General features: G+C 35.4%; 7 protein-coding genes across 7 annotated transcripts; all 7 read right to left on the bottom strand.

Annotated features, from left to right (window-relative positions):
* Positions 1-21665: 21665 nt before the first annotated feature.
* Positions 21666-23272, bottom strand: LOC137580767 (UDP-glycosyltransferase UGT5-like). The gene is made up of 2 exons (XM_068294886.1): positions 22932-23272; positions 21666-22869 (listed from the first exon to the last, which is right to left on the bottom strand). Exons 1-2 carry the CDS (start codon positions 23270-23272, stop codon positions 21963-21965), a joined length of 1248 nt encoding a protein of 415 aa, XP_068150987.1. The 3' UTR covers positions 21666-21962.
* Positions 23273-24412: 1140 nt separating this feature from the next.
* Positions 24413-26297, bottom strand: LOC137580929 (UDP-glycosyltransferase UGT5-like). Its single transcript, XM_068295078.1, has 2 exons — positions 25458-26297; positions 24413-25393 (listed from the first exon to the last, which is right to left on the bottom strand). Exons 1-2 carry the CDS (start codon positions 26165-26167, stop codon positions 24523-24525), a joined length of 1581 nt encoding a protein of 526 aa, XP_068151179.1. The 5' UTR covers positions 26168-26297; the 3' UTR covers positions 24413-24522.
* Positions 26298-26977: 680 nt separating this feature from the next.
* Positions 26978-28453, bottom strand: LOC137580766 (UDP-glycosyltransferase UGT5-like). The gene is made up of 2 exons (XM_068294885.1): positions 27958-28453; positions 26978-27896 (listed from the first exon to the last, which is right to left on the bottom strand). The coding sequence occupies exons 1-2, from the start codon at positions 28374-28376 to the stop codon at positions 26978-26980; spliced, it is 1338 nt and encodes a 445-aa protein (XP_068150986.1). The 5' UTR covers positions 28377-28453.
* Positions 28454-29237: 784 nt separating this feature from the next.
* On the bottom strand, positions 29238-30864 carry LOC137580762 (UDP-glycosyltransferase UGT5-like). The gene is made up of 2 exons (XM_068294880.1): positions 30191-30864; positions 29238-30135 (listed from the first exon to the last, which is right to left on the bottom strand). Exons 1-2 carry the CDS (start codon positions 30862-30864, stop codon positions 29238-29240), a joined length of 1572 nt encoding a protein of 523 aa, XP_068150981.1.
* A 521-nt stretch (positions 30865-31385) lies between these two features.
* On the bottom strand, positions 31386-33102 carry LOC137580918 (UDP-glucosyltransferase 2-like). Its single transcript, XM_068295067.1, has 2 exons — positions 32391-33102; positions 31386-32329 (listed from the first exon to the last, which is right to left on the bottom strand). Exons 1-2 carry the CDS (start codon positions 33083-33085, stop codon positions 31426-31428), a joined length of 1599 nt encoding a protein of 532 aa, XP_068151168.1. The 5' UTR covers positions 33086-33102; the 3' UTR covers positions 31386-31425.
* Positions 33103-39605: 6503 nt separating this feature from the next.
* LOC137580917 (UDP-glycosyltransferase UGT5-like) lies at positions 39606-41371 on the bottom strand. Its single transcript, XM_068295066.1, has 2 exons — positions 40664-41371; positions 39606-40593 (listed from the first exon to the last, which is right to left on the bottom strand). Exons 1-2 carry the CDS (start codon positions 41356-41358, stop codon positions 39693-39695), a joined length of 1596 nt encoding a protein of 531 aa, XP_068151167.1. The 5' UTR covers positions 41359-41371; the 3' UTR covers positions 39606-39692.
* A 497-nt stretch (positions 41372-41868) lies between these two features.
* Positions 41869-43495, bottom strand: LOC137580761 (UDP-glycosyltransferase UGT5-like). The gene is made up of 2 exons (XM_068294879.1): positions 42822-43495; positions 41869-42766 (listed from the first exon to the last, which is right to left on the bottom strand). The coding sequence occupies exons 1-2, from the start codon at positions 43493-43495 to the stop codon at positions 41869-41871; spliced, it is 1572 nt and encodes a 523-aa protein (XP_068150980.1).
* Positions 43496-64402: the final 20907 nt, after the last annotated feature.

Here is a 64402-nt window from a genome sequence, read left to right as displayed (position 1 = left end):
AAACAGGCAACTATATTCTTGACATGAACACGGTTTTTTTTTTTAGTTTACGGTATTGCTTAATGCACTTTTCATGTTGCGATGTGACTTTGGTTTTTTCTTCTTTCCCCGCATCGGAGGCCAATCTGTCGCACAATTAAAATGAGAAAATTGAATTGATTTATTTCCTGGCCTCTTCTTTTTTTTTTTGGGAACGAACCAAAAGAAATGTTTTCGGTTGTAAATTTTCTTAATGCCTTATAAATATATATAATATAATTTACATTAATAAATATTTGGTCTGCCACTTAAATGTTGTATTAGAGGCATAATAGAAGGCCTTTTTAATTGATTTATGAAGTCAACACTTTAACCGAATTCAACTAGAATCGAATGAATGAATGAATGAATGCATGAAGAGATGATAATAAATTATTAGAAAAGAGATTAGAAAACTTTGTTTATATAATAGATGTGTTTTTAGTGACATAATTTGTGTATGTGTATTCAATATGTTGATAAAGAAAAAAAACAACTGTTAATGGAAAATTCTTGATAAGATCAAGGGAAATGAATAACCTGAAAATGAAAGATAAAAGAATAGAAAAGGTTTTGTTTTTATTTGACGGCAGTTTTCAGATTATTATACCATACACCCATAGGGTGAAATGGTATATTAAAGTCGCCAAAATGTATGTAACAGGCAGAAGGAAGCTTCTCCGACCCTATAAAGTATATATATTCTTGATCAGGATGAATAGCCGAGTCGATCTAGCCATGTCCGTCTGTCCGTCCGTCCGTCCGTCCGTCCGTCCGTCCGTCCGTCCGTCCGTCCGTCCGTCCGTCCGTCCGTCCGTCCGTCCGTATGAACACGCAGATCTCGGAGACTATAAGAGCTAGAGCCACCAAATTTGGTATGTATACTCGTGTAGTATGCACATGTTCAGAGTTAATTGGAATTTCGGCCACGCCCCCTTACGCCCCCAGGAATCACATAAAACTGTTTTTCTTAAAAAGTATAACAGCTAGAGACATCAAATTTGGTTTATATACTCGTTTAGTTGGCGCGCAGAAACTAATTGTTTAAACTTTTTGCCACGCCCCCTTCCGCCCCCGGAATTTACATAAAACTGATTTTCTTAAAAACTATGACAGCTACCGACATCAAATTTGGTGTGCAGACTAGTTTAATAGACGCGCAGAAACTGGCTATTTAAAAATTTTGCCACGCCCACTTCCGCCCCCGCAAATCAAACAAAACTGATTTTATCAAAAACAAACAAAGCTAAAGTCACCAAATTTAGTATGTGTACTGGCTTAGTATTCGCGCAGAGTATATATATTTTCATATTTTGCCACGCCCACTTCCGCCTTCATAATTAAGAAAAAACCGATTTTCTCCTGTAGTTTTTTGACTATCGCATTCAAATTCGGCAGACTAATTAATCTTATCTATTTCTACAAAACTACCAAATTTTATTGAAATCGGACTAGAAACATGCAAAATATGCGTATGAACGTATTTTACTACGCGGTCCACAAGGCCAGAATTGGCCGTTGGCTAGTAGCGGCGCTAGAGTGCTCGTGTGTTCGTAGAGTGAGCGAGATAGCACATACTATGAAACATGTAAAAACAATTTAATAGACATACATATGTACATTTGGTTTTCGAAATTTAAAAAAATTTGTTTCACCTGGTGTATGGTATACCCGAGTCGACGAGTCGACTTACTTGCTTCATTTTTGATTAAAACTTGCCTTCTATTAGCCAACATTTAGTAATTATATGTAAATTATTAAATTAAACTTAATTTAGTCGTTATTCGGGGACAACATTTATCTTTTACATGGCATTTTCTTTTAAAATTTTGCAAAAATGAATTGATTTAAGAAACTTAAAATTCTCAAAACTTATTTAATCCGTTACTACCGTTAGATTAACTTTTTAATATTATGTTACAAGAGCGTAAAATATATAGAAGAAAAGAGATTTTTCACCTACTAATCTGACATAATCTGAGTACAATGCATATCAACCTATAGCAGTGACCATTTTTTCATTACTAATCCTTTAATCCCTTGGCTAATACCCCTTATGGCTAATACTCATAATCTGCTTAGAGACACCTTGAAAATGTCGATCGTTTGGGCATCATGCCAAAGAAGGCAAAGCCAATTAAGACATCAGACGAATTCAGACATTTTAGATTTTTAGAATTGCAAGTCGACTGGTTGCAACCAATTTCCGCTTTGCCATGTTGCGAAATGTGTCAACTTTGGCAGGATTACAAACACACACACACACACACACATGCATACACTCAACTACCGTATATGTGAAAAACATGCAGTAGTGTTGCTTTATTAGTTGTCCTGACGTTGTCCTCGCCCTACATGCCGGAAATTTTTCAACGCATATGCCAATTTTGCTGTCAGGATTTTTTTTTGCCCTTCCTCTCTTTTTCTTCGGTCTTTACCTCCTAGGTCCAAGTTGGACTCCGCCCTATCATCAATGCATATGACAGAGAAAGCTTCAATTCTGAAAAAGGGTTAATTGCAATTTGATTGTGGGAATAGTCTGCAGTTGGTGTTTAAATTATGAATTTCAAAGTGAATAGGAACTAAAGTTACTAAAGTGTATACCAATCGATACTTCTGTATAAATAGTTATATATGTATGTAAGTTTGAATAAAAACTAATTTGTGGGTACTGTGGGCACTGTATAACTTCTAATTTTCTCTGATTGAAGCTTAGTATTTATAGGAAATGTTGGTGGTGTTGTAGGTGTTAATAATAAAAATATTAATTGCTTAATTTCTTTATGATGAACGGTAACTATAGGGAGATTAACATATCATACTTCTTCAATATGGGCTTAGTTCTTTTAGTGGCTCCAAAACTATAAAGAAAGTATTAAATGGTTATCTAATATATATTGGAGTGTTCAAACATTATGTTGTCACGATTTTTAAAATCAGCTTGATAAAGAAAGGTTGCTACAATTAGTAGTAACATCAATTTTTGAATTAGACTTGCAAACATTTCTTTATTATTCTTTCTTCTTCAAAGCATATTCAAAATTGTGATGTTACTTAACCTTAATTTAGTTCGCTGGAAGGATCCGTAATTGTGATCTCATTACCACTCCCCCCAATATTGGTAAGGTAATCTCAGAAGCTGGTTGCTACCAGTTGCCCTTGGCACTCCTTCCTCCACCAATTGCTCTCCATTCACATTCATCCACCTCATCCTGCAACCATGGCAATCATTCATCAAACAAGGAGGTACATAAAATTCAATATTTTTTTTTTTTTCCCAACCGCTCCGCCTCCGATCCGACACACACACACACACACCCAATACACACACCACACACTTTCAAGACGTTAGCTTTCAGTTTTGAGCTACAAAAAAAAAAAAAAAAAAAAAAATTAATTAAATTATGAAATTTTATACCCCCTAAAGCAAATATTTAATTTAATAACATTATTATGCAGCTCTTGGTTGCGAAGGGGGGCGTGCTGTTTGGCTGGTGAGTGAAACGAGACAAAAAGAGAGAGAGCGAGCGAGAGGAAGGTAAAAAGAAATATGCATCCTCAAAGTATATTCCTCAATCCCTCAGGTTGCAGTCGACCAGGATAATAAACCGAGCGCGTGTCCTTCGCGAAAAGAAATAAAAAGGGGAACGGAACTTGAATTTCGTTTAGGATATGCCGCCGCACTTAGTATACCCTAAACTGAAATACCTTTGGATGAGTAATATTTGCTAAGGACAAAAAAAAGAATCTAATATGACAAAGCGAAAGAGAGTTTAAACCAAAGGATACGAAATTAAGTGTATTCAAATGGTTAGTAACTTGCAATTTCATTTAGATCTCCTATAATATTTAAACCAAGAGATTTCAAACTATATATATTGATCTCAAAGTATTACCCACACGTCTACTGAACTAATGCGCCCCATTTGCAAGGGTATAATTATGAGAAAAAGTCAGAATAATTGTTTTCTTTACTCTCAGTTGCCACAGCCGCAGCCGCCTGTCGCTGCTAATTGCCAAAAATCATTTTTCAAACGTGCAGGTTTATTTACTTTAAAAAAAAATTGAATTTTAAGCCAGGAAAAAGAATAATAGATTTTCCACTCGCACACGTGGCATTGGCATCGGCATAGTTGAGTCTTGGGGGTAACTTCACGTAATCATAAAGTCAACAAAACTTAACAAGCGGCACAAAAAAAAAAATTTTTAATATGGTTGTGATTCCCTTGATATACAGACAACCAGAAATGCGTTTTTACGGTTCTTTAGTGGCAAGTGAAAAATGTTTGAAGTGAAAGATATTCTAGTACCATGGGAACCTCTGCAAATTATTTCGCTTATTGCCAAGCATCAAGTATTGCATTAGTATTTTGCATAAGATCTTTCGGAAAAAAGATCAGGGCAATTCTATTTCCGAAGTTAAGATCTGTTTTAAAAGTGTTTTAGAATGTAGCTATGAAGGGACAGGAAATTTGAAATGGAGGCTGAGTTGGTGTCGATTTCCATTTGGAAACGACTTACTCGGAAACGAAAATATTTCACTCGCATTTTACAACCAGAAACAAAGTATAACATTTATCATATTCCAACTTTTTATATTTCATTTCAGCTATCTAATATTATAATAATAACAACAACACTATAATTTAAATTAATTATGTGAATAAATAGCAATCGTTGGAAATTTTCATTTTAAAATTCTTTCCATAATTTTGTTATGTTGTTGATGTTATCATCATCAATACTCATAATTAGTTACTTTCTGCACATACTGTACTTTTAGATGAAATATGGTTTGTTTCATAGCTAAAATGGCACTCAACTAAACCAATCTCGCCTAGTTTTTGTTTGAGCTGAATAATTTTCGACTATAAATCATAATAGGCGAAGGACGGGAGGGAGAAAGGGGCTCATATAGCCATCCACTGATATGCCACAGAACGAAAACTGCATGCGTTGCATTGAAAAACCAATACTTCACTAATTGCTAGGCTTAATAGGCATTAAAAGCAATGCCCAGCAGCAGCGGCAGCAGCATGGCCCATGTCCTGGGACAGGACAATGCCCAGCTGGGCCAACAGTGCACTATAGGGCGGTGGTTTTTCAATGGGTGAATGGGCCCTGAGAGTGTGGAGTGGCTTTTGGGTGGGTGGGTTTGGTAGAAGTTTTAGGCTATAGTGTAACGCACGCACAGGATAATAAGCGCACGCCAGGATGCTTTTGTATAGTTGCCTGGGCAAATAAAATTAGAAATTTTACGTTTTCCAAAAAAGGAAAAAAAAAAAAAAGGAGGAAAATCTCCTACTCTGAATGGAAAATGGGCCTTCGTCCGCGCGAGCGGTTTAAATATGAATGGCGACGGGTGGGAGTAGTCGAGATGAAAATAGAGAAGGAGATGGTTGTGAAATGTGAGTCCTGGCAAATTGCATAGAGAATGTATGTAAAAGTTGCAGTTTCAGCTGCTATCTCTCCCCCAGGGGAGGGGAGACCAAACAATTCCATGAAATTAGCTAAAAAGTTCTTTGCTCCTTTTCTCCTCGAACTGAGAGCCAGAGATAGGCAGGGACAGGCAAACTGGGGTATAAAAGACGAAGGGAAGCCGTTTTTTAGGCTCAAGCCGCGGGCGTTGAATGCTCACAAATTGTATGAGAGTCGAGTTTCTGAAAAGGCAGCAGCAGGAGCTGCACAAGTACCGGACAAGTAGAAGCGAAGCAAACTGTCAGGACTTCAGAAGAAGCTGCATGTAAAGCTCTCAATTCTATGAACGTTTTAATTGACTGCAAGAAAAAAAGAAAGCAAGACAGAGGACGGAGAACAAAAATGAAAACTTAAAAACAAAACTTGAAAAAGAAGTTGCTAATAAGCTGAAAAGTGGAAATATCTAAAATGAAAATGGTCAGAACAATTGTAAGTAATTAAAAGGTGTGACAAAAGTGCTGAAACATTGTTCTTAATAAATTTGTAAATTAAAGTCCCTGGGAATCAATGATTTCTAAAGAGATTATTTCAAATAAGTCTAACCTAAGCAAAAGAATTTAAATAAATATTTTTACTGGCTTTAATTTATTCCAAAACATAAATGGTTTTTTAGAATTTAAGAAGTATATACAGTTAATCTTAAGTTTTGAACAATTAAAAAACTATATAAGGATCAGTAATTGTTAAACTCTTCACGTTTTTGGTTTTAACCTGGTCTCTAAATGAACTAACTGGGCAACGTTCCAATTCTCTAAACAGCAAACTTTATTTTTATTTCAATTAATTTCATTTAAGAAAATAGAAAGAAAATACAGCGGAATGAAAAAATATATGATAAAAAAAAACAGTTGCCTGCTTTGCACACAATTGAAAATCAAAAGAATGGAACGTGGAATATCTGTCTATACGGAAAGCTTTCCAGCTCATTCTGTCTGCCTCGGGTCACGCGATTTGAAAATGTCGCGGAAAAAAGCGGGGAAACTCAAATTGAAATGCAAATCTCAAAACGCGACTTGGCCGCGCAATGTCCTTTTGCTTTGCCGCCCTCCGATCTCCTCTCCTCAATATCCTGGCATCATAATGCCAGTCACGTCTCATGATTTGTAATCGAAACGAATCTTATGTCCATGACAGAAGTCCACATCGCCAGAAAAGGGGAAATGAAATGAAAAGCAAAGCAACAGTGTTGAATGTTTTTAAAAAATAAGAATTCTTACAAAAACTTCAAGCAGACAACCAACTACTCAAGTGGAAATTCACAGTCAACGTAAAGCAAAAGTATTTAAAGCTGTTTAAAGTGAATGCAATTTGAAATTTTCGATCAATATTCCAATATTTTAAAATTAAAATATGAAGATAACAAAACTAAGCTTTTGCGTGGCTAACCGAAACGTTATTGGATGATTATGCATAAAAAATTGGTATAGAATCTTTTCCTAACCAAAGCCAAAGCTAGCCTTGTCTGTCTGTCCGTCGGTGCAATTCAACTTCACGCCTTCCTTGGGAAAGCTATTGGAATGAACTTGAATACTTAATAAATACTATTTATGACTCGGGTAAGATAAAATATAAAAATTATTTGGATCGGACCACTATATCATGTAGTGATATGCGACAAATAGTTAAAGAAATTTACTAATTCTTTTCCTTCTTGTTTTTATTTCGGCCATTTCAGAGTAATAAAACTTTTGTTTAATTATCACTTGTTGATCAATGAAGAAGATAGATTACCCAATTATTTCTACCAATTTAACTTACAATCAGTTGCATAAGCATTTGATTTCTTTTAGTAAAACATGGCATAGATTTAATGGATTTGCCATAGTATACCTATAGAAGTTTAACATATACATAAATAACTAATGACTGACAAATTGTAGAACAGAAAACTTTCACACGATTTCTGTCAAATTGTGGGCCAACGGCAAAGACTCTTGTTAAAGCAAAAGCCACAAAAACACGGCCAAGACAACCGAGACCTCGTTTTCCACCAACCCAACCAACTCGAGCAAAAAGGAAACACCCTAAAAATAAAGCTACCATCTGCTAACACACAAGCTCAATTACACAGCAGGCACAAGGACAATCCATATCCATCGACTGCATATAGTGGCTTGAATTTGGAGAGTGGGTAAGTGGGTGGTTTAGTTTGGTTGTCGTGGCCAACTTTTGTCGATCCTCTGCAGACTGCATGCAGGCGACGATGACGATGACGATGGGGTCGACATCATTCTCGTTTTCGTCCTGGTCTTGTTTGTTGCAAATCATGCACAACTTGAACACGCTCGTTTTTGGGTGATTTGCAGGAGTTGAGTTAAAGTCCCACAAAAATGTGAGAATGGGTCTCTACCGTGGCTCCATCTTCATGCAAAAATCAAATGTCAAACCTAACAAGTCATGTGATGGATGCATTTCTCGTGTTGCCCCCAGCCAGAGGAACTGGCAAATGAAAGAATGAATGAGAGGAATGAGTCCCAGCGAGTGGGGAAGATTGCTGTGGTTCGAATGGCTGGGCTTAGTTTGATGCAAATCTTTTGCCACCTGCCTGCCTGCCTGGGTATAGTGTTGAGTTAGGCAAATGGAATTGCTCAGAGATGCAAAATATGCAATCATTTCAGAAATCAAAGACCAGACACTCACAAAAATCTGTTATTGAATGTACAAAGAGACTTATGATAATTATTTGCATTAAGATTCTGAATTTTTCAAGTTCAGTTAGAATTTTTCAAGCAATGACTCTCTTTCTCTCTGATTGTGAGTTGAATTTAAGGCAACCTACTTTCTCCTGGGATACCTCGTTGCCCCTTTTGGGCACCTCTGTCAACCGAGACTTGTAATTGATTTTGGCGATAATTGATTTGATTTTGAATCGGGGTGAAAAACGCTGATTTTTCACAATGGCGTCGGCATAAACGTGCCGCATCAGCTCCAGCAGCGACCCGTTTCCGGATTTTATGGCAGGACATGACCCCCAGCTGAACGATGAAAGGCGAGAAATGCAGAGAGAGAGAGAGAGAGAGAGAGAAAGAGAGAGAGAGAGAGAGAGAGAGAGAGAGAGAGAGAGAGAGAGTTATTGCTGGCAAGTGAAAATGAAAAGTCAGCCCCTCAAATTGGGTCAACGTCATGAAACTTGACACACAAAACGGGGCGCGAATCGAGCAAAAAAAAAAAGAAAACGAAAATGAATCGCAAGGATCTCAAACTTTTATAGTAAGAGTACTTGATTGTTCCTTCGATTTGCTTCCTTTTTATAAAATTTTTTTTTTTTTTTGCGTTTTTTGGTAATGTTGCACAAGTTTTTCTCGGTTGCATCAATGACAACAATCTCGAGTTCCTCTGCTGCTGCTCTGTAATTGTTTTAAATTAATTTCACAAATGCGAAACTTTTAATTGTTATTGAAACGAAAGTTCAATGCGAATGGTTCCTACTGCAGAAAGAGAGAGAGAGAGAGAGAGAGAGAGAGAGAGAGAGAGAGAGAGAGAGAGAGATAATAAGGGCAAAAGAGGTAGTTAAAGTGAAAGGGCGAACTCTGGCACCACCAGCAACTAATTGAAAACTTGAACTTTTCAGATGAATAATGGGTTAAAAAGTCATAATTAGAAATCGTTGCATAAACTTGGTTGCAAATTGAAATTAGAAATGGAAGAAGAACCCAAAGTTTAAGAATGAAAATAGCAAAAGTTACAAAATCACAAAAAAAAAAATACTTATTTTAAAATAATCTTTAACTTTGATTTAAAATTGCAACGACAATAAGAGGGATAAATATTTAAACTACTTTTAAGAATATAATTTCAGTATAAGATTAGAGACATATTTGTTTCAGTACAGAGCTAAGAAAATCCAAATATTTTTCATTTCCTGAATAACTAACTTACTTCTAAGGGCTGTTTAACTAACATTCCATTTATGACCAGCTGTCAAGTCGATTTTAATTTTGGTCATTTCAAACTAAATTTCTAACAATCGTTTAAAAAACGCGTAAACGTAGTTTCGAAGCAAATGGATTAATCTTTTAATTAGAATTTTTGTAATTTAAATTTTCCCAAAAACAACCATCAAATAGCTTCAAGGTCATCCTAGATCATTTCGAAGTCATTTAAATGCGATCTAAATGATCTCTTAATACTTTTATTATAGTTTCATCAATACAAAAGGATTTTAATATAAATTTATTTCATGTTCTTATTGTAAAAATAAAGAGAAGTTGTCAATAATGAATTTATTACATAACATTAAACATTGGATTCAGCTGTTTTGATCATTTCCATGGCCTGGACTGTAATTGGTTCACCCCTTTCCTCAGAAACTACCTCATGAGGCATTACATAGATTAACTTGGACCAAAAATTGGGATCATCTCTTCTCAGATAAGTATTTATTGCCAAATATCGTCTAAGTTCTGCATCCAGATCGTCAAAATTCTTAACATCGGGATAAACGATTACAATTAAACGCTTACATCTGTCCCTCGAGGTGGCCTGCAGTGCCATTCGAAACTCCATTCGACCCCAAACAGAACTCAGAAAGTTTTTTGTCATTAGAATAATGGTACGCTTCGATTCCTCTACGGATGTGCAAATGAGATCGGGTATCGGTGAGCCGGGAAGGAAGTTTCGTTCATAGAAACAAAGTTTGAATTTATGTGGACCTTTTTCCAGTATCCTTACATATTCCTCAACAAAGTGCGAATCCTTATGACAGTAGGCCAGAAACGCATCAAACTTCTTCTTCTTGTCCAACTCTTTTCGTGCAGAATATACCGTAAATACATTTTTCTCATATAACCACATTTGAATAAGCTTCCGATTGTAGATCACGAAATTCATTGCGATGGCAAATATGAATAACAAAACAAATGCTGCCACATAATAGGGAACAGCCGAGGGACAAACATCTCTTTCCTCAATGCTAACCGTCTTTACCATGGTTTTTGATTCGGATATCCAGCATTTCACTTGATTTAGATCATCAATATTATCAGCGAATATTTTGATAAACCGAAGAAAGTGCTTCTGCTTACAATTGCATATCCATTGATTACCTGATATTAGTAGACTTAGTGGGCTTTTGGCATACGTTTTAATTAGTGAGTCCACCAATTGTGGACTTAATGTTGCCAAATTGTTATTTCTAATGTCCAAGTAGGTGATTCTATTAAGATCTGGAATGTTTATTGTTCTCAGTTGATTTCCCATTAATCGTAGTGATAATTTAAAGTTATATGGTAATTTGGGATAGTTGGATATGATTTCTAGCCCTTTATTCGTGCAATTGATATAAAAAGTTATTGGGTTATCGGTTATGCAACAAATGCATTTGCTTGGGCAATCTCCATCAATGTTGTAACTCCTTAATGCACTTGCATACACTTTCGGGTCATGTTGTCTAAGAAAAATTAGAAATTCGCTTGAATTGCAATGACAATGCCAAGGATTACCAGACATTTGAATGGTGAGGTCACCAAAAGTTGAACGATATTTAAGAAACTGAATGACTTTATCATCAAGAGTCGTCAGTTGGTTGTTTCGGATGTCCAAGTAGCGTATTTTGGTAGGCAATTGTTCGAGAAATAAATGAGTGAGTTGATTGTTAGACAAGTGCAATTCCAATAATTTTGGATTCCATAGAGAGTTGTTAGGAAGACTTTTTAAGTTGTTATTGTTCAATTGTAGTGATGAATTACCAATTGCAATAACTTTCAGATTTGGTAATTCAGATAATGACTGATTACTGCAGTCAATGTAGTAAATTCCATTGTCGAAGTAACAGATGCAATTTTTCGGACAAGGGGTGTGATGAGACTCTGATTTTAAAACGTTCGTGGCAAAAACATTCTCACTTGATGTATACAATTGGCTTGATAAGTCTTTCAGAGTATCTGCTGTAAGTGTATTATTCCGGAGATCCAAATATGCCAGTTCTAAAGGCAGTTGGTCCATGCTCAATCTGGTTAAATAGTTGCTGGTTAGGTAAAGTTCCCTAACTCTCTTGTATCCTGAGACCGAGTGGTCGGGCAGTTGTCTTAGTTTATTTTTCTCAAAATGGAGAACTAGATAGCCAAAAATTGGAATTGGCAAATCTGGAATCTCATACAAACCAGCTCCCGTGCAGCTGATAATGAATCTTAGCTCAGTTACATATTCTTTCACCTGCCATCCGTCGCGTAATATTCCCCAACATCTTCTGCACCCTTTAGGGCAACGTATTCCATTAATGCCCAAGGTGAAAATACAATTCACTGACCCATCGTTGTCTGTTTTTGGACATATAAAGGCATTCAAATTGTTGTGGGGTATATAGGAATCTGCAGTTAGATTTCTCAACACAACTAATATAAGTTTCTTGTAGTCTTCCAGGTATCGTAGATCGATCTTTGTGTGAATACATAAATGAAGTACTTCCAAATTACTTTGCAATGTGGAAGATCTGTAATGCAGTATATTTTGAAATATTTTGCTAAATAGAATTTAATTAGAACTTACCTTAGAATTGACTGATCGAAAGCGGTCACATTCTCGAAAACCAATTTTCTTAAATTTGTAAGGTCTTCAAATGTTGTTGAGTTCGGAATTTCCAATTTAAGTGAGTTGAATTCCAGCAATGATAAATTATTTTTTTTCTTGAAATATATTTTCAAAAATTGATAACAGACCGTCATTGCCGTTTATAAATATTGACTTCAAATCGTTTCCAAGTTGCATTATATAAAGATTGCAAATATGACTACATAATATCTCTTCACCATACAAATATAAATGAACTTCTTTTGGACCATTCGTATGGGCATTCAACATTTTTTCTTCAACTTGTATATTGTTGGAAAAGTTGTTGTAAAACTTATTAATTCCGATCAAGCCAAGATGTTTCAGATATTGAAAGCCTGTATTAAAGCTACTCGGATTATCGTTCAGCACAGTAACTACATTCAGTGTGTCATTTGTTGAGCCTAAATCGACAAGCTTATTCAATTTAAAGTTAGCACCAACAGAAATGCTCAATGACGAATTCTGTATATTCAATATATAACTATCAGTTCGTATAACATTTTTAAACGGCTTACACCATTTATCACCAATTTTGCGATTGTTGTCTTTACAATTTCCCGCACAATAGTTTTCACAGTAATTTTCTTTAAAATGGGCTAAACTTTCCGTTTGTGAGTTTATGTTTAGTACAGTTAAGCATAAAATTAAAAACGACTTGAGAAACATTTTGACTCACTCGTTGTCGATCTTAAATCATACTGATTCAATACAAAAATTTTACAATTAAAAAGCCAAACCCCGAAAACGAATTATTATTCCTTGGGGGTTACAGTTTACCACGCAATCCATAGAGTGAAATGGTATATGAAAGTCGTCAAATTTTCGTACTCCTACATCGATAATAGTATGGTACTATTAAGCTTAGATCTACCAGTTGATAAGACAATTAAAAAAAAAAACTAAGTAGGCTGATAAAAAGTCATAAGAATTTAAACTAAATTTTTCACTTAATAAGTGATATTTTAAAGTTGGCCTGCAATACAAGAGTATATAAATTTCGGCGTACCCAAACTAAGCTTTTTTTGTTTGAATAAAAACTGATTATAAGTATATACATATACATACACACATACGTTATAAAGAAAGCTTACCCAAAAGTGTGAAAACTTTTTTATGAAATTTAAATTTATGTTGATAATAAATTGGTTAAATAAATCTATTTGCCAAGACCCTGTACTTAACAATTACAATCGCTGATTGTTTCAGGCTGCCGATGACCAAGTTAGAATTTTCTTAAGTTAATATTAATATTACATATTTTACCAATTTACTTGCCTACTAAAAGGACAATGTAAAAAATAAATGTAACTAATTATTTATATATTCTACACTGACTTTAAAAAATCTCTGCCCTGTTGAACAAAAATCTTTTAGTGCACTTTGTTTAAAGTTTCCTTATTCTTTGTGTGGTTTTCTGAAAATTTTACATTTTCGAATCTATCAGCAAGATCAATGTTAGCTACTATTGCCTATAAAATCCTGAAGGCAATTCAAATAAAAAAAAACCTAAAAAAAAAACCTATCAATAAACCTCTCTCTCTCGCCTCTTGTGTAAGCAAATGTTGTCGTAAAAACGTCTTTAAAACACACAAACAGAAACTAAAATTGAAGTAAAAGATCAATGGAAACGCCAGTATGGCGTTAATTAAAAACCAAAACCGAATTTGTTAAAGGCAAAGCCCCATAAAAAATGAACTGGCATCTCTTAACAAAAAATATAAAGCCAAAGGAGAACCAAAGCCAAAAGAAAACGAAGAGTTGCAGCTACTTGGAAGAAGTTTTATGGGGCCACTTCATGTGTCTGCATTCGGAGGTTATTCAAGTAAATTTATTAGCTCATTAGACTTTATAGTTGGTGGGCATGTTAACATGGCCAAGCTGATGGTAAATGTGCCGGCGCTGGTGGTGATGGTAATTGGGAAAATATTTTCCATAAGCTAAGGGCAAAAAGAATTGTATATAGTACTCTGCAAATAAAATTTGCACCTTCACTTAACCTAAATTTGTTTGATTTTATTTGTTTTTTTTTTTTTTTTTCTGGGGTTCTTTTCAAAAGAAGGAAAAAAGTCAAGAAAGAGAGAGGAAGAGAATAAATGAGAGAGCAGCTAAACTTTCTTTTTGTCCATCTCAAACCGGACAAACAATTTGGCTAAAGCAAATCGAGTAAATTTTTGCATTTCTTTCATTGCAATTCGGTTGCGGCTTATTCATTAAAAGTTATTCCAGTTGCCCGTTTTCAATTAAAGTTAAAGCGCCTCAAGCTAGGCAATGCATTGATTATATTGCAAATTAGGTTATGTTCTCTCTCTCTCTTTTTTTTTTCTATCTGTCACCCTATTTGTCTATCTCCCTTTTCGGGTGGCATTGAGACGGAAATCGTTTGGCCAAGCAATTAGAGAAACTGTCAAAAAAACAAATTCAATAGAAAAATACTTCTTGATTACTTATCTATCTTTAACCCTTCAGAGACCAACAAATTTCCATGTCAAAATTGTCAAATGTTTTAACTCACTAAATCGACAGTGAACAACAAAGGGGACTGGGAGGAAGCTGCTGTTGCAGTTGCACCCATGTCACTTGACAGCTTAGCGCATAATTAAATAACATTTCCAACCTTTAGCTGTTCCTTTTTTTTGACATTTGTCGCCTCTTTAAAATTTAAATGTCACAAATGATTTTCGTTTTCTTACCGTCAGCTTCAAGCCAAAAATGCAACATAAAATGTATGAGTGTTGGTGTGTGTATTTTAAATCGATTTAAATATTTGTTGTTTTTATTGTTCTTGCCCACTGTTGAGTGGCAAAAAGTATCGACTTACAAACAAGACAAGTTGAGGGCACGCCGGTTTCAAATGTCATTCCAAATGCCAATGGGGGGGAGGTATAGAAGGAAATAAACCACCGCAAGGGCTTTAACATTTTTGTTTGATTTCATTCAATAAACAAATTTTGTTTCAATATTTCTTTAAGCAACTCAAAAATATGAATGAATACTTTAATTGCATTTCAAAGTCTCTGAAACAATTATTTATAATCTTCTCCAAAATTGCATATTATTTTTCGTCGTCAATTCGTTATTTAAACAAATTCTTGACTGTTTAACTTGGAAGAGTGAAACTAATCTAAAATAAAAATGCTATAAAATGACATGACCTTTTGATATCCCTATGAGAAATAATCTACAAAGTGGCACCTAAAGTGAGACATTTAATTCCCCTAGAAATTCATTCTCGGTGATTCTAAGTGAAGCAATGGACCATTAAATAATTATACTAATGCGCCCACATCAAAATTTATGACTTCTGGCACGGCGAAAATAAAAAAAGAAATAGAAAAGAAAAAGAAAAGCAAGTTGCCTTTGCTCATCAAAATGCCGCCAAAATGTCATAATCTGCGACATATGCCACAAGACAAAAACATCAGCCAATAAAAAAAGAAACGCTCAAAGAAAACTGTGTGGCCACAAATAACAAATGAAAACGGAAGCTGACAATTGACGCTCAGCCAAGGCAGACGTCCAGAAGTCAGGGAAAAACTTGTAATCAACCAAAAAAAAAAAAATAGAAAAAAGAAGCCAAAAAGCAAAACAACAACACATGTATGTATATACATACATATAAGAAAGGACACAAAGGCCTTTTGAAAAATGACATTCCAACCATGCACGGACTGCCTGATGGTGACGATGATGAGAATGATGATGAGGATCCGAATGATGGCGCTCTCTGCCAAAAAGGGCCAGAAAAATCCTCTTTCTTTTTCCCATCATTCTTTCTTAAAGTCAATTACATAATTACTTGAAGGCAGTTTTAGCTACCTGCTGTTGTCCTTTCTTTCACTTTTTTCCTTCTTTTTATTTTTCTTATGGTTTTTGTTTTAGTTGTGATGTGTGTGACCTTTGACCCAACTGGGACAACCAAGTGGCATGTGTGTGGGCTCTTCTACCTAAGCCTAATGATGCCTAAATGTGACCTTTCCTTAACTCCTCTCAATGGGAAAATTTATGCAATCAAAATTTGTCGGCTAAAAAGAATTTTAAAAATAGGCGAACCCTAGGCAGCTTGCTCAATTTATATAGCCCATTTTATAGTTTTTACGGCGCCCCTTGTAGCCCAACCAAATGGATCACAAAAATAAGGTACGGAACGGCTTCTCAATGAGACCACAGGTGCTGCGGTTTACTATTGACGGGGGACTTGTCTTTACAATGCGCCGAAATTAAATGAAATTCTCTCACTAAAAGTATATAGTTTCTTTTTTAACTAGTGTCATGTAAGAAATGTTTAAAAAATACAAAAAAGTCTTCTTAAGAATGATTTATATCATCATCGTTTTTTTGGTAAAAATTTACTTAAGGTGTCCAAAACAGACTTAAGGTACATAAGTTTGGGTAGCTTGTGTAGAGTATTCCCAGTTTGTCATCTCACCAAAATTGAGTTTTACATCTTTGCATATTTTTTACAGACCATGGTCATTCGTTTTGGCTGTTTGTTGGCCACAAAACTTTCAACTTTTAGCGCCACAAGTTGTCACCATTTGGATGTTTTTTTTTTTTTTTTTTTTGGTAAAAGTCATAAAATCATTTAAATAAACAAACCGAATGGTTGGTCCAGAGAATAAAGTGTGAGATGGGTGGGGGATCAGTTGAGTTTCCCCGCGTTAAGCGGCATTTCTCTTTTTTTTCCCCTTTATTATCTTTTTGTTGTGCCTCCTGTTGGCGGTATTTATTTACGGCTTTCATATTATTGACTGGGGTTCGAGACCTCAAAAGCCACGCCCCCTGCAGACTGCATCTGGACAATACGTGCAGTATTGTAACATATAAAATTTGCATTAAAATTACTTTGATTACAAATTGGTTCGGCGTCGAATGGGTAACGTAAAAATAAACCAACAAAAAATTCCATCACCAACGCATTGAACAAATCCCCTTGTATGGCTGATGCTTTTCCTGATGATTGTTTTTTTTTAACAATTTTTTTTTTTTCAACTTTTTGTTTAACGTATTTATGCTGGAATATTGTATTTTTAAGGATTATTGATTTTATTTGCCAACTATTTTTTGGTGAAAATCACGGAGAGAAAGGGATCACAGATGTGAGTAAAAGAGACACAGTGTCAAATGGATTTCATTTGAAAAAACATTTGTTCCCGAAGTGTTGGCCAAATAGTAAAAAATAAATATTTGTCATATTTAATTATGTTAAAATGTTGTAAAATTTCTTGTCACAACACAGCTTAGTGAAGTAAAGTTTATTTTAAATCCTTAAAATGAAAACAATAAAAAACTGCTTTCAATTAAAACAAACTTTAAAATTTATAACAATGCTGAGATTTTATTCAAAATATGATGAATCTAGAATGTCGAAATTTACGTACCAACTTTCTTTTTCAGCAAGAAGAAGGATACATGAATGCGCTTTAAAATTGTTGTTAAAAGCATCCTTATAGAAAAAAATCGTTAAAGAGTTCAATCCATTTAGGAGACTTCCACGATCCAATGCTTTGTACATTCTAGGGGAAGGTGCTATCAAAAAATCAATTGTCGGCTCTATAATTTTAATAATTTTGCTATAAAAGTATAAGAATTTTACGACCACCTTAATAAGTTTCAAATGCAGCATTTTTGTCCAAAAATTTCCCTGCCAATAATTCGCATAAAACATGAATTTATTTGCAACTCACCTAGTTAGGCTTTAAGCATATTTTGCTAATAAAATAGTTATCTTCTTTTATCCAAAACACAAAAACCTCAAACCCAAAATCCCACACCTCTAAACCTCCACAAAAACCTCAAACCAACAAACACAAACCACCCATTCCCACCCAACATTTCGGACCACTTTGATCCACAAAAACCAAACGATGCAATTTTCAATGCATAATTCATTTGCCAACAAATTGATTGGAATGTTTATGCGATTTCATAGAATTTCAATTTACGCAGCAACAAATTTGAATTACCTACAAAACACACTACTACCCTATTGCATTCCCCAAAAACAAATCGAAATGCATTGCAATGCAATTGCAAAGTGTTTTTTTTTTTTTGCTTTTTATTTTCCTCTTTTTTTTTTTGGAGTTGAAAAACTCAAACAATGGAAAATTGAAAATCACCAACCAAGCGTCGCCATAATTTACCACATTTGCCATTTAAAACTAATTTGAAATTGGAGAAAAATTGATTCTCCAGTATTACTCTAAACCACGCCCATGCCAACGCACTTACTGTTAGTACATGGGATGGATAGAGAGTGTGCAAAAGGAAGAGCCGTAACCACATCAGGATGCCTTTCCCACGCGAAATCCATTTAAGTGGACTGTTGTCCATCGTTCGTTCCCATCGTTAAATGTTTCAATTTTGTTCCCCTGTAAGTAATTGCAATTGCACTTTGGGTGGGACACGTGCGGGGTGCAAATTGCATGAACTTACTGATTGAGACGTAAGAGTTGGCAGTAGAGTTCGCAGACTGATATCAGTTACGCATTATCCATGAGCCACTTGAGGTTAGGTAGGGGGTAGGTTACGCTCTGTCGTCATTGTTCCCCTGCGGCTTTATGAATTATGCGTCCTCTGTCGAATTTCCATTCCCCCCTTCCTTTCCCAACAAAAAACCTTTCCTTTTTTTTTTTGTAAGGCACTTCAAAAGGTATGCATGGAGTTGTTTGCACAGGATCATATAGGGATCGTTCCTCTTTTTTGTTATTCCAAATTTAATTAAACAAACTGCCAACAATGACGCATTTTATCTTTGGTTTAATGTAAATATCGATATAGGGAAGAAAACAAGTTTTTCCCCCTTAAGAGCAGGGTAGTTGTAGTTTGAATAGAGATTTTTCATATGCCTGAGGTGCCACTGAAGTGGCACATTATGCCATTAAATAAATTAAAACTAGATAAATATTTGAACAAAGAACTCGAATTTGCTTGAGCATGCATAAAAAATTTGTAGTTTGCGAGGACTTCTGCTTCAATTTGTAAAGTAATCAACGTTTATTGTGAGTATCAAAACCTATGAATTTTTACCGGAGTAAAGAAAGGCTAGAAAAAATTCCAATGAAACGTTGTAAAAATTACATAATATAAATTTTAAAAGGCTAAATCATCGATTGGCAATATAATATTGTTAGACAATTTCCAATTAAGTCAATTTTTATTCAAAATACATCTTAATTGTTTGACAAGAATCACATAACTATCTGCATTAGATTCTTTCACTTTGCACGTTGCTGCTAGACGACCATTTAAGAGACAGTACTATCAAAGGAAGTAGAACGACCGCCATAGTGAGGTCCTTAATGTGAATTGGGTTCAAGTCTTGCCTCTAATTTGAGTAACCGAGATAAGGCATATGTTAAACAAAATGCTTTGACCCATTAACGATTTTAGATTCGTGTTCGGTTTCGTGAAAAATATTTTCTCCTTTCAATCATAGAATACTGCTATTGGAGCTCATCAAAGGACCAAACAGTATAAGAAGATGAATGAACGTAAAGTTAAGCGCAGTCAAAGTCTATAATAATAAAGGTAACTATAACAGTTTGCTTGAGTATAATCCAGTCCAAGCCAACGATTCTAGGACTTTAGAATGATTTAAAGGGCAGCAACTTAAATACAGCTTTGTTAATATAAAACAAAAACAGCTTAAACTAAATATTCGAAAATTAAAGTATTAAAAACTGGCAATTAATTGGTAATCTGGAATTATTTAGAGTAATAAATGCAAGAAAAAAACCAGAGGGCCAGGGCTAACTTCGACCGCGTCAAAGTTTGTATACCCTTGCAACTTTTTTGGTAACTCTATCCTTACCTATTAGCCATCAATGTGGAAGAACGTTTTATCTAAAAAGGCTTAAGCTTGAGAAAGAAAGGCCTACAATCATAGGAAATAACGAAGATATTGATCAAAGTCACTTTTTTCCACCGATCGTTCCTATGGGAGCTATATGATATAGTCACCCGATCTTTATCAAATTCGGCACAGTCTTTAACATATATATTAAATTAAGAAATGTTTAATTTAAAAGCAATCGCGTTAAAAGTAACGAAGTTATTTTCAAAAGTCACTGTTTTCGACCAATCGTTCCTATGGGAGCTATACGATATAGTCACCCGATCTTGATCAAATTTGGCATAGTCGCTTATAGGCGTAGTAAACTCTCTAATATTAAGTTTCACGACAATAGCTCAGAAAATAACGAAGTTATTGAGAAAGTCACTGTTCGTGACTTGGCCGTTTGTATGGGAGCTATATTATATAGTCACCCGATCTTGATCAAATTTGGCATAGTCGCTTATAGGCGTAGTAAACTCTCTAATATTAAGATTCACGACAATAGCTCAGAAAATAACGAAGTTATTGAGAAAGTCACTGTTCGTGACTTGGCCGTTTGTATGGGAGCTATATGATATAGTCACCCGATCTTGATCAAATTTGGCATAGTCGCTTATAGGCGTAGTAAACTCTCTAATATTAAGTTTCACGATAATAGCATAGAAAATAACGAAGTTATTGAGAAAAGTCACTGTTCGTGACTTTGGGGTTTGTATGGGAGCTATATGATATAGTGGTCCGATCCGGCTGAATCCGAGATATACAACGCCTGCAGTATATACAAGCCTACGTGCAAAATTTCAGCTCTGTAGCTCTTACGGTCTAGGAGGAGTTTGCGTTGATCCAGACGGACGGACGGACGGACGGACGGACGGACGGACGGACGGACGGACGGACGGACATGGCTAGTTGAACTCGTCTCGTCGTGCTGATCAAGAATATATATACTTTGTATGGTCGGAGATGCTTCGTTCTATGCGTTGCACACTTCTGACCAAAATTAATATACCCTTTTTGCAAGGGTATAATAACAGCTTACAATTCCAAAGGGATTAAAAACAAAGAGTGTAGCTATTAACAAATTGAAAGGCTAACAAACATTTTCACTTTATACCAATGCAGTGTAAAACTCTATTTATCCATGAAAATAAAAAGCACTTTTTATATATCTTAATATTCTATGTAGTTGTATCCATCATCAAATGAACATATTATTTGCACACTTTTACAACATTCGTTTTGTATTTTTTTGTTTGGCTGGGAAAGAGTAGCATGAAATCCATTTTCATATTTCCATTTGCATTTTCGCAATTTAACAAAGAATATTTGTTTTATTACGCAGAAATCATATATGTACATATGTATTTGCACTACTAAATAAATATTTTAAAAATGGTAGATGAAAAATTTCTACAGTGTTCCTTTTCTGTTTGGAATTCACATATGCTACTGATGAAATTTATTAATCAAATTTTTTGGTGTACAACTTTTAGAGCAATTAATACGAGTTGGAGTCGCTCAACAACTCATTTGCAGCTTCTTCCCCTAACCATGTCCATGTTTTGGCTCTTGCCTGTAGAGAGAACTGAAATATTTTGCTACCATTGGAAACGAATCTTCCCCTGCTTTTGCCACTTTTCCATTTGCTATTTCAATTGAAATTTCTTTATTGCAAAATGTTTCACTTTTTTTGGGTTTTTTGTTTTCCAAGCCGTTTGGGTAGTTTGAAGAATTTCCATTTGGTTGCTGAAAAACATAGACTAGACAATGAATCTCCATTTGGCAATGAAGGGAGAAACTATTCAATGTATTTTTGTAATAAAGTTGCCAAAATATGTCGACAGAAAAAGTTTTTGTATTGTGGGGTATGAACAAATAAACGATGAACGTAAAGTAAAGTGGAAGGCATAAGATTGTAAGGTACAAACAAGGAAGTTACTTGGTTTAAACTGTTGGATAGTCCTTTAGCTTTTAAGAATGGATTGTTAAAATTAATTGTTACAATATTCGTTTAAATAGGCATTTCAAATATCATATTTAAATTTATTTTGTGGACTATGTCCTTTTTGCTTTGGTAGCAATTCTACTTCTGTTTTTCTTTTTCATTAACCAAAGAATCCTTAAACAATATAAATAACAATCTAATAACAAATAGTAAAAACATTATAATGATAACTAGAACACTTAGAAATAAGGCAAAAATATCTAAATTATTTGCTTCAATGAAACTCATATGCACAATAGGACTTTGTAAATGTTTTGCTCCGTGATGTCTTAAGACATATTCAGTCCAATAGAGAACGGTTTCACGGGCTGTTAGTGGACGATCTCTATATAGACGGGAGAAATTTTCCACACTTTGCGTGTACTTGGGATTTTCTAGAATTTCATTTAAACGATCTTTGAAAAGTGTCTCTTCAAATTTGATCATTTCTAAGCTTAAACCGAAACCAAAGTTAACCATTACCGCAGCATTATGCGGTTGATCGGCGAATACAGGAAGAGCCAACATGGGTTTGCCATGATATTGCGACTCAATGATGCCTCCTTTGCCCGCATGGGTGATGAACAATTTGATATTGGGATGAGCTAAAATGTCATCTTGCGGCAACCATTTGGAGAACATGATATTTGATGAGTTTCCTGGGATATTTTCAATTTGATCCCATTTCCAGATAACGTTTTGTTTAAGTCCTGATAAAACACGGAACATGCTAGTAACTACCTTTTGACTCAGATGACTACTGCGAACATTCGAACCCAAACTAAAAAGTATAGCTCCATGTTTTGAATTGTCCAAAAAATTGGCAATATTATCGGGTAATGGATCGGGTTGATCTTTAACCTGTATGCCACCGATTTCAATTATGCCAGGCAAATTCGGTCGTACAGGTCCTTCACTTAACGAATGTGAATTAAAGAATATAAGGGAAATATTTTTCGTTAGATCTTCATATTTGGGCAAATCTGAATCATGTCCATAAAGTAACCTTTAAATAAATATTTAAGTTAAATGGAGTTACAAATTTAAGCCAGTTATAAATCAACTTACTCATATTTTTTCTTGTTACCCATATGCTGTTTGATCATGAATATTCTCAGCAGCCAACTCATACAGAAATTTTGCAATCGTTGAGAAAAACTCATCCACTTTCCTTGTTCGACTGCCACATTCACTGTGGGAACATAGGATAACTCTCTGGGATTACCAATTAAAGATCCTACAAAATCAAAGGGCTGAGCTGGCAATGAAAGTATAATCGGAACTTTCAGCTTATGAGCCAAACCCAATTCATGACTATTCATGAAATATTCACCGAAGTATAAATCAAATTTGTTTGCTTTATTCTGATAGAGATCCTTAACTCTCGGATCATTGAGGGTATCATACATTTTTTTGTATATAAATTGCATGACCTTCTTATTTAACCATATCAATGATACAATATTTTGATCAGCAAGTTGAGACATTTCCAAATAAGTTGCACTCATCTGCTGTTCCTCTTCAGCACTCAATGGAACGTGAATAACGTTGAAATCCTTATGTCTTATGGGAGGCTTTAGACTCGTAACAATCGTTACATTATGTCCATTATCAGCTAACACTTTCATCTCGGATAGTTCCACAATTAAATGTGAAGGACTCAGACATGTGAATACACCAAGAATATTTGCACACTGTGCAATTTGTATAAGCACAAAAATTAAACAAACTGTTCGTAAAACTATAAACATGATGCCAGAGCGAATTATTTTAACTAACTGAATTTGTAGAATTTGTTTGGAATCTTATATAGACCCTTATCTTAAATTTATCTTTGTGTCGAGCAAGTCGGCTACTTTTTTGTTGCCAGCTAATCCATTATCAAGAAACTATATACAATATCGCAAAACGTTATGAGAACATTGATCTTGATGCTTTTCCCTCAATGCGAGGGTAGACTTAAGAGTTAAGTATTGAAATCAAATTAAAAGTGTTATTTTTAAATTTTAAACAGAGCTTAAACTCTGGTTTTCTTATTATCTTGAATGTATTAACAATATAGAATTAAAATTGATCCAACAAAGGACTTTTAAAATCTTGCTCTGCTTTAAAAATGGGTTAAGTATTACTTCTGTTCATTATAGCACCGTGAAAACTTTCTCTCAAATGAATCTGGTACAACTTCTATAAAATTTTTGAAAAATAATACGTCTAATGTATCTAATAGGTTGATATTATGGGTACAGAAAAAGTAAACCTTACTTGTTATGATTTTAGGAACGACTCTCTCTCGCAGATCATCGACCCACCACAAAAAATTTTACTCTTTTTATTAGCTTTAGTCGAGCTCATATGTGCACCCTTGATCTTGTTTTCATTCACTGATCACTTAATTATACATAAAGTAACTTTCGCACTAAAAACGTTTTAAATTATATTTTAAACTGCCCTCGTTTATTCACCTTCACACGCTTATCTTAGATACAGTGATTAGCAGCACTTGATTGATAAGTACAATCGCACTGAAGTATAAACACAAACAAGAGTAGTTTGTTATTAATTTCTTTTATTTCTCTTATCAATTATAACAATTTAATGTTTTTGTACTTAGTTTCTCTTAGCTTTCGCTTTTTGTTTGCCAGACTTTAATGACTTTATTCTACATTTCCCATATAGCCAAATAATTGAAACTTTTGTTGTATACAAACCAATTAAAAAGTACAACCAATATTAAGGTATAAATATCCAAATTATTGGCAGCTATAAAGTTCATATGAACTACTGGGCTTTGCAAGTGCTTTGCTCCATGATGTCTAATTACATATTCGGTCCAATAAATTAGACTCTCACGCGCTGTTAAAGGACGATCACGATAGAGTGTTGAGAATTTTCCAACATTCTGGGAATATTTTGGATTTTCCAGAACTTCGATTAAGCTATCGTGAAACTGTTGCTCCTCAAGCGTCAAAAGACTTAGACTAAGACCAAAATCTTGAGAAACCATAACTGCAGCATTGGCAGGTTGATCTCCGAAGACTGGCAGAGCCAACATGGGTTTGCCATGATATTGAGCCTCGGTAATGCTTCCTTTGCCGGCATGAGTGATGAATAATTTAATATTCGGATGGGCAAGAACATCATCCTGGGGCACCCACTTAGAGTACAGTATATTATCTGATATGACAGGTGTATTATCCAAATCTTCCCATTTCCAGATTACACGCTGTTTCAGTTTCGATAAAACTTTGAACATTATTTGCATAGTGTCGGCTTTAATGTGAGATCCCTTTATGTTGCTACCCAAACTTAGAAGAATTGCCCCGTTTGTGGCATTGCCAATGAAATCCTTCATGTTTTGGGGTAAAGGATCTGGTCGTTCTTTAACCTGTATGCCGCCCACTTCAATAACTCCAGGAACATTGGGTCGTATGGGCCCTTCGCTGGGAGCATGTGAGGCAAAAAACATAAGAGATATATTTTTCGTTAGATCCGCATAGTCACCAAAACTCGTGTCGTCGCCAAAGAGTTTGCTAAAAAAAAAACATGAATTGGAATATAATTCATATATTTCAAGTTCTTTATTATTATACTCACTAATAGTTTTGTTCGTTTGCCTTATCTACGAAATACATGAATGCATTTACGCCCAAGCTCGTGAATATATTTGCCAATCGTTTTCCGAATGTTTGCGGCTCTCCATCATTAACAGATGCACTCTGGGCAGAAACATACGACAATTCCTTGGGATTTCCCAACATACGACCAGCCGTCATATCCGAGGGCGGATTGCAAACTTGCACAATCAATGGTACTTTCAATTTCTTAGCAATGGCCATTGGAGAGCTATTCATAAAGTAACCCACAATGACTAAATCGAAGTTATTATCGTTGTTCTCGTATAGATTTTGCACTATTGGTTCTTTCAAAGTCTCGGCAATTTTTTTGAATATAAAACTTAATTTTTCAAATGCACGCCACATGGAGAGCATCACATTCGAATTATCTGTTTTGGCCATATCGCCAAATAGAGAACTCAACATTTGTTGATCTCCCTCGGAGATGCCAATTTGTATATGATTGATACTTGTATGATTAATGGGAATCGGTGACTTCAGAGTTGTCACAACAGTCACATTATGTCCCCTCTCGGATAAAATTCTAGCCATTGACATTTGTATGACCAAATGTGACGGACTTATGCTGGTGAATAAACACAATATATTTGCTCCATGTATTCCGCCGATGAGGGTAAAACAGGTAACTATACCCAAAAGAATAAATAGAGTTCCGTTGGCTCGGGCCATCTTTGAGCGTCGAGTATCAAATGTAAACTGAAATCAATCAGCCAACATGGCTTCCACGTTAACGATAAGTGTCTTTGAGAATGTTGAGTTTCACAATTTCGTCTGGGCATAAATAAGCTTTGTGATTTTGCCAATTCATTGTGCTTTTGCAAAAAGGGTATACAAATTTTTGATCAGAAGTGTAGAACTAAAAAGATTAACTTTCTTTAACCAAATGAAATATATGTAATATCTTTTTAATGCTGATCTGAAAAAATCATCTACAATTTCATTTAGGCTTAAACAATTTAGACAAGATTAAACTACGATATCATATAGCTCAAAACTCAGCCCTTTGAAACTCCTACCCTGAATTAATGTGTGGCACATGGCCATAAAGGTAAGGCGGGCCACCAAACTTCCTTCTATTTGCTTTAATTGCAGAAATCTGATATAGAACTGCAAAGACTGAAATATATTAGTCATAGCAATAAGCGAAATAATAACTAAACTAACCTAGAACAAAACGTGCTTATCTCTTCAAAAAACTAGCAACAATTTATAAATATTAAAATCATTGAAATTCTTAAATGGCCAATATTATTAAATGGTACCACGTTGCTACCACAACATTTACTATCAGTTCTCGCTTAGGCTCACGATACATACGCTGACTGATATGCCTTATCTGTCGTTGAGCCTTACGTAATATTTTAACATGCGCCAAACATTTCCGTAAAGATTTCTCACGCTTTATCTTCAAAAGAAAATGCCAAGTCATATTATGACACATTTATAAACAATTAATGTTAAAAAAATCTACTTATTCGTTTACTTAGTCTTGACTTTTGTTATTTTTGCCAACAAAGATGACTTGCTTTTAAATCTTCTGACGGCAAATATCAACACAATCTTGGTTAACCATAAACTGATTAAACTGATCAGTAGGAATAGGGCAAAAATATCCAAATTGTTGGCAGATATAAAGTCCATATGTACCAAAGGACTCTGTATGTGCTTTGCCCCATGATGCCTTATAACATATTCAGACCAATAGAGAACTGTTTGTCTAGCAGTCAAAGGACGATCACGAAAGAGCTTCGAGAAAGTTTGAACACTTGTCGTATACTTTGGATTCTCAAGCAACTCAACGATAGCTTTGTGAAATTCATCCGCCTGCAATTCGAGCAATTTCAGACTTAAACCAAATCCTTGACTAACTATAGTTTGAGCATTGGTGGGTTGATCTGCAAAGACTGGAAGAGCCAACATGGGCTTGCCATGATACTGTGACTCGACAACGCCTCCTTTGCCGGCATGTGTGATGAATAATTTAATGTTAGGATGGGCCAAAATGTCGTCTTGTGGTAACCACTTAGAGTACAATATATTGGAAGATTCTCCTGGTGTTTCTTCAAGATTCTCCCATTTCCAGAGGACATTCTGCTTGAGATTCGACAATACCTTAAACATGTTCTGCACAATTTCTGGATTCAGATGAGCTCCTTTCACATTTGAGCCCAAACTTAAGAGTATAGCCCCATCGGTGGCATTATTTAAGAACTGTTCAATGTCTTTGGGTAAAGGATCTGGTTTATCCTTGACTTGTATGCCTCCGATTTCCACGAAAGCTGGTACATTTGGCCTTATCGGTCCTTCACTTAGCCCATGAGTAGCAATAAACATTAGGGAAATATTTTTATTGAGATCCACATATTTGGGCATCGATGGATCGTCGCCATAAAGCTCCCTGAATACAAGATGCCATTTTTTAAAAATTTATTTGACTTGACAATAATATTACTACTTACAAGTAACGCCTTTCATTCTCCCAGTCGTAGACTGCAAACCAAACTGTTTGAACTGCGGTTAAAATAAATGTATACAATCGTTGACCAAAAGTCATTGTCTCTCCCGTCTTCACTACAGTATACATTGCCGGGACGTATGACAGCTCTAAGGGATTGCCTACCAAAGTGTTAAGTAGTCCGAAAGGCTGAGCCGAAAAGGATATTATTAAAGGAGCCTTTAATTTGTGAGCTAGACCGAATTGATAATTGTTCACAAAATATCCACTTATGACCAAATCAAATTTATTATCCTTGTTCTCATATAGATCTTTCACTCTTTGATCCTTTAACACTTCAAACATGATCCGTAAACTATTTTTCATAAATTTTGAACTATTTAAGATCATTCCAATGAACGAAGTGCTATCACCTTGCACCATAGCCGCATAGCCTTCGTTTATTTCACGTTCCGCTTCTTTATTTATCGGAATGCGTATAATGGTAAAATTTTCATGGTTTACTGGAAGTTTCGCACAAGTTATAATCGTTACGTTGTGACCACTGTCTGCCAATACTTTTGCTTCCGATAGGTGAACAATATTATGAGAAGGACTTGGGCTGGTAAATATGCCCAAAATATTGGCACCGTGCCCAGATCCCACGAAAAAAAGACGACAAGCGTCAGAAAAAGTACATTCCTGGTCACCATGGCAAAGTCTTTCAGAAAACTACGACTAACTATAACGAAGGAAAACCTTTTTATACCTTCAAAAGGTTTAGTTTATCAGCATTCTTAATGAATAGATTAAAATTACGATTCCCGTCGTCTGGCTGTGATAAGGCAATTGGCTCACAAAATCTATCAACAACAAAATAATCGCAAAGAACGACCAATAACAAAAACGTCAGTTTCAAGATCGATCTAAAAGCTTTGCATAGTTTTTGGCACATTTCCAAGTAAAATTATTTGAAATTAATATTTTAATCTTAAGACAGTAGTACCTCCATAGTGTCACCGTGACCACTATAATTATAAATAGAACAACTGATTACAAAGTAAACACACAGAAGCTATTTTTAACGGCATGACATTTCTAAAGGTCGAGTACATGATTACATTACGTCACGAATTTTTGAAGTTGAGTTTTTGAATCTCTGAAAATATTTTCGGCTGGGACTGGCCGTTATCTCCGATGTGTATAGCGACGTAGGTTTTAAAAATTTTTACAAGGAATACAAGGAATATTCTTTTCATTTTCTTTACCTCTTTATTCTTTGATATGTTTTCAATAAAATTATGCTTAATTTTTCTTGACCTTTCCAATTTTCTTAATACTTCTAAAACTAAATTTTATGAGATAAAAGTTGAGATATAAAACAAACACTACAAAAATTCCTAGTAATCCATAAACATCCAAATTATTGGCAGCTATAAAGTCCATGTGCATCAAAGGACTTTGCAAATGCTTTGCACCATGATATCTCAGGACATACTCTGACCAATAGAGAACTGTTTGTCTAGCAGTCAAAGGACGATCTCTATAAAGCTTTGAGAAGTTTTCCACATTTTCTTTGTATTGAGGATTCTGCAAAATCTCAGTGATAGTATTGTGAAAAGTCTCCTCGTCCAATTCCAACAATTTAAGGCTTAATCCAAATCCTTGTTTGACCATTGAGCCAGCATTTCCCTGTTGATCACCAAACATGGGTAAAGCCAACATTGGTTTGCCATGATAAGAAGCCTCAGAGATTCCTCCCCTGCCTGCATGGGTGATGAATAATTTGATATTCGGGTGAGCCAATATATCATCTTGGGGTAACCATTTGGAATACAAAATATTGGAAGACTTCCCTGGTATGTGCTCCAATTTATCCCACTTCCAGATGACTTTCAATTTAAGCTTTGATAAAACATTGAACATTTTTTGTATGACATCTGATTGTAAGTGATCGGATTGAATGTTGGAACCTAAACTCAAGAGGATAGCCCCTTCGTTGCCATTATCTAGAAATTCGGCAATATTTTTTGGTAAAGGATCTGGTGTGTCTTTGATTTGAATGCCTCCAATTTCAATTACGCCAGGCAGATTAGGTCTAATTGGTCCTTCACTGAGAGCATGCGAATTGAAGAATATCAACGAAATATTTTTGTTTAAGTCTTCAAATGGAGGCATGGTAGGATCATCGCCATAAAGAAATCTACAAAATTAATTTATTAGTCTTACACTTACTAAGCCTAGGTTTTCCAACTCACTTGTAACGCTTTTTATTTTCAATATTTTCTAAGCCATTCCAAATAGAATGCCCTACGCTCATGGCAAGGGTCTTGATCCGCTGTGAAAATGTCATAATCTCACCCTTTTCGACTCCCACATTCATTGCAGGAACATAGGACAATTCACGGGGATTGCCCACTGCGATACCAAGAAACTCGAACGGTTGTACAGGCAAAATTCCAATCACTGGGGCTTTTAATTTATGGACCAAGCCCATTTGATAATTATTTATTAGGAGACCAGATAATATTAAATCGAATTGGTTTCCCTTGTTCTCGTACAAATCCTTAACTCGCGGATCCTTGAGAGCATCAAACATTTTCGCTATCACGAACTCAATGTATTTGAATCCTCGTAGAAATATTCCCAAAACGCTACCGTTATCGGTCTTACCCATATTGCCAAAAATATGTTTCAGACGTCTACCATCCTCTTCTGGCAAAGGAATAACTATCACATTTATGTTTTTGTGCTTAATAGATGGCTTCACGGTTGTCAAAACTGTCACATTATGTCCATTTTCTGCCAGAACTTTTGCCACCGACATATGCACTATCAAGTGTGACGGCATGGGACAGGTAAAAATCCCCAAAATATTGGCACTTTGGCTGATGGAGATCCACCCCAGGATTAGAACAAGAACTCCCTTCATTACGTTAGCAGCTTTTGGCCAAAACTGAGGAAAAAACTGAATGCTCAGTCAAACATATGCTTGGAAAAGCCTATGTATCTTATCAAATGGGACTAGCCACGAGTAATTCTATACGCGTATCTCTCCAGTAAAAGAGATGACTGATAAACTTAATAAGATTTATCTCTCTTTAATCGTAAAACTTTCAACATTTACCCATTGTGTCTGCCACAAGATGTTGTCATTTGCAGAGGGCATACCAAAATTTGTCCGTGTTTCTATGAAAACTAATGCTTTAGCTTTAGCTTTTAGCTTTTCTACAGTAAGAGACAACGGGTAAGAGGGTTAATCATGTACCACAAAATATAATAATAAACTTTTATTCCATTCTAAAATTAGCAGCTAATGCTTTAATTTCTTTGACAATATCTTAATTCACAAATAAACGAATTTTAATAGCTTTAGAGGCTTGCCCATTGCAAGATAAGTTTGGAAAGATTACGAAATTAGGAAAAAATGGGTTTCATTTGAAGTTTTTTTTTTTTTTATGAGTATTATTTGTCTTCCAAACAAAGTCTTATCTCATTGTTTCTTAATTTTTTGCGATTTTTTCGCATTGATCTTCCTGTAAACAAATTTAATCGAAAATTTTAGCAGCAGTAACGAGATAAGCAAAATACTTGCTGATAATAAATAAACATCTAAATTATAAACGGCTACGAAACCCATATGCACCAAGGGGCTCTGCAAATGTGGCGCACCACGATGACGTATCACGTATTCCGACCAATAGAGAACACTTTCCCGGGCACTCAAAGGACGATCTCTATAGAGAGACGAAAATGTGCCAACTGCTTGTGCATATTTCGGATTTTCAAGAACTTCCAGTAAGGATTCTTTAAAGGATTCCTCTTCTAAAGTTAGTAAGTCCAAGGAGACACCAAAGCCCGCTTTGACCATTGAGTCAGCATTAGCAGGCTGATCGCCGAACACTGGAAGAGCCAACATGGGTTTTCCATGATACTGAGCCTCAGTAATACCTCCTTTGCCGGCATGGGTAATGAATAACTTTAGTTTTGGATGAGCCAGAATATCATCTTGAGGTACCCATTTGGAATAGAGTATATTAGCAGACTTTCCGGGAGTGTTTTCTAAGTCTTCCCATTTCCAAATCACATTTTGTTTAAGCTTTGACAGAACACTAAAAATCTTCTGGACAATCTCGGGTTTTAACAGGGAGCTCTTTACATTTGACCCCAAACTTAATAGAATGGATCCATGCTTAGCTTCATTTAGGAACTTTGCCAAATTCTGTGGTAAAGAATCGGGCTTATCCTTGATTTGAATTCCACCGACTTCAATAGCAGCAGGAACATTTGGTCGAATGGGTCCTTCACTAATACCATGAGAGGCAAAAAATACAAGGGACACATTCTTTTCCAATTCCGTATAGCTGGGCATCGTAGGATCGTTTCCAAAGTGCGAACTGTGGGGGAAAAGTGTTATTGAATTTTAATTTACTTTAATATAATTTTTTTTTATCTTACCTGTAGATTTTTCCATTTCTATGCCCTATATATGTCACAAAAAGAAAGGAACCCACACTTGCTATGTAGTTTTTAAGTCTCTGACCAAATGTCATCGCTTGATTCTTCTCTACAGCAATTTGGAATGTTGGGACATATGACAACTCAGCTGGATTACCCACCAAATAGTTTAAAATTTCTGATGGGGCCATTGAAGCAGCAATGACCACAGGAGCTTTCAGTTTTTGAGCCAATCCCAATTGAAAGTTATTCATAAAGAAGCCCAAAAAGACGAGATCAAATCGATTATCATGATTCTCATAAAGATCCTTGACTCTTTGATCAATTATTACAGATTCCATTTTATCAAATACTAAGGTCATTTGCGTGGCAATTTGATACATGGTGTAAAACATGTTTTTAGACTCCTGATTTGTCATGCCTGTGATCATCTGGGTTAGCTGTTTGTCTTCTTCTGGGGTAAGTGGAATTTGTATGACTGTGATATTTGGGTGATTTACAACCGGTTTCAAAGTCGTTATAACTGTCACATTATGTCCATTTTCTGCTAAAACCTTTATCATTGACATCTGAATAATTACGTGGGAAGGACTTATACTTGTGAATATTCCCAATATATTAGCACTTTGACTACCGCTAATAAGAACTGCCCCTGCCAGGGCTAACAGCAAAATTTGGCTCGGATTTGGTGCCATTGTATCGTCGCGACAAATGTCTGTGGAAAACAATTTGCGATTGGTATGCTAAACCCGCTTTATATAGCCATGCAATTGATAAGACTTTAGCCACGACGCAGCATGACAAATAATTTTATACAATTTGTTTCCTTAAACAATTGGCATCGACGACTCTAAAATACTCTTTACACGGTATTAATGGGAAGAAATAATATTGTCCTAATGCTGTGTGAGAGCCTTTCAAATTTTGTTGCTAGCAATGAAACTCATGTTTTATAAGAACAATAATTTATGTGAACAATATGTAATGCTTTTTTTACAAGCGCATATTGACATTTTTTACGTTGCTTAAGTTTACTTTAAGTTACATTTTTTAAACCTAAACATTTTCGAATACTCTTCTTCATCGATATGGACTTTGAAAATGTTTATAGATGTTGTCTAAGGTTGTGGTGAAATTGACTTGGTTTGGCATTCAATTGAACAAAAAGTTGCAAACAATCATGAACACAGTATTGATAAAGTTTATCAACATTCATGCTGAGTACAATCGAATTATAAACAAATGACGTTTACTATATAGGTTAAAGTGAGGTATGTGAGTCGTCTTTCCGACTTTGGCCAGATCGTCTCAGCTGTTGATGCTGATCAAGAATATAGAATAAGAAAACAACTTCCTTCTGCCTGTTGTATTATATATTCAGTCATTCCGTCATGTGTCGCGCATCTAAATTTAAGGGAACCCGAACAATTACATCATTGTGATATCCGAGACATTGTGACTTTTGTAGCAGGTAGTCGAACTTATTTCAAGGTTGTTGATTAAAATATATATAAAGATAAGAGTTGTATGACAATTAGACCGTACAAAAACGTTTCTAATTTTAGTTAATCGAAAAACTTTTCACTCAAAAGTTTATAAAAGGCATATCAGTGAGTTTTTTATAAAATTTTGAGTAAGGCGAAATATTATATTAATGTTGCAAAAATATGTGTAACTACACAAAGTATTTATGTGGGAATGGTCTGGCAATCCTATTCAGCCAGCCCTAGTTGAGTCAGCTGACTCGAAAAAGCGGGAGACAATCTGGCAAGCCGGTCAGACAGAGACGCATTAAGAAGACGAAGTTAAAGACGAAAAGACGAGTTTTAAGACGAAAAGCCGAAAGTGTAAGACGTACACACGACGAAAACGCGAAAGAAGTTAAACAATTAATTATAATTATATCTACTATTAACTAAAAATCAATACTTATCTTAACATTAAATAAAATTAATATAAAACTATAACCGGGACTGTGTTTATTCGTAATACAATACCCCAGTCCCACACATTTTGGGGGGCTCAACCTAAAAAAAAAAAAAAAAAAAAAAAGAAAAAAAAAAGTGACCCACACATTTGGGCTCAACTTAAAAAAGAATAAAAAGTGAAAGAGAGGTGACACACACAAAGAAGTAAAAGTGAAAAAGATTTTAAAAGTGTAAAGAAGTAGCCCAGACATATTGAGGCTTTACGTGAAAAAACTATAAGTGAACTCAACCTAAAACAAAGTGTAACGGAAAATTAAAATAGAGTGTAAAAAGGTGCAAAATTAACTAATACGAGTCTCTCTAAAAGTTTAATGAAAATGGTGAATAATGCTAAAAGTTCAATAACAGTCGAATCGGTATAAAAGAAAACAATTTTATTTCACAATTTCTTGGAAATTGCATCAGCCAAAAAGAGACGCCACATTTTACCGCGTTTTTACCGCGTCGGTTACCCATACACACACAGCAACGAACAAAAACGAAACGAAAAATGGCACAGTTAAATGACTTTCAGTGTATTAGTGAGATGCTTCGGCAGGAAAAGAGAGAGAATATCGTTCTGTTGCACAAGTTTATTTTTGGAAAAGAAGGAGATAGAAATAATAGAAAACGGGTGCGCGAGTTCGAGGGCTATGATTTTGCTGAGTCGGACAATTTGTATAATGATAAAGTTAATTATATTGCTGAAAATCTGTCAGATATGGACCTGGCTGTAATTTGTAATTTGCTTCGATTACCTCACAATAAAAACGATTTAACGAAACACATATTTTGCAATTTAAAAAAAGAATTCTTTGCTCAAAGATGCCGATTTTCAAACGGAAAAAAACGACGAAAGTGAAGACGAAGAGTCACAAAACGACGAAGTGTGTGAAAATGTAAGCGTGCGAAGCGAGAATTCATGCAGTGTGCAAAATAGAAGCAGTGTGCAAAATCCAAGCAGTTTTTCCGAAGTTCCGAGGTTCGCTTTAAACTTTCGCGATATAGAAGACTCTATCCGTTTGTTTAGTGGCGAAGATAATCTATCTATCGAAGTATGGATCCAAGATTTTGAAGATATGGCAACTGTTATGTGTTGGAACGAGTTACAAAAATTTATTTTTGCCAAACGATCATTAAAAGGCCTAGCAAAAATGTTTGCTAATAGTGAGCGAAATGTAACGACCTGGTTTAAGCTAAAAGTCGCACTTCTTGCTGAATTTAAATCAACAACAAATAGCGCACAGTTACATAAGTCAATGTCTGATAGAAAAATAAAGAAAAACGAAAGTCTGCAGGAGTATTTTTTGTGTATGAAAGAAATGTCATCTCGCGGAAATATTGAAGACTCTTCGCTGATACAATATGTGATCGATGGCATAGACGATACGGTGAATAACAAATCAATTTTATACGGGTCTAATAATATAAATGAATTCAAGCAGAAGCTAAAAATTTTTGAAGTTATGCGCGAGAAATCGAAAAATGAAAACAAATATAACAATGGTGTGGCCAAGCAGTATCCGAAAAACGACGATAAGTTTCAAGCAGTGCAGAAGAAAAGTGCAAACAAAGAACTCAAATGTTTTAATTGCGGTGCCAAGGGCCATACATCAGTTAATTGCGATTATAAAAATAAGGGTAGAAAATGTTTTCAGTGTAATAATTTCGGACATATTGCCAAAGATTGCCCAACAAGCAGTGCAAAAACTGATAAAGCCAATATATGCAAAATTACGTCATCTCAAAATTTTATGTCTATTCCAGTTCAAATCAATAATATTAATTATAACGCGTTCTTAGACACTGGTAGCAAGTACAATTTAATATCTGAAGCAATGCTGAAAAACATGAATAATCCAATGTTGAGTGATTCTAACATTTATTTAATCGGTTTCGGAAAGAAAAAAGACACAGACAAGATCAAAGCATCGGGTTCATTTAAATATACAGTCGATATTAACGGTGAGAAATACTGTTTGACATTTCTCTCAGTGGAGCAACAATTTATGGATGTGGAAATTGTTCTTGGCGAGGATTTCTGTAAGCAAGCGGAGGTTACAATCAGCTACAAAGGTCTAAGGGTGACAAAAACCCAATGTTTAGAATCCGAAGTAAGTTCCTTTTTGAAAATCAATGTGGATGACTCCAGTGAACAGCAGGCCGACATAGATCCAGCAGCAAGTAAAAGGGCTAAAGAAGCAGTTCAAAATTTGGTACAGAATTACCATCCGGTAAGCGAAAAGTCAACAAATATTCAAATGCGACTAGTTCTAAATGATGATAAACCGATATACTCACGACCTCGACGATTCTCATATGCAGAGAGATGCATCATTGACAATCAAACCGATCAATGGCTGAAGGATGGCATAATTGAAATATCAGAGTCTGAGTATACAAGCCCAGTCGTGCTTGTGAAAAAACGGGACGGATCAAATCGGTTATGCATCGATTACAGACGTATTAATAAAGTAATCATTAGAGATCATTTTCCACTTCCCTTAATAGAAGATCAGTTAGACAGGCTTCAAAATGCACGTATTTTCAGTTCCATTGATTTAAAAAATGGTTTTTTTCATGTTGGCATTGAAGAAGGGAGCCGCAAGTATACTTCTTTCGTAACACATAATGGACAATTCCAGTTTCTTCGAGTTCCATTTGGTCTTTCGAACTCTCCCAGCGTCTTTCAACGGCATGTCAATGCTATATTCAGAGATCTAACCAGGAAAGGAGTAGCCATACCATATGTGGACGATATAATAATACCAGCAAAAACTGAAGACGAAGCTGTAGCCAATTTAAAAGAAGTACTCAAACACTGCGAAGAATATGGGCTTGTGATTAATTTCAAAAAATGTCAGTTCCTTAAAACGAAAATTGAGTATTTAGGACACGTAATTGAAAACCAAAGTATAAGTCCATCCACATCGAAAACGCAAGCCGTGTCATCGTTTCCTATCCCGTCTAATCTAAAACAATTACAGAGTTTCTTGGGGTTAGTTGGATATTTTCGAAAGTTTATAATAAATTTTTCTCTGATTGCAAAGCCTCTAACGGATATGACAAAACATGATGCATTGATTATTTTTGGTGAGAAAGAGCTAGCTGCGTTTAACAAATTAAAGAAGCTTATTACAGAGAAGCCAGTTTTGAAAATTTTTCATCAGCTACACGAAACGGAGCTTCATACAGACGCCTCGATCGACGGATTTGGCGCTGTCCTTCTCCAGAAGTCGCCAGAAGACATGCAGTTTCATCCAGTGTATTACATGAGCAAGAAAACGACAGATGCCGAAAAAAAGTTCACCAGTTACGAGTTAGAAATCTTAGCTGTTGTAGAAGCATTAAAGAAATTTCGAGTTTATTTACTTGGACTCCGCTTCAAACTTGTTACAGATTGCAATGCTCTAGCTAAAACTATTCAGAAAAAGGATCTGTGCACACGAGTAGCTCGTTGGATTCTCCAAATGCAAGAATTTCAATATGACGTCGAACACAGAGCGGGCACTCGAATTCGCCATGCTGATGCACTCAGTCGTGTACCAATGATGATGATCAGCGAAACCAGTATGCATAGCAGAATAAAGCATCTGCAAGCTCAGGACGACCAGCTGAAGGCTATTATAGACGTATTGGTAGATAAGACGAATCACAATAACTATTTTTTAAAGGCTGGAGTTCTGCACAAACTTATCTCGGACAACGAACTTATTGTCGTACCAACTAGTATGCAACGAGAACTAATAAAAGAGGCCCACGATCATGGTCATTTTTCCATCAAGAAGACACGAGAGATCATTGGAAAAGAATATTTCATACCGAATCTGGAAGAGAAAATAAAGAGATGTATAAGTTGTTGCATAAGATGTATCGTGACTAACCGCAAGCAAGGAAAACAAGAAGGAGAGCTTCATCCATTATACAAAGATGAACAACCGCTAATGACCTACCATATCGATTTTTTAGGACCTCTGGAATCAACGCATAAACAGTATAAACATATCCTGGCAGTCATCGATAGTTTCACCAAGTTTTGTTGGTTGTACCCAACAAAGTCGACTTCTACAAAAGATGCAGTTTTACGACTACAGGAGCAGAGCAAGGTTTTTGGCAATCCATCCCAAATAATATCGGACAAAGGATCAGCTTTTTTCCTCGGAGGAATTTGACTTGTATTGCAAAAACGAAGGCATAAAACATCATCTCATCACGACGGGACTTCCTCGAGCGAACGGCCAAGTAGAGAGGCTAAATACAACAATCATCGCAGTTCTTTCTAAACTCTCAAGCGAAGATCCAAGAAAATGGTACAAATTTGTAAATAATGTCCAGCAAGTCATCAATTCAACATTTAGTAGAAGTATAAAAACAACTCCTTTCGAGCTGCTTACGGGAACAAAGATGCGATTAAAGTCTGATATCAAAATCAAGGAAATGATAGAAGACGAAATGATTCAACACTTTAATGATGAACGAGATAAACAACGTAAAGAAGCAAAACAACATATTCTACAAATTCAAGATGAAAACAAAAACAGGTACAACTTAAGACGAAGACCAGCATCGAAGTATAAGATAGGCGATTTAGTTGCCATCAAGAGAACCCAACTTGGTCCTGGGTTAAAGCTAAAGCCGAAATATCTTGGTCCATACCGGATCATAAGGGTAAAATTCAACGACACCTACGACGTGGCAAAAGACTCAGTATTCAGCGAAGGCCCAAGGCAGACGACCACTTGCGCTGAGTATATGAAACCATGGGTACCATACGACGACGACGACGATGCATTCGGGGCGAATGAAGTGTAGGATGGCCGATTTGTGGGAATGGTCTGGCAATCCTATTCAGCCAGCCCTAGTTGAGTCAGCTGACTCGAAAAAGCGGGAGACAATCTGGCAAGCCGGTCAGACAGAGACGCATTAAGAAGACGAAGTTAAAGACGAAAAGACGAGTTTTAAGACGAAAAGCCGAAAGTGTAAGACGTACACACGACGAAAACGCGAAAGAAGTTAAACAATTAATTATAATTATATCTACTATTAACTAAAAATCAATACTTATCTTAACATTAAATAAAATTAATATAAAACTATAACCGGGACTGTGTTTATTCGTAATACAATACCCCAGTCCCACATTTATTTTGTTTTGCAATGTTATTAACTTTCATTTAATGACAAATAGTATCTTTATATATTTAACTAAAATCTTAAATGTTTTAAAAGAGAAAAACATTTTTTTTTTTTTTGCAATGTTTATTAATAGGAAAATGTGTATTGTTCAGGAGGCTAAAAATAACTGTGATAACTCTACTCGTTTTGTTGTCTCCTCTCACTGCCTTTTCACTTTTTGCGACTTCTTCATCAATTTCTTATAAATAAACTTAATCGAAACTTTTAGCACTAGCAACGAAATAAGCAAAATAATGACAACTAATAAATAAACATCTAAATTATTAGCGGCTATGAAATCCATGTGCACCGAGGGGCTCTGCAAATGTGGCGCACCACGATGACGTATCACGTATTCCGACCAATAGAGAACACTTTCCCGGGCACTCAAAGGACGATCTCTATACAGGGACGAAAATGTGCCAACTGCTTGAGCATATTTTGGATTTTCGAGCACCTCCATCAATGACTCGTTAAAGGAGTCCTCTTCTAAAGTAAGTAAGTCCAAGGAAACACCGAAGCCCGCTTTTACCATTGAGCCAGCATTACCCGCTTGATCGCCGAAGATTGGAAGAGACAACATGGGTTTTCCATGATACTGAGCCTCAGTAATGCCTCCTTTGCCGGCATGGGTAATGAATAACTTTAGATTAGGATGAGCCAAAATATCATCTTGAGGAACCCATTTGGAATAGAGTATGTTAGGAGACTTTCCGGGAGTGTTTTCTAAGTCTTCCCATTTCCAAATCACATTCTGTTTAAGTTTTGACAGAACACTGAACATCCTCTGGACAATCTCCGGTTTGAGGAAAGAGCCCTTTACATTTGAACCCAAGCTTAATAGAATTGCTCCTTGTTTGGCATCATTTAGGAACTTTTCCATATCCTTAGGCAAAGGATCGGGCTTATCCTTAATCTGAATGCCACCGATTTCGATAGCACCAGGAACATTTGGTCGAATGGGTCCTTCACTAATACCATGAGAGGCAAAGAATACGAGGGACACGTTTTTCTTCAATTCCTCATAGCTGGGCATTGCAGGATCATCGCCATAGAGTGACCTTTTAGGGAAAGTACGATGTCAGTCAAACAATTTTTGAGTTGTTCACATTATTAATTTGTATAACATACTTGTAAGTTTTAACATTTCTGCTCTCCTGAAGAGTCAGGGCCGTTTTGAAGGCCAGATGTGATGCAAAGTTTATCAGTCGTTGTGTAAATGTCATCGGCTTGCCCTTCTCCACAGCCAAAGTAAATGATGGGACATATGTCATCTCACTTGGATTACCTATTAACACGTTGAGCATTAGTGATGGTGGCATTGGAGCGGTGATCACGACGGGAGCCTTTAATTTTCGAGCCAAACCCAATTGATAGTTATTCATGAAGAAGCCCACGAAGACTAAATCAAATTTGTTATCTTGATTCTCGTATAAATCCTTGACTTTCTGATCAAACATTACAGATTCCATTTTCTCAAAAATTAAATTCCTTTGTCCGAAGATACGGTACAAATTCAAAACCAAATTTTTATTGTCGGCTTTGGTCATGTCAGCTAGCATTGCGGTTAGTTCCTTATCCTCGTCTGGGGTAAGAGGAACTTGTATCACATTTATTTTCGGATGAGTTACTTTGGGTTTCAGTGTTGTTACTACTGTCACATTATGTCCATTTTCTGCTAAAACCTTTACTGTCGACATCTGAATGATCAGATGGGAAGGACTTATACTTGTGAATATTCCCAATATGTTTGCACTTTGAGCGCTAGCGATTAAAATTGCCCCTATCAGAGCTATCTGTAAAAAATGACCCTTATACGCTGCCATTTTCACTCGGTGAATGCTAGAACTCTACTAATTCTTTGCTAGCAATGCGTCCCCCTTTTGTATACGTGATAAGATAGGTAATCAGTTTAACTTGTTGTGAAATATTAGAACACCAGCCACCCAGCCATTGATTTTCAGAATGCACATGTATTTATACAATAAACAAATATGAATTATTCCGATTTCACAAAATCGTTGCTCACGAGTGAAGCCAATTTATAAATTCGCAAGATAACACTATTTGTGTCTTTGGCTTTTGTTGAACAGTGTAACTCTTATTGTCAACCAAACGATTTATAAGTTAGTTGAGTAAGGTTATGAACTGGGTAATTCCACATTTCAATGTGAACTCATAAATTTTTAAGCAATTTTGGGATTTTAGCCCGCTTTTGGACAATTTCAAGAATGACTAAGTTCCATCATTAGCACGCTGAGTGTAAACACAATGAACCATTTCTTCAACACTTTAACTAAATAAGAGTTACAAGATATTTTTTTAACCATTTTTCTTTAATTTGTCTTAACTTTTTCAATCGATTTCATTTTTCTGCAAAAAATGTTTGTAAATAAGTAAATGAGATATATAACAAAAACCACAGAAATTCCCAGTATTCCATAAACATCCAAATTATTGGCAGCTATAAAGTCCATGTGAACCAATGGACTTTGCAAATGCTTCGCACCTTGATATCTCAGGACATACTCAGTCCAATAAAGGACACTTTGTCGAGCAGTTAGCGGACGATCTCTATAAAGCTTTGAGAAGTTTTCCACATTTTCTTTGTATTGAGGATTCTGCAAAATCTCAGTGATAGTATTATGAAAAGTTTTCTCGTCCAATTCCAACAATTTGAGGCTTAATCCAAATCCTTGTTTGACCATTGAGCCAGCATTTCCCTGTTGATCACCAAACATGGGTAAAGCCAACATTGGTTTGCCATGATAAGAAGCCTCCGCGATGCCTCCTCTGCCCGCATGAGTGATGAATAATTTGATATTCGGGTGAGCCAATATATCATCTTGGGGTAACCATTTGGAGTACAATATATTCGATGAATTTCCTGGTATGTGCTCCAATTTATCCCACTTCCAGATGACTTTTAACTTCAGATTTGCAAAGACATTGAATAATTTTCTCACGACATCCGATTGTAAGTGATCAGATTGAACGTTGGAACCTAAGCTTAATAGGATGGCCCCTTCTCTGGCATTATCTAAAAATTCGGCAATATTTTTTGGTAAAGGATCTGGTGTGTCTTTGATTTGTATGCCTCCAATTTCAATTACGCCAGGCAGATTAGGTCTGATTGGTCCTTCACTGAGAGCATGCGAATTGAAGAACATTAACGAAATATTCGTTGTTAAATCTTCAAATGGAGGCATTGTAGGATCATCACCATAAAGAAATCTATAACATAAATACATGTATTAAATTTTGAGTAAATTTAAGTATTAATACTTACTTGTAACGCTTTTTATTTTCAATGTTTTCTATCGCATCCCATAATCGATATCCCCAGCTCATGGCTAGGGTTTTGAGCCGTTGTGACAATGTCATAATCGCACCCTTCTCTACTCCCACATTCATTGCGGGAACATAGGACAACTCTCGGGGATTGGCCACGAGACTGCCTAAGAATTCGAATGGTTGCAGCGTCGTAAGTGAAATTACTGGTGCTTTTAGTTTATGAGCCAATCCGAGTTGAAAGTTATTCGTTAGGTAAGGGCATATTACCAAATCGAATTTGTTTCCCTTGTTTTCGTATAAATCCTTAACTCGAGGATCCTTGAGAGCGTCGAACATTTTTGCTATACTGAATTTTAGGTATTTGGCTCCTCGCAGAAAAAATCCCAAAACCCCGTCGGTGTCGGTCTTGCCTAGGCTTCCAAACAATTCCTTAAAATATCTTGCATCCTCTGTTGATAAAGGTATATGTATCACTTTAAAGTTCTTATGCTTGATCACAGGATCGACAGTTGTCAGTATGGTGACATTATGTCCATTTTCCGCAAGTGCTTTTGCCACCGACATTTGCACTATGGAATGCGACGGCATCGGGCAGGTGAAAATTCCCAAAATATTGGCACTTTGGCTGATGGAGATCAACCCCAGCAAGAGAACAAGAACTTCCTTCATTGCGATGACAGATTTTCTTCACAACTGACAAATTATGTGAAGGCACAGTCAAATACTTTTACTTTCAGCCATTTCTTATCAGTGATCATTAACTTTATGAATGGTTTCATATCTTCTCTTATGAGAATTAAAAATACCATTATATACAGTGGTAACTTTGAGTTTCTTATAAAGAAGATCTAAACAACTTGTTAGAAATAAGATAAGCGAAATGTTTGTTAATAATACATAATTATCTAAATTATGTATAGCAAAATGTCACATATACAGGAGAGGACTCTCCAAATGCGGGGCATTGTGATATGGGATCATATCACAGGTAGGTGATCCGTACTTACGTAAGAAAGACAAATATTAACAATGAATTGTGATGATGTATGATGAAATAATTACCATCTTATTTCTCTCTTTAATTGCCATCTTATGTCTCTCTCTCTCTCTCTGGTTTATAGGAACACCATGTGCACTAAAACTTTCACTATCTGATAGAGAACTAAGACTAGTGACTATTGCTAAAATATTTGTATTTAGACTGCCTTAAATACAAAAAAAGCCTCTACATAAGCTAACCCCACTAACTTTGTTGCACCGACTCGACAAACGTTTGGATGGAAGATAAAGCCATCTGATTTGATTTTGTTAGTATTTCACAGTGATAAAAGCATGTTTATCTACCCACGAGCCTCACAGTAAGAACAGTTTTAACCAGTGATTAACCTTGTTTTTTTTTCTTGGTTCTTTAATTAAATACCGTTTATAATTTACTTTTTATTTGCCAATTTTTTTAATCAGCAGTTTAGGGCCTTATATAAAACCAGCTCGTGCATGAAATATAATTAAAAAATTTACTGAGTTCATTTTTATGTTACAATGACAAATTATAATACTAAATAATACTAAATAATATTTAGTAAATATTAGAAACAAGTTAGCGCCGATTTAAAAGTCATTAGCTACTTCAACTTGTGTGTTGAAACAAAATCATAAAACAATAAAGTAGCGTAGTTTTTAAATTTGTAATATATGCTAAGCAATTTTTTAACCTGATAAATATTTTTCAATATGAACGAGGGTGAAGCTCTTACTGCTCCAGCGCTTCCGGTGCCTCGCCTTCGTAACTATATATTATATAGCATTCATCTCTTCACGCGTCGCTATAATTCGCAGCACCTGGAGTATTTGCGTGAAGTAAGCAAGATGATGATTGGGACCGTGTTCGCCTGTGGGTTGGCCTTTTTGTTGCAGCGCATCCAGGTAGTACAAGTGAAAATCGTTGCCTCATTCGTTCTCACTCTGACGAGCTTGTTGCTGACATACTATAAACTAATCATGGGTTATCCGGCAAGTCGTCATCTTCAATGTTTTGGATTGTTTTCTGGATTTCTGCTTGAAAATTTCGTCAAATCTTACTGCTATCTTTTGGGCTCTGGCTATTGGATAATCTTCTTGAAGGTATTCATCGCTTATGGAATGTTAATCCTGTCGGCGCTCTATGCCTCAAGTGAAAGTAATGCCGACAGGCCAGTGTGGACTTTGGTTTTCGGAAATCTGCATGTACTGTCTTTTCTTATGACGACCTGGCCTGGTGTTCTGTATTTTCAAGTAATTGGCTTTTTGGTGCTTTTTCTACATATAGGCTCCTGTTTTTCCGTCATCAAATCCAACATGCGGCATATGCTTTATCTTATAAGGGAAGGACGCAGGAATATTGTACTCTATGCAATGATTTTGTACATCGATCTATACTCCGTTATGGCCAACGCTTTGATTGCATCGACTTTAAGGACATTGGCTACTAATCAGCCAGTGGGCTCATTGAAGTCAGATACAGCAGAGTTGGATTCAACTTATTGAAGGAGTTGAAATATTAATCAAAATAAATCAAGGATATATATCACTTAATTCATTCGATTATCTTTTTTTTGTCCAAAATGGAATTAAGGCGCCTTACTAATGGTCTGTCCTGTGCGTGACGAAAGGGGAGGGCGTTCACATTTTTCGTACACATTTAATCGTCTGGCTGCCTCGGCAAATTCTTAATTAACACGCACACACACATACACAGACCCGGCACACACATGCAAATATATGTATAAATGTTTATCGGCTTTTGTTGTGCGTAACTCACATGGTTCAACCTCCGTCTGGTCAGCAAAAGGATGGCTTTTCGTGCAGTTGGGCAGAACCCGCATTAAACATTTCCGCTTCCGTTTTTGTCTTTTTGTGTTCTCATACATTTAATTTAATTTTTCTACCATTGAACAGTTTTCCAATTGACGAGCGACATGTGATATGGGTAAAGGACAAGGGAGGTGACACTAGACGATCAATCCTTCCTCTACTATTCAACCCGATTTCGATGAAAGATAACCATTAAACTGGAAGTTAGCCCAAACAAAATCACTAATGAATTAAATTTGGTTTGATTTGAATTTGATTTTGAGATAAGTTTCATTGTATGCGCATAAAAATGGTATTCTAAAATAATCGGCCTAATAATTTTTAATCCCAAATTACATTTTTAAGTCAAATTTGATTTCCTTTGAGTTTGGTTGAAATCAAATGTGGACTAAAAATTAATCGAGAAGAAATTGATTTTGAAAGTAAGAAAACGGAATAGAACTCGTCATTGATTTGAATTAGATATGAATTGCATATAATATGTGACTGAATATGAATAGTATTAAAAGAAGAATTACATATAAATTGAATGGGTTAATGATTGATGACTATGAATTTAACGTGAGTTAAAGTTTTTCTGCAATGGCCTACAACCTGGAAAAAGTGAGACAGGTTGGTAAATTATTGCATCCTTTCCCAGCGTGGTGACTAATACCAAACCACAAAAAAGTACAAATTATATATTGCGAAAAATTCTAATCAGTTTTGCTGACGGATACAACACTTCAACCAACTTCAGTGAATACTCTTTCTCTCTCTCTATCTCTCCTAGGCAGACCAAACCCCAACTCAAGTATATGTCAAATATTTGATTAGCCCCATTAAACCAACCCCGTTCGAGTGACCCACATGCAGGAGAGTCTCTACAAGGGTTGTTCTATGTTCCAAATGCGGATGGTTTTTGGTAAAAAAGGGGGAAAAACTTCATTATAATTTTGCTCATTAACCCATGTTTTCCATGTAGGAGTTTCGTGTATTTTCCACATTTTTGGCCCCCAAAAAAAGGAAAGAAAAAGTACCAAGAGAATGGGAGAAACCGAGGAAAATGAAAGAAAAAACACTTTTCATAATTAAGCATTGTAATTTTTGTTTGTTTCGTTCATTCGTTTTGAGGCTAAAAGGCTTCATTTTCACTTTGCTTCTCAATTACAATTTTTTTTGACCAGTTTTACTTTTGTTTTTGATAACCTGAAAACCTCGAAAAAAAAACCCCAAGGAAAAGAGTTCCTTCTGGTCTAAATATATACCTATACATGTTAATTTTCTATTGACACCGAATATTCGAAACCCATTACAGGACCCATCAATGGGAATCGTTTATTATTTATGTTTAATTTTATTTATTGGGGATAAAAATATTTTGAGTATGTATTTCAGTTGAGTCGGCAGTTGTCTATTGGTGTGACTTTAACTTTGTGTTGAAGGAATTTTCAATTACTGCCAAAATGAAAAGTGCCAAAATGGAATTTACCATAATAATTATGCAAAGAGATGTCAGAGTGTGAAAGAGTTTTCAACCATTTCAAATAACATACATTTAATTAGAAAACGGGAAACTTGCCTGTCAACTTTTCATGTCATGTCATATGGAATTCATATGAGCTTTAACTTAAAGCGTAGAGTATACTCTAAATCAAAGTCACGACTCGATTATATCCTATATGAATAATAACGATTATTAAACAATATAGGGATAGTCTTTGCAAATTTTGCCTACCAACAGAAGAATTTGAAACCAAAAGACACTATAACAGAAATTATCATACGAATTATTCTGCCAGTAATACAGCAAGCAGAATCGGATCTACTCCATTATTTCCTTCAACTAACCACTTCAAGTTAGCCACTCTAGAAGCTCTATAGGGTATTAAAATACGTAAATACAAGTTTCAGCGCCCAGTAAATGTCTATAATTTCTTCTGTACATGGCAGCAACCTCTCTCGACATCTCACACTGCCCGACTTGGTCTTTTTCTATCCCCCTTTTTGAGGGGGTTGCTCGACTGAGCATTAGTTATTACTACGAAACTATAATTTAAAATAAATGCCAAAGTAGCCGAGGTCTAAACCGCAGCACCAACAGCACCGAAAAGCAGAGCAAGCTCAAGCTATTAAACCCACCCAGAGCTGGGTTCGGTTCAGTTCGGTTTTTGCAGCTCTTCAACTCCTCCTACTTCAAATCCAGCAAATGCTGACCCTCTCCTGTTGCTGTTGGCTTTATAATAAATTTATAAATGAAAATATGAAAAATGGTCGCTGCGTGTTTTTGCCAAACTAAGCAAAAATGCTCGGAGAAATAAAGCCAAAAAAAAAACCAACTAAAATAACTACATAGTAGGCGCTTGGGGATGATGAGGGGGAAGTTTAGTTGGGTATTGGGGGTCTGGGGATTGCGGATTGGTCATCAGTGTCCTGTGGTCGAGTTGTGAAGCTTGGTTTAAAACAGTTTTTTTTTCTCTGTTTAATGTAAAGTGTTGTTTGGAAAGTGTTTCTGCTCATAAATGATTTCGCAAGTTGATAAATTTATAATAAATTTTCAAATTGAATGTCGTCAAATTCGAATGGGTCTATTGCTTTGGGTAACACGGTCCTAAGTTAGCTATTAAAATTTATTTAGATCGTCTACAGCTATTTTTCGTTTACCTTTTTATATTTTATGACACATTTCAAGTTGTGCATAAGCAAAAGTTTTATTCCAATCCTGTTATATTTGTTTAGATATAGACAAATAGAAGACACCGAAAATTTTTATACTCTTAACAAATTGTATGAACTTTCGTTTCATAAATACTTTATACTTAAGCAAGTAATTCAATAACACAGGCCGACATGATTTTTGCTGACGTTAACTTGAGAGGTGTTCTTAACTAATTCGGGTACGCTGATTCTAACTGCATACTTGGTTTTTGTCCATCACGTCTAGATTTTGTGAAATCTGGAGATCTGGGGTTGAAAAATAGGCACCCAAAAGTATACTATAGAAAGTTTGAAACAAAAATTTGCAACTTTTTTTACGGATTTTAGAATATTTTGTGTAAGAAAATTAGTTCTTGTTTGCACATATAACTAATATACAATTTGTAAGACGCAGCAAATTCCCACAATTCTTTAAAATTTAAAAGCAGACAATTCTTGAAATCCCTATAGCATACTTTTTGGTTGAAATTTTACTCATTATAGAACTATATCCGGAGTGTAAGATATTATCCATTATAACAAAGAAATAATTCTTTGATATTTTGTAAATTCCTTTTTAATCAAGCCTAATATATTAATAGGATAAAATAATAATGTTTTTAGTACAATATTATGCTTATATCATGGAAAAATATATTGCAAATTAGGTCATTTTGAATAATTTGAACGCATTTTTTTCGAAATCCTGACGTGATGGAGAAAAACTAAGTACAGGGCCGTGATTAGCAGCCCCCAATTACTATAGGAGACCTATTGAACTTCAAACACTTTTTCATGACCTCAAAAATGTCGGCCTGTGTAATTAATAATAATAATTAGTACCTGTTCTATTAAGATGATTACTTGGAAACGCATTGCCACAATGATTGACAAATTTTTAAATACATTGCTAACTTAGGTAGACTTCTTTTAATTCATTTGCGATTATAGGATATTTCATTTATCCTTTATTCCTCTTCCTTTGGAAGAGTATACCATTGTAAATACGGAAAAAACACTGAAATAGCCTTGAGCATCAAAAAATATAACAAACAACACATATCCTTGTTTTGGTCAACAAAGTTAAAAAGTTCCACAACAAGGAACATTTTTGATTAGTTTTTTTCTTCGTTTCTGGAAACTTATGCTCACATGGGTGCTGCATTTTTATACTTTATGCTTTATGGGGTAAAATGGCGAAAATCAGGTTAACAAATTCATGGCAAATAAAGAGTTCTACTAAATAATATTTATATTTAATAGCAACTTTATAATTAAAACGTTCTCTTATAATAGTTTCGTGTATTGATTCCAAAAACATTTGTTATCTTCTATAATGTTCAATATGTTTAAGTATCTAAAGTCTTCTCTGATTTGTTAAACTAAAATTATCTGATTTTGATTTACGTTGGCTTAATATTTTTTTGTAGGAAAGGTATTAATTTGGATTCTACAATGGTTTGTGCTTTCGTTTTTCTGATGGAAATTTATAAAACTTAACTATAGTTTATAAATATATAGTATCTTATATAGACTTTAAAATATTGATACGACAAAGAAGAACAGCGAAAACCGTCAGTTAAGAGAAATATTTTAGGTATTCTGTTATTAGAGTTCAGAAATTGTTGAATTGGTCAAATAAGTTACTTAGCTCACAGTAACTACTTACATAGTATATGGTTAAGTATTAATTTGTTCTCTGATTCTGTGTAGGAGCAAATTGGATTCTGTTTGCTGTTGTTCTATTTCGTTTTGACCGTCTTATGCCTTGGCTTTGTCAACTTTCTGACTTCCCCTCTTTTTGCTACACATGGGCTTACAGCACTCCCCCGACTTCATCTATGAAAATTAAAGTTGCAACATGCAATGGGGCAATGGCGGATATAAAATACACACAGCATGTAAAAGAGAAAGGACAGAGAAAAACTTTCGCCATTTTCTTTGGCAACTTTCCGTTGCATTTTGCAGCAGAATGTCTTTGCCAAGTAGTCGACGGAGCATATAACTCAACAGACTCTCCCGTCCTCTTACTCCTACTATGATCCTTGCAGTATCGTCATCATCATCATCATCATCAGAGCGCTAGCGCCCTCTGGCGGCAACAGCTGTGACTATGCTTGTACTAAGCTGAGCGTGAAAAAGAAACATTTGCATATCCTGTGACCCACTTATAATCATTTTTCATGAACGTGTGCAGCAGCCATCCCTGCCACGCCCCCTTCGACTCGCACTCCCATCTTGGCCAACTTGTGTTGTAAGGCAAGCACCGTGCAATATTAGCTAGAAGGCGAAATGAGGTTATGTTTGCTCTCCTCAACGCGCTTCTTCCTCCATTTCCCACCATCAACCTCCCCCTCGACAGCATCATTTGCATAAATTGTGCATGTCAAGGTGCTGTTGTTGTTGCTTTTGCTGCTGTTGTTGGGGGCACCAAAGACAAATAGAGTAAGAATGCAAGGAGGAAGAAGAAGAAAAAGAAGAATGAAACACAAAAACCCAAACATCTTCTATAGAAATCAGCCAAATTATGGACACAATTCTATTTCGGTACTCATTAGCGCTGGCATATAGTGTCACCGTAATTAATAATCAAAAGAGGACAGACCCAATGAGAGACCAAATCAAAACGGAAGACGAAACAGAGAAAAAGCTAGTGAAAGAGAGAAAAACTAAATTATAAATGCACACAGAGTGCTAAGTATTTTTATCATTTCCACACACGACAAAAACAACAACAAAAATTACTGAAGATGGAAAATCCGCTTGGAGTTGGGGAGACTCTGGAAATTTATTTGCCCGTAATTAATCAGAGCCAATGACTCTAGAGATGGCACAGTGGAAACAAATTTTTAAGTACCGAATAAATAATATATGAGAGAATGGCCATAAGTGTACATATATAATCTTGATCAGCACAACGAGGCGAGTTTATAAAGCTATGGAATGATCGATACGAAACAGTGTCGTTTCTCAAAAACTTCGTTAACGTTTTCCCAATTCGACAGTTATACGTGAGGGAAGAGTAACGAAAAACATTTGCAAGGGTATACAAACTTCAGTGCGCCCGAAGTTATCTCCGGTCCTCTTTTGCCTCCCATTTTTCGCTTCAGTTTGGTAAAATTCTCAACTAGTTATAGACATGGAGAAGTGCTATTATGCCTATTGCTACTTTAAGAGTCTTTGGAAAAGTTAGCTCATACATAAAAGAACTTTGTGGTTCCTTACATTTTTAAACTATCAATCTGTGCACCCTCAAAATTTATTTGGAGTCGCTTTAACCAAAATTTTATTGAAATTTAAAGAAGTCGAAAAATAGTCATGTCTGATATGTATCTGTATCTTTATTACATATCTCTAGCCTGCTAAGAGACTGACACATGTAAGACAGAGGAGACAGAAGGAGTCGACAATGTATGTTGCCTCCATCGGAAACCTGTGTAAGTGTGTTTAGGCTGCCTTGTAAATGTTGAGACAACTTTTGCTTTCATTATGCGGAGCCCCTTGCCACGGCCTCTGCCATCATGCAACCGTGCCACATGCAAACCGCTCTCTATCTTTCATTAGACCTGCGGCATGCGGCGCGTGTGGCGTTAAATTTTACATCATTTAATTAAAAACATGTCACTGCAAGAGCAAGATAGAAGCAAATACCCACAAAATAGAGAGAGCGAGAGAGAGAGAGGGATAGATAATGGAGCATATGCTTCAAACGATTTCCATTAATTGTTTTAAATCTGTGTAAAATAAATTGTAAATGCAATAAACAATATCGTCATAGAAATCGAATCTCGCATCTCTTAATCAAAACAATATTTCTATTTATTGTAGTTTGCAATAAATTTGGGTCAAATGTTGTGCCATTTTGTCTGCTGCCAGTATAAATAATCAGCTTAGATCAAAATTTATTTGCACAAATGTATTTCAGTTTGCATTTGGTTTTATGCAAAAATAAAAAATCCCAAAGAATTTTCTGAAGCGTAAAAATATATTTAAATATTATAATAAAATATTCGCTCAGAAATTTAAATTTGTTGCTATTTATGTAAAATATGGAAAAAGTTGAAATTTAAATTTTAAAGTCAAACCTAATTTTACATCCAAATTAGGAAAGTTCTTTGTTTTTGTATATGGAATATTTGAATATGACCAAAATCAGCAAACAAAGTGAATCTACATTGCACTTTGCCTGACTTCTTATAAATTGAATCTTAATGAGTTTAAATCAAATATTTGCTGCGAGTAAAGTAGCAATTAGGCAATTCTTATCGATTATTAACCTTGACCCCAAAAATTTAGTTCTGCCTTATATTCTTTCAGACTTTTAGTTAAGACTTATTTAACTCTCTCTCTTTCAGTTTCCAACATAAAACAGACTTTCTTTTTCTATCTTGGGTTTTATGTAGATACGTATTCATATATCAATCGGCTGCAAGAGTTTCGGTTCACCTTGCGAACGTGACATGAATTGCACTCAAGTGATTTTAATTGTTCACGTGCGCCTTTTGACAAAACGCCGACGAATCTCACCCTTCGCCACGTGCTCAGGCCAGAAGCCTGCGACCAGTTGGAAATGTAGTTAACTTTTTAGGCTGCACTTCCGTTTCCGAATAGGACAATAGAACCGCAGTATATCCGTATGACCGTATAACCGTTTATGCAAACGGTCGTCATTAGAACGTAAAGTCGATTTTCCATAACTATCTGTCTTCCATAAAAAGTATAAGTTAGAAGTTCATTGGAAAAGATCAAAATCAAATGGAAGAAATCTAAATACTTACATAGTTTGGAGATTAAAGATCCTGCTTAATAAGTATTTTAGTTTTATGAAATCTTACTCATGACCTTTCAAATCAGGTAGTGACCTGTCGTTCCGGAGTTGCCTTAGGTTTAGCGACATAGGGGACTTCACCCTTCTGAGTTCGTCTTTTCCGAGTTGCCACGATACGATGTAAAAATACCAGATATGCATGGTCATATATAGCGTTCAGGTCGATATGAGCATTACAAACTGTCACAGCAGACTGAATTGATTGATTGCTATCAATCGGAGAACTTCATTCTCAAAAGTAAACTCAGACAGAGGGCAATATGAAGTCCTTATGTTTAGTGAAAAAAATATTTTCGTAAATGAATTCAAATCCATATTATCAGTTATCTATAGTAGGATCTTCTTAGATCATCTTAAACGTAAAAAATATATAAAATGAAAATTTTATCAATTTTACTGAATCTATGAGTAATCAGCGTTAACACTCAATAAATGCAAGGGTATTATAAACTTCTATACGACCAACATCAGTTTCCGGTGTATTTACTTTATTTTTTTGATTATATGCATTACACGAGATGTGCGTGCCTAAAAACTGTCAGGTTTTTGTATGGAGGGAATAGATGCCTACACAGGTAGGTTCTGGTATCGTTTGCCACCTTTCGCTTTCTGGTCGGTTGCCAGGCGTGTAATGGACACGCGCCACCTGACTTAATATCAATTTCGGTAGCTCTTTACATTTGCCTCAGTTTCATTTTTCCCCAAAATTTTTGTGTTTCTTTTTCTTTTTGGTTTGGTTTTGTGCTGCTTGTCTCTTAAAAGTTTTTAAGTCAAATGAATTTTTTATGGCAACTCAGGTTGGTCGGCCACCTAGAGCCAGCCGCCTTTACGTGTTTGGAGTTTTAAAATTTCCCTTTTTCGTTCGGCTACGAGTCGAAGACCAAAGTCAGTCTGAGAGCAATTGGAAATAAATGGTTTTAAAATACTTTCAACTGCAAAAGCGAAATAGAGTAAAGAGAGGGAGGACCATAGACATTTGGACATTTGCAAATTGATTGGAGGCCTGTAAAATAAAAGTCTACGCTAGGTTGGCTAGCTAATGAAGGTGTTAATGATATTATAATGAAATTATATAAGTGAATTGATTATAGAATTATTTGAAAAATCCATAACGAAAAAGAAAAATAATAAAAATAAAATTAATAGATTTTTACTACAGCCTTAGCAAGTTGATTAATGTAATATGAAATATACAATAATGCATAACTATAAATAATAAATGTGGGTTAAACGATTGTATAATACATAAGTGAGAGTGAACAATTTTCTTTCTGTAGTTTTTCTAAATTTGTATTAAAACAACGAAGTAAAATTAAGTTTGTTATAGAGCCAAATGAAAGACATAAAAAATATAATAAAAGTAATATTGCAAAACAAATAAATTAATAAAAATTAACATTTCAAATGCCTTTATTTTTTAAAAATAATATAATTTGATTGTTCCCTGTAATCCTTTTACCATCTAAAGGTTTACATATATTATTGTGCTTAGTGTTCAGATATCTGCCCTGAAATCAAAACATAGAAGCTAAATTATATCAAACAATATTCTGAATTCAGAAAGATGCCTTTAAGGCAGATCTCAGATATGTCTTTAGTATTCACAGCAAGTCTTTGTGGGCACTTTGCAACAATTTGCTTACCACAAACTTATAGTGCTTGCCACATTCGCTTTCTAACATCGTCTTACTCCCTTTGCCATCATCGACAATAAACCACATGAAACTTGTGCAAAATTCAAACAGTTTATTAAATGTATAGCCTACTTTAGTGCAAGACTCTTGGGGCCAACACTGAAGCCCCAAAAACCAAGACTATTGGCCAGCCTATGTGGCCAGTATCAAGTTGTTGTTTAGACAAAAGTTTTCCTTCGATATTCCTTGGGCAATTTTGTCTATTTGATTTGCCATCATTTATTAAAGATGAGTTATATATTGTGCATACATATATTTTGGGTGAGCAAAATAGTTCACTTAACGCCAAAAACTAATTGAAAACTTTGCCTAAATTTCTATTTATGACACAAATTTATATTCGTACATATATGAGATGGGAGAGAGTTATAAGGAGGCATAGATTATAAACTGCAAACCCAAGACTCGGCAATAATTTGATAATTTAATTACACTTAACCTCGTTGAACCCAGGCCTTAGAAACCCATTCGAACCCCATTCCATCTCTATTTGGAATAATTTATGCAATTGCTAATGTATGAGTGTGTCTCTGTTTGTATTTATCTCAGTGTTTGTGTGTGTGTGTGTGTGTGATAAATAGTTCTTGCTGCCGTTGTTGCTGTTATTATTCTTGCTGAATCGTATGCATAAATAAGTCCAACTGGCAAACCCTCCTCCTTCACCTTCAACTCCGATCCGCATAATTGTCGGCCATGTATCTTACAAATGCAAATTAGATGCAAATGTTAATAATCTGCGTGGATGAATTTTAATGAGCAAACCAAAGTGTTTTCGGCGACTTGTCGCCGTCGAGCACTTTTCCAGGACATACACCGCAACGGAGAAGATGAGTGTCAGACATCTCTCAAGGCTCATCGGTGGGCCTGACCAGACAAGCGGCTTGCCGATTGACAATTGTCTCACTCATAAATAGTAAAAACATATTATGTAGCCAATTTGTGCTGGGGAATGCAGGGCATCACCCCTTTACATAGGGTCTTCCCCCCTCCCTAAGCCTTGTAATCAGACAGCAGTCAGCAGGCAGTTGGCAGCTGAATTGTTGTAGTTCCAAGTAGACATCAAGTGGCTGCGGCTAATTAACGCCACTGTAAAGCAATGGAGGGAACATCTTCAAGTGCCAAGTGCAACCACACGTGCTTGGCTTTCCTTTTTCGCTTCTTTTCTTTTCGTGTTGGTTGTTTCCCTTTTTTTTTTGTTATCGAAATTTATGGTTTCTGACACTTTATTCGGTTCCAAATTTAGATGATGCCATGTCGTCGTCTGTATCGTTTCCTTTTCATTGGGTTTTTGTTCTCTACTCTTGCCTGGAGACGCATGAGGAAATCGAAAATGAAAACAGATGTTGAAAATCAGTTGCACATTAAATGCTTGGTCATGTGGAAACTTAATTGTTGCCGCAGAGTTTGTTCTAAAGGCGACTTTGTCGATCTGTCATTTTGCCACAATTCGTTCGTTTTTGCAGGGTTGTTTCCCTTCTGTTTATTTTTTGCTCTTTCATTTTGTAAATAATTCGCCAATTATATTTAGTAATAATACATGTTTATTTCTACATAGATATATTCGATATATTATATCGACATATGTTGCGATTTCTGAAGTGGTCAATTGAGTTAACTAACCAAAATGATTAATTTCGAGGTGATCAAAAAAACTTACTAATGAGATAAATATACATACATTCGTAATTTGACAGGGGCTATAATGGATACTGTGCCTATCATTGAAAATAGAAGTTTGTCTTTATATACAAAATATGAAGCGATTTTGACCATGAAAAACAAAATAGCTTTACTTTTGGGAAAGACACATATAGTTAAAGGAAAGTTAAGTCTTTCACATTAAGTGAGTAAATGTAAACCTCTTATCATTGATATCATAATAAAAGAAGGTTTTGTACATGGCAAATTAAAGTTAAAAATCTCTAACTACTTTCTAAACACTAGATTTTTCCTTTCAGAAGTGAATTCCATGAAAAGGACTCAATTAAAAATTGTAAAAATAAATAATAAAAAATTCTGTAAATTTTTTCTTTATCTTTTCGATACTCCTTTTGGAATATGTGAATTTAATTTCGAATTGCTTTATCATTGAATTGTTTTTTTTAGATTCTTAGATTAAATGTCTCTGAGATTAATGCAAAAGAAGTCTTTGGTTTTAGAGTTATACTTTAAGACTGTAATCGGGGAACTGTAACATGACATACATACTTATATGTTACGTCCTTTATTAAGAATTAGTTGCCAAAGTTAATCAATGGTAGGCACAATCTTAAAGGTATTAAAAAATAGGGAACAAAGACCCTCAAACTTGTCTCTTCAAAATGCCACTTCGAATTCTTAAATCTATTCCGTTGATTATTTGTCTATCTTCATGCTAAATCGAATTTATCTACAATAAATATTAATTAGGGAAAAGCCTGTTGATCAGAATGTACAATAATCGTTCTAATTGTGAGAAATCATCTGAATTTCTTAATACTGAATTCTGCCCCTCTCGCAGCCTCTTGAAATGTTTTGCAAATTAATTGAACACTCCATTAAATTGCATTACATTAATTTAGCCAAATGCATGAAATTTCAACATACGTCACACACATGATGCATTCCCAGGTCTATAACATTTCCTTTTTTACTTTGTGTACTGATGTTGTTGTTGTTGTTGGATATATACATTTACTCGATTTTTTTTTGTTTTTGTTCAGTTGTGGAATAACTGCGCAATATATCAAACAAATACACCTGGGACCAAAATCGAGAAACATCAGGGTTGTTTGCCACGAGAGCACGCGGAAGTAACACAAAACAATGGGAAAAACCAAATGGAAATGAAAAAGAAAAAAATTTATTTATATGCGATTTAAGGCAAAGGGAGTGTGGGGTGAAGGGAGGACAGGAGCATCGGATGGAAAGGGAGGAGGTGGCATCAAATAAAAATAATGGATTGAAGTACATTTTTGGTTGGGGTTGAAAACTTTTCATCAATGCAGTTATGCAATGGGATATCACGGGAAAAACAACAAATGACAACAAATGGATGAGCAAATAACATGAAAAATCAAAACGAAATAACGACTCCAAAACACCCTGTATTTGGTAATTGAAGTAAAATGTCTTACCTATGTTATTCAGAGACTTGTGAGGCCTCTTTGAAAAGTTTTTCTTGAAAAGATAATTTATTTTCTTCTATTTTGAGATACATATATTGTGAGGTGAAAGTAAAGTTTGTTAACTGTGGACATTGGCTACTTACCTTTTGCCAATCTTAATATACCTTTTATTCTCCCAAAGTACTGAGTATTAAAAGAGTGCGAGTTAGTGTATGGACAATAGGCAAAGAAAGTCAGCTGAGCTCATGTAAAATGCAACTTGATGCCCACAAAAAACAAGTTGGCGAATGTCAACTTGAACCACATCCGCAATGCTAATCCTGTAAGTGAGACGACCCTCAAGGACAACCACGACACGCCTCACTGCTACACGGGGACAGGCCAAGCGATTAACTCCTCCACTCCATACAACCCCCTGCTTAAAAAAATATATATAGAAAAACTCATTTCCGAAATCTTTTGCCTTAAGCTGACATGACCAATGGCCTTTCTTTCACTAGGCACTTGTTTATTTCTCATACGTAGAAAAGTGAGCCGATATGTGCCAAAAAGCAAGTTTTCCACTTCTCTCTTCACTTTTGCCTATTTTCGTTTTTTAAGAGGGGCGAGAGAAAACTCTTTCATTAATCACCCTGATCGGTTTTTGAGCACGCACTATTCGCCATCATTTTTTAGGATTTCTTTTCATGAGAGAATTCCCAGTATGGTGCCCCTGGCTAAGTAATTGAAATTTGTGTGTGTTGTGTGATAAATTCGTGGGTTAAGCGCATGATTAGCGCATTTTCCCAAGCAACAACAACAAACAAAAAAGCAGAAACGAAAAAAATTTTAGTCATTCCCGTAGAGAGTCTCAATGGGATTCGTGCTTGGCCTAAGAACCATGGCTTTTTAATTATTTATAGCCCAATGGCCTAATGACTATTCTTTTCTTTGCATTTCCCTTTCAATCCCTTCCACAAATTCTCTTCTTTATTTTTGGCAAAGACTAATGATTGTGATTGGCATAATTTTTTGTGCAATTGGCGACAATTTTCGAAGAAAAAGTCACGCACAGTCAAATCAAAAATGTACATATACAAATTAGTCCCGAGGCGAATTTTTCTTAGACAGTCTTCAGGTAGACAGAAACTTAAGAAAGAGATGACAATGCAGTAATTGTATTACAATTTTAACTCTAATTACAAATTAATGAAAAAACGGACAATTCCTTTAAGGCATTAAGGAAAAATTAAACAAAAAGTAAAAACTATTTTTTTTAGCGATAATTTAAACTCGTAAGCTTAATTTTGTTTAGAAGCAAACTAAAGTCTAGACTAAATTTACCTCGAACTTTATAGATTGCCATTCCATTTATTATATTTAAAAACTTATTTGATCTTCTTCAAACGATTCTCAGTGAAGGATACAAATTATGGCTTATAAGATGTTTTAATTTTACTTAAATACTTCCTGCACTTCCAATTTCCACTGAAGCCTGTGTCAACATTTACCAAACTACATAGATGTGGAAATTTCCGCCTCCCTATATGGGTCCTGCCATACGAGTTGCCTATCTCACATAATAAAAATCTTACATATCATTTTTTTAACTGGTTAGACAAAATGGCATTCTATTAAAAAATAATGTCAAAGAAAGTTGTAATTGATTTTATGCCTTAACTTTTATGTATTTAAAATTGTGTCAGATTATAGATAGAGAAGAGAAAAATTTAGTTATTTTGATTTTTATTGGAGTTTGTACAATTTGTAACAAGTTAATTGTATAAATTCATTCAAGTAAAGCATCGAAGTCTTCTTCTAATCTGTTAAGTAAAAACAAACTGTATGCAAATTTATCTGGCAAACAAATTTAAAATTTTTGCACATTTAGCAGAGAAGTAAGTAAGTTTGTGAGACTAAATAATAGATTAGTAAACCAAAAACTGCAAATGAAAATATTAACACTGCTCAAAAGGACCTAAGGATAGTGCTTACACACACACGTACACACTGCTACACACAAAGGACCAGCAATTAACACACTCGATTCTCAAGTTATGCAAGCAGCACGCAGGCACTTTGATAGTTAGATAAACAAATAAACCAAACCAAATACACAGACATAGACAAAAGGAAGTTCAGCAAGGACATGCGACAGGATGCTGATAACAGAATGTGTTAAAGAACATCAAGACAGTGTGAGCAAGGGAAAGAGCGAACAAGAACTAGAACGAGAGAAAGAGAGTGCTGCTATTCAATGCCAATACAAATGCTAGGTAACATGCAAATTGACAGACAGGACGTTTGCCAGGACATAGGTAAACACAAACAACTGGGAGAAAGAGATGATGGAAGAGTCAACACATGAATTGCATTAGTTGGCACTGGACAGACAGACCAACTGACCAACAGTCAGACGAACAGCTTGACATTTTACTTTTGTTTTTGGGCGTTTACCAAAATTGGGAACAAAAACAAAAATTGAATCGCAAAAAAAAATCTAGAAAGGGGAGCAGCCACCTCTCGTATGCAAATAGAAACGATAAACTGTCAAATTGCTGCAATTTAACGCTTGATAAAAGCAAACGCATCCCAACTTCAAATGCATTTCTCCTGCCCCTCTGCTCCACCCCATGCCGCACCCTTTTGATGCATCAAACCTTAACCAGGTAGACCATACATACATTCACTCATTCATTCATTCATTCATTCAACCATTGTTCACATTTGTCCATTGTATTTTCAGTTGATCCCTTACAAAAGTCAAAAAGGGTTTTTGGCTTGTCGGTAAAATGGGCTGAATCTGATTTCATTCGGGGATTTTTAGCAGGGTTGCAAGGATCTTTGAGTCCTTTTACATTTTCATTTTTGTCTCCCTGACATTCGTTGTAATTATGAAATGCAAGCGAACATGGAATTCCTATAACACTGAGCTATTTAAGCGATTTGCTTTATTAAAACTCGCAAGCGGAAAAACAAACAAAACATTTGCACAAATTTTTTGCACCGCCAAGCTAACCCCTAGTTGAAACATTCATTCAGATAACCAAAACTGAACACAAAATAGAGGAAATGATACGACAACATGATGTCCTTTAAATCAGTTATAAAAATTTAAAACACGAGAAAGGAACTTCAAAAGGCCATGGTTGAAATTGAAAGTGAAAATTTGTATTGCCCATTGAGTGGTTTGTCCTTTTCGAAATTATCCTTTTTAATTCCCGAAGGGAACGACCAGTTTTACTGCATAGCTCAAATCAATTGAATTCAAGATTTTCTATCCAGTCAAATGCTTCTCTCTAAGTTGAAAAATGCCTTCAAAAGTAAGTAATAAGATCTGAAAATAAATTAAATAACTTTTTCTCCTTCTTTATGAACTAGGCTAACCAATATACCCCATTTATACCCTCCACTATCCACACAGGTCTCACACATGTTGTCGTTGACTGTCTACCATTTCGTCCGTCTGTCGTCAGTCAGTCTGTCAGAGTTATTCGCTTGCCAACTCTAAAAATCTGCTACACTCTAACAATTTTTGCAGCTTGCCGAAAATTTCATTCATTCATTTCATTCCATTTCCTTTGCTTTCCGTTTGGTTTATCCCTTTTATGGGTTGTTTGGGGATTTTCATTATTACAATGATATAGTCTCTCGCTCTTCTCGTTCGTCTTGTCCATGTTTATTTATAACTTGCAATTGTAATTAGGATTATGTTGCTTATATATATTTTTTTGTTACTTATTTGCGCAGTTGTTTTGTCGGCATATAAAAAAGTGGAAGGAAAACATATTTCTGCATTTTTATGTAGACGGATTTCGCGAGGCGAATGATGGGTATTAAAGTATTTGTCCAGACGGCTTAGTAGGGGAGTATCTAGTTAATACTTGGAATGGATACTTACCACGATGAGATAGCCTATGATAATGGTAAGAGGCATATAAACAACAGCTGATATTATATTTTTTCCCCTCCATTTTGAAAGGACAAGGATTTTAGTAAAGGATAAACGAATGACAAAGCAAAACATAATATTTTACATGTCAAAAGTAGTGTTAGGATGTTAGGAAGGAAAAATAGTACGAAATATTTTCCATCTTCTCTTCATTAGTGTATAAAAATTAATCAGATATAAAAATTGTATTGTGTGAATTTGATTAAACGTTACTTAAATTTAGTCTCAACAAAGAAAGAAAGAAAGTTATCACACACAATGTGATAAATTTCAATTAACAGATGTTCTTTAGCCCTTTTGATAATCAATTTTGCACGACAAATTTTTCATTCCAGCCCACCAATTAAGGTCGTTCGATTCGCTCAATACTCAATTTATGTCTAAACCCTTAAATATCGGCAAAAAAAAAAAGTGTCAGCCATTATTATCTATAATTACTTCACGCATTTTTATTACGCTTTTACGCCTACCGTTAGACACATTGTGAGATGCCTCACATCAAGTTGTCAACTGTCCAGAGCAGAGTATAGCACCCCGTCCCTTAGGGTCAACCCTTTTCAATTTCACTTTTCGTTCTCGCTTTTATTCTCCTCTTTTTTTTTTTTTTGGCACAAGTCCCACATAATGCGATAAATAAAGTCATTCAGCGGGTGCTACAAATTGAAAGGCTGTAAAATGGACAAACAACAAGGGAAAAGCCATGGAAAAGTGCAATGAAAATAAACAAAAACGTGAAGTAAAATCGCTGAACATCGAAAATGACAGACAATGTGACGAATTGACGAGAGAGAACTTTTCACGCAAATAACAAAGAGATCGACAAGCATTTGCTGTGGCCCCCTTTTTACTAATTTTTCAGCAAATGTTTGACAGGTGGATGGACAGATTGTCAGTCAGACAAGTGAGCCAGTCAGCTGCCGTACAATCGAAAGTGTCAATTAAGCGGCAGTCGGCGGGCAAAATGCCTTTTCGGAAAATGTTATTATTATTTTATTTTATTATATTTGATTTAAACGTTTCCCTGACATGTGGCCAAAGCGAATGCTCCACATTCATTCATTCATCCATTTATCGGTGGATTGATTTGCGGTCCACTGGCAATGGTAATCGAGTTATTCTTCGCACTGGAATTAAAGCAGATGTCAAATGAACAATGCCAATGCGGTCAATGATCCATTGATTTTAGGGGGGAAAGGGAAGGTTGGAGTATTATGTACCACAGGCGTATATAGTGTGTAAGTGCTCTCTGATTAATCCCATTGCCTCTAGCTTTAACCTTATGGCCTTCTGTACTATATAAACATTGCGCTTATGTTTAACTTCCTTGTTCCCTGTATGCTGTATCGCAGGTCCCAAAGGAACATGTAAAAGGCAGTTTTTTGATATGCATGGTTCTTGTTATATTCGAAAGATCTCTCTCTCTCTCTCTCTCTCTCTGTTTCTCTAAACTGTAGTTGGGATGATTGTTTATACAGACTTTGAGTTGTTGTTTATCTTTGGCCTTAAGCCATTGGCGAGAGGCGGCAATGCATTTCTGTTTATGAAGTTCCTCAAGTCATTTTACTTTTCACTCCCTTTCTTCCCAGACCTTGGCAATGTTGTTTCAATTTTAGAGTTCTCAATTGCTTTGAAGTAGAAGTTACTTAAAATGAAATATGCATTAAGCAGAGAGTAGAGGAAATGTTTATAACTGGGTCATTGCTAAAGTTTACTTTAATAACTGATCTAAAAAATACAAATTAACTGTTATTTTTAAAGAGCGTAGAAATAAAAATTCTGTAAAATAAATTTTAAGATGTCTTCAAAATACTATTTAGTACCAAAGGTTAAACTGGTGTTTCAATCATTTAGTCTTTTGGATTAATATTTAATTGAAGACGATGCGATTAAATACAGCCGAGTTCGCTTAAGGCTGGAAAATTGTAAACTACTTTGACGTTAAAACTAGTTGAGAACTATTGCGAAGTATCATCGACCTTTGTAATTAACTGCTTTTCTACTTCGCCATTTATGGCGATAGTCTTTTCCTTTGATATCAGCCATTAGTCTTTGTAAGGATTAGATAAGTTAAGGTAACTAGTTAAGAAAGTCTAAAAAAGATAATGGATGTCATTTAATGAAAGACTTTTTGTATTAGAAAGAACTCATCTTACTCATTTGTCTTGGGACTTGCTCAATTATTAATAAAATTTACTAAATTCATCTTAAAACTTTATAAATTGTTTGAAAGCTGTGGAAAATTGTGAAAAATTCAGCCAATTAATGATCTATTCTATCGCTTCACCCCCTCCAGAGAAACTTTCACTTCATTCCAATTAAAACGAACCAAATTATTGAATTTCTTTTTTTTCAGTTGTATAATTTTTTTTTTTTTTTTTTATTAATTTTTTCACGCTTTTCTATCGATTTTTTTGTTTGTTCATTTTCATTTTTATTTTATTTTTCTATCATGATTTATTACCCAGTTTTCAATTGTCATTTGTTTTCGTG

Source organism: Drosophila tropicalis, unplaced genomic scaffold (assembly GCF_018151085.1).
Source record: "Drosophila tropicalis isolate 14030-0801.00 unplaced genomic scaffold, ASM1815108v1 contig_845, whole genome shotgun sequence".
NCBI classification, from domain to species: domain Eukaryota; kingdom Metazoa; phylum Arthropoda; class Insecta; order Diptera; family Drosophilidae; genus Drosophila; species Drosophila tropicalis.
This window is presented reverse-complemented; position numbering and strand designations above follow the sequence as displayed.

Excerpts from the sequence above, each read along its gene's own strand:
- LOC137580767 (XM_068294886.1), bottom strand. The coding sequence starts at position 23,272 with ATGTATGATACCCTCAATGATCCGAGAGTTAAGGATCTCTATCAGAAT. Across the intron at positions 22,870-22,931 it reads GGTAACAAGAAAAAATATGA|GTTACTTTATGGACATGATT; the intron begins GTAAGTTGATTT and ends ATTTATTTAAAG.
- LOC137580929 (XM_068295078.1), bottom strand. The coding sequence starts at position 26,167 with ATGGCCCGAGCCAACGGAACTCTATTTATTCTTTTGGGTATAGTTACC. Across the intron at positions 25,394-25,457 it reads GCAAACGAACAAAACTATTA|CAAACTCTTTGGCGACGACA; the intron begins GTGAGTATAATA and ends TTTTTTTTTTAG.
- LOC137580766 (XM_068294885.1), bottom strand. The coding sequence starts at position 28,376 with ATGGTGCAAGGTGATAGCACTTCGTTCATTGGAATGATCTTAAATAGT. Across the intron at positions 27,897-27,957 it reads GAGAATGAAAGGCGTTACTT|GGAGCTTTATGGCGACGATC; the intron begins GTAAGTAGTAAT and ends TCTTGTATTCAG.
- LOC137580762 (XM_068294880.1), bottom strand. The coding sequence starts at position 30,864 with ATGAAGGGAGTTCTTGTTCTAATCCTGGGGTGGATCTCCATCAGCCAA. Across the intron at positions 30,136-30,190 it reads GAAAATAAAAAGCGTTACAA|ATTTCTTTATGGCGATGATC; the intron begins GTGAGTTGGAAA and ends TTAATTTTGTAG.
- LOC137580918 (XM_068295067.1), bottom strand. The coding sequence starts at position 33,085 with ATGGCACCAAATCCGAGCCAAATTTTGCTGTTAGCCCTGGCAGGGGCA. Across the intron at positions 32,330-32,390 it reads AGAAATGGAAAAATCTACAG|TTCGCACTTTGGAAACGATC; the intron begins GTAAGATAAAAA and ends TTTCCCCCACAG.
- LOC137580917 (XM_068295066.1), bottom strand. The coding sequence starts at position 41,358 with ATGGCAGCGTATAAGGGTCATTTTTTACAGATAGCTCTGATAGGGGCA. Across the intron at positions 40,594-40,663 it reads AGAAATGTTAAAACTTACAA|GTCACTCTATGGCGATGATC; the intron begins GTATGTTATACA and ends TTTCCCTAAAAG.
- LOC137580761 (XM_068294879.1), bottom strand. The coding sequence starts at position 43,495 with ATGAAGGAAGTTCTTGTTCTCTTGCTGGGGTTGATCTCCATCAGCCAA. Across the intron at positions 42,767-42,821 it reads GAAAATAAAAAGCGTTACAA|ATTTCTTTATGGTGATGATC; the intron begins GTAAGTATTAAT and ends TTTATGTTATAG.